Genomic DNA, 72,089 nt, shown 5'->3' on the forward strand with positions numbered 1-72,089 from the left:
CAATGAAAAGCGTTTGAATCATTGAATGTGTTTTGAAGCTTAATTCAACAATTGAACGACTACATTTTGTTTCTTACAATGAATGATTTAAGCTTGAGGCATTGAAAGAATGAGAGAAGCTCAACTCATTGAATCAATGAATGACGTTTGTTTCATTGAATGAATACAGTTTGTTTCTTTCAACGAATGGTATGGCTGAAGACATTGAATGAAAGATCGGAGGTATGTTTATTGAATCATCTCGCGCAGTTTGTTTCATTGAATGTATGTTTGAAGCTTAATTCAACAATTGAACGACTACATTTTGTTTCTTACAATGAATGAGTTAAGCTTGAGGCATTGAATGAATGAGAGAAGCTCAACTCATTGAATCAATGAATAACGTTTGTTTCATTGAATGAATGAATACAGTATGTTTCTGTCAAAGAATGTCTGACGCTGGAGACAATGAATGAAAGAGAGAAGTTCTAATCATTGAATCATCTCGTGCAGTTTGTTTCATTGAATCAATGAAAAACGTTTCATTCATTGAATTTATGTTTGAGGCTTAATTCAGCAATCGAACGAATACATTTTGTTTCTTACAATGTATGAGTTAAGCTTGAAGCATTGAATGAATGAGAGAAGGTCAACTCATTTAATCAATGAATAACGTTTGTTCATTGAATGAATGAATATAGTTTGTTTCTTTCAGTGACTGTATTAAGCTAGAGATATTGAATACAACAGAGGAGTTCTAATCATTGAATCATCTCGTGAAGTTTGTTTCATTGAATCAATGAAAAACGTTTGATTCATTGAATGTATGTTTGAGGCTTAATTCAACAATTGAACGAATACATTTTGTTTCTTACAATGAATGAGATAAGCTTGAGGCATTGAAGGAATGAGAGAAGCTCAACTCATTGAAGCAAAGAACAACGTTTGTTTCATTGAATGAATATAGTTTGTTTTTTCAATGAATGTTTGTATCTGGTGACGTCGAATGAAAGAGCGAAGCTATGTTTATTGAATCAACTCGTGCAGTTTGTTTCATTGAATCAATGAATAACGTTGGATTCATTCAATGTATGATTGCAGTTTCATTCAACAATTGAAGGAATACAATTTGATTCATTCAATGAATGAGTTAAGCTTGAGGCATTGAATGAATGAGAGCAGCTAACCATAAACCTAAACTAAAGCTTGACCAGTCCCCTGACCCTAAACCTGACCCTAACCCTAACCCTGACCCTAACCCTAACACAACCGTAACTCTAACACTAACCCTAACGTTGTTCCTAAACCTAACCCTCAGCGTAAGCCTTTCCCAAGCCCTAACCCTAACCCTAATCCTAACCCCAAACCTAACTCTAACCCTAACCCTCACCCTAACACTAACCCTAACCCTAACCCTAAAAGTAACGCTAAACCAAACACTAACGTTTCTTTCAACGAATGAATGAATATAGTATGTTTCTTTCATTGAATGTATTAAGCTGGAGACATTGAATGAATGAGAGAAGTTCTAATCATTGAATCATCTCGTACAGTTTGTTTCATTGAATCAATCAAAAGCGTTTGAATCACTGAATGTATGTTTGAAGCTTAATTCAACAATTGAACGACTACATTTTGTTTCTTACAATGAATGATTAAAGCTTGAGGCATTGAAAGAATGAGAGAAGCTCAACTCATTGAATCAATGAATGACGTTTGTTTCATTGAATGAATGAATACAGTATGTTTCTGTCAATGAATGTCTGACGCTGGAGACAATGAATGAAAGAGAGAAGTTCTAATCATTGAATCATCTCGTGCAGATTGTTTCATTGAATCAATGAAAAACGTTTCATTCATTGAATGTATGTTTGAGGCTTAATTCAGCAATCGAACGAATACATTTTGTTTCTTACAATGAATGATTTAAGCTTGAGGCATTGAATGAATAAGAGAAGCTCAACTCATTGAATCAATGAATGACGTTTGTTTCATTGAATGAATACAGTTTGTTTCTTTCAACGAATGGTATGGCTGAAGACATTGAATGAAAGATCGGAGGTATGTTTATTGAATCATCTTGCGCAGTTTGTTTCATTGAATGTATGTTTGAAGCTTAATTCAACAATTGAACGACTACATTTTGTTTCTTACAATGAATGAGTTAAGCTTGAGGCATTGAATGAATGAGAGAAGCTCAACTCATTGAATGAATGAATAACGTTTGTTTCATTGAATGAATGAATACAGTTTGTTTCTGTCAATGAATGTCTGACGCTGGAGACAATGAATGAAAGAGAGAAGTTCTAATCATTGAATCATCTCGTGCAGTTTGTTTCATTGAATCAATGAAAAACGTTTCATTCATTGAATGTATGTTTGAGGCTTAATTCAGCAATCGAACGAATACATTTTGTTTCTTACAAAGAATGAGTTAAGTTTGTTTCATTGAATCAATGAAAAACGTTTCATTCATTGAATGTATGTTTGAGGCTTAATTCAGCAATCGAACGAATACAGTTTGTTTCTTACAATGTATGAGTTAAGCTTGAAGCATTGAATGAATGAGAGAAGCTCAACTCATTGAATCAATGAATGACGTTTGTTCATTGAATGAATGAATACAGTTTGTTTCTTTCAGTGACTGTATTAAGCTAGAGATATTGAATACAACAGAGGAGTTCTAATCATTGAATCATCTCGTGCAGTTTGTTTCATTGAATCAATGAAAAACGTTTCATTCATTGAATGTATGTTTGAGGCTTAATTCAGCAATCGAACGAATACATTTTGTTTCTTACAAAGAATGAGTTAAGTTTGTTTCATTGAATCAATGAAAAACGTTTCATTCATTGAATGTATGTTTGAGGCTTAATTCAGCAATCGAACGAATACAGTTTGTTTCTTACAATGTATGAGTTAAGCTTGAAGCATTGAATGAATGAGAGAAGGTCAACTCATTTAATCAATGAATAACGTTTGTTCATTGAATGAATGAATATAGTTTGTTTCTTTCAGTGACTGTATTAAGCTAGAGATATTGAATACAACAGAGGAGTTCTAATCATTGAATCATCTCGTGAAGTTTGTTTCATTGAATCAATGAAAAACGTTTGATTCATTGAATGTATGTTTGAGGCTTAATTCAGCAATCGAACGAATACATTTTGTTTCTTACAATGTATGAGTTAAGCTTGAAGGATTGAATGAATGAGAGAAGCTCAACTCATTTAATCAATGAATAACGTTTGTTCATTGAATGAATGAATATAGTTTGTTTCTTTCAGTGACTGTATTAAGCTAGAGATATTGAATACAACAGAGGAGTTCTAATCATTGAATCATCTCGTGAAGTTTGTTTCATTGAATCAATGAAAAACGTTTGATTCATTGAATGTATGTTTGAGGCTTAATTCAACAATTGAACGAATACATTTTGTTTCTTACAATGAATGAGTTAAGCTTGAGGCATTGAAGGAATGAGAGAAGCTCAACTCATTGAAGCAATGAATAACGTTTGTTTCATTGAACGAATATAGTTTGTTTTTTCAAGGAATGTTTTTATCTGGTGACGTTGAATGAAAGAGCGAAGCTATGTTTATTGAATCATCTCGTGCAGTTTGTTTCATTGAATCAATGAATAACGTTGGAATCATTCAATGTATGATTGCAGTTTCATTCAACAATTGAAGGAATACAATTTGATTCTTTCAATGAAGGAGTTAAGCTTGAGGCATTGAATGAATGAGAGCAGCTAACCCTAAACCTAAACCAAAGCCTGACCCGTACCCTGACCCTCAACCTGACCCTAACCCTAACCCTGACCCTAATCCTAACACAACCGTAACCCTAACGTTGTCCCTAAACCTAACCCGAAGCGTAAGCCTTTCCCAAGCCCTAACCCTAACCCTAATCCTAACCCAAAACCTAACTCTAACCCTAACCCTCACCCTAACACTAACCCTAACTCTAACCCTAACAGTAACGCTAAACCAAACACTAACGTTTCTGTCAACGAATGAATGAATATAGTATGTTTCTTTCATTGAATGTATTAAGCTGGAGACATTGAATGAATGAGAGAAGTTCTAATCATTGAATCATCTCGTGCAGTTTGTTTCATTGAATCAATCAAAAGCGTTTGAATCACTGAATGTATGTTTGAAGCTTAATTCAACAATTGAACGACTACGTTTTGTTTCTTAGAATGAATGAGTTAAGCTTGAGGCATTGAAAGAATGAGAGAAGCTCAACTCATTGAATCAATGAATGACGTTTGTTTCATTGAATGAATACAGTTTGTTTCTTTCAACGAATGGTATGGCTGAAGACATTGAATGAAAGATCGGAGGTATGTTTATTGAATCATCTCGCGCAGTTTGTTTCATTGAATGTATGTTTGAAGCTTAATTCAACAATTGAACGACTACATTTTGTTTCTTACAATGAATGAGTTAAGCTTGAGGCATTGAATGAATGAGAGAAGCTCAACTCATTGAATGAATGAATAACGTTTGTTTCATTGAATGAATGAATACAGTTTGTTTCTGTCAATGAATGTCTGACGCTGGAGACAATGAATGAAAGAGAGAAGTTCTAATCATTGAATCATCTCGTGCAGTTTGTTTCATTGATTCAATGAAAAACGTTTCATTCATTGAATGTATGTTTGAGGCTTAATTCAGCAATCGAACGAATACATTTTGTTTCTTACAATGAATGATTTAAGCTTGAGGCATTGAATGAATGAGAGAAGCTCAACTCATTGAATAAATGAATAACGTTTGTTTCATTGAATGAATGAATACAGTTTGTTTCTGTCAATGAATGTCTGACGCTGGAGACAATGAATGAAAGAGAGAAGTTCTAATCATTGAATCATCTCGTGCAGTTTGTTTCATTGAATCAATGAAAAACGTTTCATTCATTGAATGTATGTTTGAGGCTTAATTCAGCAATCGAACGAATACATTTTGTTTCTTACAATGAATGAGTTAAGTTTGTTTCATTGAATCAATGAAAAACGTTTCATTCATTGAATGTACGTTTGAGGCTTAATTCAGCAATCGAACGAATACATTTTGTTTCTTACAATGTATGAGTTAAGCTTGAAGGATTGAATGAATGAGAGAAGCTCAACTCATTTAATCAATGAATAACGTTTGTTCATTGAATGAATGAATATAGTTTGTTTCTTTCAGTGACTGTATTAAGCTAGAGATATTGAATACAACAGAGGAGTTCTAATCATTGAATCATCTCGTGAAGTTTGTTTCATTGAATCAATGAAAAACGTTTGATTCATTGAATGTATGTTTGAGGCTTAATTCAACAATTGAACGAATACATTTTGTTTCTTACAATGAATGAGTTAAGCTTGAGGCATTGAAGGAATGAGAGAAGCTCAACTCATTGAAGCAATGAATAACGTTTGTTTCATTGAACGAATATAGTTTGTTTTTTCAAGGAATGTTTTTATCTGGTGACGTTGAATGAAAGAGCGAAGCTATGTTTATTGAATCATCTCGTGCAGTTTGTTTCATTGAATCAATGAATAACGTTGGAATCATTCAATGTATGATTGCAGTTTCATTCAACAATTGAAGGAATACAATTTGATTCTTTCAATGAAGGAGTTAAGCTTGAGGCATTGAATGAATGAGAGCAGCTAACCCTAAACCTAAACCAAAGCCTGACCCGTACCCTGACCCTCAACCTGACCCTAACCCTAACCCTGACCCTAATCCTAACACAACCGTAACCCTAACGTTGTCCCTAATGCTAACCCGAAGCGTAAGCCTTTCCCAAGCCCTAACCCTAACCCTAATCCTAACCCAAAACCTAACTCTAACCCTAACCCTCACCCTAACACTAACCCTAACTCTAACCCTAACAGTAACGCTAAACCAAACACTAACGTTTCTGTCAACGAATGAATGAATATAGTATGTTTCTTTCATTGAATGTATTAAGCTGGAGACATTGAATGAATGAGAGAAGTTCTAATCATTGAATCATCTCGTGCAGTTTGTTTCATTGAATCAATCAAAAGCGTTTGAATCACTGAATGTATGTTTGAAGCTTAATTCAACAATTGAACGACTACGTTTTGTTTCTTAGAATGAATGAGTTAAGCTTGAGGCGTTGAAAGAATGAGAGAAACTCAACTCATTGAATCAATGAATAACGTTTGTATCATTGAATGATATAGTTTGTTTCTGTCAATGAATGTATTTGGCTGGAGACATTGAATGAAAGAGAGAAGCTATAATTATTGAATCATCTCGTGCAGTTTGTTTGAATCAATGAATAACGTTTGATTCATTAAAAGTATGATGGATGTTTCATTCAACAATTGGACGAATACAGTTTGTTTCATTCAATGATTGAATAAGCTTGAGGCATTGAATGAATAAGAGAAGCTCAACTCATTGAATCAATGAATAACGTTTGTTTCAATGAATGAATATAGTTAGTTTCATTCAATGAATGATTTTATCTGGTGATATTGAATGAAAGAGCGAAGCTGTGTTTATTGAATCACCTCGTGCAGTTTGTTTCATTTAATCAATCAACAACGTTTGATTCATTGAAAGTACGATGGATGTTTCATACAACAATTGAACGACTACATTTTGTTTCTTCCAATGATTGAGTTAAGCTTGAGGCATTGAATGAATGAGAGAAGCTCAACTCATTGAATGAATGAATAACGTTTGTTTCATTGAATGAATGAATACAGTTTGTTTCTGTCAATGAATGTCTGACGCTGGAGACAATGAATGAAAGAGAGAAGTTCTAATCATTGAATCATCTCGTGCAGTTTGTTTCATTGAATCAATGAAAAACGTTTCATTCATTGAATGTATGTTTGAGGCTTAATTCAGCAATCGAACGAATACATTTTGTTTCTTACAAAGAATGAGTTAAGTTTGTTTCATTGAATCAATGAAAAACGTTTCATTCATTGAATGTATGTTTGAGGCTTAATTCAGCAATCGAACGAATACATTTTGTTTCTTACAATGTATGAGTTAAACTTGAAGCATTGAATGAATGAGAGAAGCTCAACTCATTGAATCAATGAATGACGTTTGTTCATTGAATGAATGAATACAGTTTGTTTCTTTCAGTGACTGTATTAAGCTAGAGATATTGAATACAACAGAGGAGTTCTAATCATTGAATCATCTCGTGAAGTTTGTTTCATTGAATCAATGAAAAACGTTTGATTCATTGAATGTATGTTTGAGGCTTAATTCAACAATTGAACGAATACATTTTGTTTCTTACAATGAATGAGTTAAGTTGAGGCATTGAATGAATGACAGAAGCGAAGCTATGAATAACGTTTGTTTCATTGAATGAACGAATGCAGTTTGATTGAGTCAATGAATGTATGGAGCTGGACACATTGAATAAAAGAGAGAAGTTCTAATCATTGAATCAACTCTTGCAGTTAGTTTGATTCAATCAATGAAAAGCGTTTGAATCATTGAATGTGTTTTGAAGCTTAATTCAACAATTGAACGACTACATTTTGTTTCTTACAATGAATGATTTAAGCTTGAGGCATTGAAAGAATGAGAGAAGCTCAACTCATTGAATCAATGAATGACGTTTGTTTCATTGAATGAATACAGTTTGTTTCTTTCAACGAATGGTATGGCTGAAGACATTGAATGAAAGATCGGAGGTATGTTTATTGAATCATCTCGCGCAGTTTGTTTCATTGAATGTATGTTTGAAGCTTAATTCAACAATTGAACGACTACATTTTGTTTCTTACAATGAATGAGTTAAGCTTGAGGCATTGAATGAATGAGAGAAGCTCAACTCAGTGAATCAATGAATAACGTTTGTTTCATTGAATGAATGAATACAGTATGTTTCTGTCAATGAATGTCTGACGCTGGAGACAATGAATGAAAGAGAGAAGTTCTAATCATTGAATCATCTCGTGCAGTTTGTTTCATTGAATCAATGAAAAACGTTTCATTCATTGAATGTATGTTTGAGGCTTAATTCAGCAATCGAACGAATACATTTTGTTTCTTACAAAGAATGAGTTAAGTTTGTTTCATTGAATCAATGAAAAACGTTTCATTCATTGAATGTATGTTTGAGGCTTAATTCAGCAATCGAACGAATACAGTTTGTTTCTTACAATGTATGAGTTAAGCTTGAAGCATTGAATGAATGAGAGAAGCTCAACTCATTGAATCAATGAATGACGTTTGTTCATTGAATGAATGAATACAGTTTGTTTCTTTCAGTGACTGTATTAAGCTAGAGATATTGAATACAACAGAGGAGTTCTAATCATTGAATCATCTCGTGCAGTTTGTTTCATTGAATCAATGAAAAACGTTTCATTCATTGAATGTATGTTTGAGGCTTAATTCAGCAATCGAACGAATACATTTTGTTTCTTACAAAGAATGAGTTAAGTTTGTTTCATTGAATCAATGAAAAACGTTTCATTCATTGAATGTATGTTTTAGGCTTAATTCAGCAATCGAACGAATACATTTTGTTTCTTACAATGTATGAGTTAAGCTTGAAGCATTGAATGAATGAGAGAAGGTCAACTCATTTAATCAATGAATAACGTTTGTTCATTGAATGAATGAATATAGTTTGTTTCTTTCAGTGACTGTATTAAGCTAGAGATATTGAATACAACAGAGGAGTTCTAATCATTGAATCATCTCGTGAAGTTTGTTTCATTGAATCAATGAAAAACGTTTGATTCATTGAATGTATGTTTGAGGCTTAATTCAGCAATCGAACGAATACATTTTGTTTCTTACAATGTATGAGTTAAGCTTGAAGGATTGAATGAATGAGAGAAGCTCAACTCATTTCATCAATGAATAACGTTTGTTCATTGAATGAATGAATATAGTTTGTTTCTTTCAGTGACTGTATTAAGCTAGAGATATTGAATACAACAGAGGAGTTCTAATCATTGAATCATCTCGTGAAGTTTGTTTCATTGAATCAATGAAAAACGTTTGATTCATTGAATGTATGTTTGAGGCTTAATTCAACAATTGAACGAATACATTTTGTTTCTTACAATGAATGAGTTAAGCTTGAGGCATTGAAGGAATGAGAGAAGCTCAACTCATTGAAGCAATGAATAACGTTTGTTTCATTGAACGAATATAGTTTGTTTTTTCAAGGAATGTTTTTATCTGGTGACGTTGAATGAAAGAGCGAAGCTATGTTTATTGAATCATCTCGTGCAGTTTGTTTCATTGAATCAATGAATAACGTTGGAATCATTCAATGTATGATTGCAGTTTCATTCAACAATTGAAGGAATACAATTTGATTCTTTCAATGAAGGAGTTAAGCTTGAGGCATTGAATGAATGAGAGCAGCTAACCCTAAACCTAAACCAAAGCCTGACCCGTACCCTGACCCTCAACCTGACCCTAACCCTAACCCTGACCCTAATCCTAACACAACCGTAACCCTAACGTTGTCCCTAAACCTAACCCGAAGCGTAAGCCTTTCCCAAGCCCTAACCCTAACCCTAATCCAAACCCAAAACCTAACTCTAACCCTAACCCTCACCCTAACACTAACCCTAACTCTAACCCTAACAGTAACGCTAAACCAAACACTAACGTTTCTGTCAACGAATGAATGAATATAGTATGTTTCTTTCATTGAATGTATTAAGCTGGAGACATTGAATGAATGAGAGAAGTTCTAATCATTGAATCATCTCGTGCAGTTTGTTTCATTGAATCAATCAAAAGCGTTTGAATCACTGAATGTATGTTTGAAGCTTAATTCAACAATTGAACGACTACGTTTTGTTTCTTAGAATGAATGAGTTAAGCTTGAGGCATTGAAAGAATGAGAGAAGCTCAACTCATTGAATCAATGAATGACGTTTGTTTCATTGAATGAATACAGTTTGTTTCTTTCAACGAATGGTATGGCTGAAGACATTGAATGAAAGATCGGAGGTATGTTTATTGAAACTTCTCGCGCAGTTTGTTTCATTGAATGTATGTTTGAAGCTTAATTCAACAATTGAACGACTACATTTTGTTTCTTACAATGAATGAGTTAAGCTTGAGGCATTGAATGAATGAGAGAAGCTCAACTCATTGAATCAATGAATAACGTTTGTTTCAATGAATGAATACAGTTAGTTTCTTTCAATGAATGATTTTATCTGGTGATATTAAATGAAAGAGCGGAGCCATGTTCATTGAATCACCTCGTGCAGGTTTTTGCATTGAATCAATGAAAAACGTTTCATTCATTGAATGTATGTTTGAGGCTTAATTCAGCAATCGAACGACTACATTTTGTTTCTTACAATGAATGAGTTAAGTTTGTTTCATTGAAATAATGAAAAACGTTTCATTCATTGAATGTATGTTTGAGGCTTAATTCAGCAATCGAACGAATACATTTTGTTTCTTACAATGTATGAGTTAAGCTTGAAGGATTGAATGAATGAGAGAAGCTCAACTCATTGAATCAATGAATAACGTTTGTTTCATTGAATGAATGAATACAGTATGTTTCTGTCAATGAATGTCTGACGCTGGAGACAATGAATGAAAGAGAGAAGTTCTAATCATTGAATCATCTCGTGCAGTTTGTTTCATTGAATCAATGAAAAACGTTTCATTCATTGAATGTATGTTTGAGGCTTAATTCAGCAATCGAACGAATACATTTTGTTTCTTACAATGAATGATTTAAGCTTGAGGCATTGAAAGAATGAGAGAAGCTCAACTCATTGAATCAATGAATGACGTTTGTTTCATTGAATGCATACAGTTTGTTTCTTTCAACGAATGGTATGGCTGAAGACATTGAATGAAAGATCGGAGGTATGTTTATTGAATCATCTCGCGCAGTTTGTTTCATTGAATGTATGTTTGAAGCTGAATTCAACAATTGAACGACTACATTTTGTTTCTTACAATGAATGAGTTAAGCTTGAGGCATTGAATGAATGAGGGAAGCTCAACTCATTGAATGAATGAATAACGTTTGTTTCATTGAATGAATGAATACAGTTTGTTTCTGTCAATGAATGTCTGACGCTGGAGACAATGAATGAAAGAGAGAAGTTCTAATCATTGAATCATCTCGTGCAGTTTGTTTCATTGAATCAATGAAAAACGTTTCATTCATTGAATGTATGTTTGAGGCTTAATTCAGCAATCGAACGACTACATTTTGTTTCTTACAATGAATGAGTTAAGTTTGTTTCATTGAATCAATGAAAAACGTTTCATTCATTGAATGTATGTTTGAGGCTTAATTCAGCAATCGAACGAATACATTTTGTTTCTTACAATGTATGAGTTAAGCTTGAAGGATTGAATGAATGAGAGAAGCTCAACTCATTTAATCAATGAATAACGTTTGTTCATTGAATGAATGAATATAGTTTGTTTCTTTCAGTGACTGTATTAAGCTAGAGATATTGAATATAACAGAGGAGTTCTAATCATTGAATCATCTCGTGAAGTTTGTTTCATTGAATCAATGAAAAACGTTTGATTCATTGAATGTATGTTTGAGGCTTAATTCAACAATTGAACGAATACATTTTGTTTCTTACAATGAATGAGTTAAGCTTGAGGCATTGAAGGAATGAGAGAAGCTCAACTCATTGAAGCAATGAATAACGTTTGTTTCATTGAACGAATATAGTTTGTTTTTTCAAGGAATGTTTTTATCTGGTGACGTTGAATGAAAGAGCGAAGCTATGTTTATTGAATCATCTCGTGCAGTTTGTTTCATTGAATCAATGAATAACGTTGGAATCATTCAATGTATGATTGCAGTTTCATTCAACAATTGAAGGAATACAATTTGATTCTTTCAATGAAGGAGTTAAGCTTGAGGCATTGAATGAATGAGAGCAGCTAACCCTAAACCTAAACCAAAGCCTGACCCGTACCTTGACCCTCAACCTGACCCTAACCCTAACCCTGACCCTAATCCTAACACAACCGTAACCCTAACGTTGTCCCTAAACCTAACCCGAAGCGTAAGCCTTTCCCAAGCCCTAACCCTAACCCTAATCCTAACCCAAAACCTAACTCTAACCCTAACCCTCACCCTAACACTAACCCTAACCCTAACCCTAACAGTAACGCTAAACCAAACACTAACGTTTCTGTCAACGAATGAATGAATATAGTATGTTTCTTTCATTGAATGTATTAAGCTGGAGACATTGAATGAATGAGAGAAGTTCTAATCATTGAATCATCTCGTGCAGTTTGTTTCATTGAATCAATCAAAAGCGTTTGAATCACTGAATGTATGTTTGAGGCTTAATTCAACAATCGAACGACTACATTTTGTTTCTTACAATGAATGAGTTAAGTTTGTTTCATTGAATCAATGAAAAACGTTTCATTCATTGAATGTATGTTTGAGGCTTAATTCAGCAATCGAACGAATACATTTTGTTTCTTACAATGTATGAGTTAAGCTTGAAGGATTGAATGAATGAGAGAAGCTCAACTCATTTAATCAATGAATAACGTTTGTTCATTGAATGAATGAATATAGTTTGTTTCTTTCAGTGACTGTATTAAGCTAGAGATATTGAATACAACAGAGGAGTTCTAATCATTGAATCATCTCGTGAAGTTTGTTTCATTGAATGAATGAAAAACGTTCGATTCATTGAATGTATGTTTGAGGCTTAATTCAACAATTGAACGAATACATTTTGTTTCTTACAATGAATGAGTTAAGTTGAGGCATTGAATGAATGACAGAAGCGAAGCTATGAATAACGTTTGTTTCATTGAATGAACGAATGCAGTTTGATTGAGTCAATGAATGTATGGAGCTGGACACATTGAATAAAAGAGAGAAGTTCTAATCATTGAATCAACTCTTGCAGTTAGTTTGATTCAATCAATGAAAAGCGTTTGAATCATTGAATGTGTTTTGAAGCTTAATTCAACAATTGAACGACTACATTTTGTTTCTTACAATGAATGATTTAAGCTTGAGGCATTGAAAGAATGAGAGAAGCTCAACTCATTGAATCAATGAATGACGTTTGTTTCATTGAATGAATACAGTTTGTTTCTTTCAACGAATGGTATGGCTGAAGACATTGAATGAAAGATCGGAGGTATGTTTATTGAATCATCTCGCGCAGTTTGTTTCATTGAATGTATGTTTGAAGTTAATTCAACAATTGAACGACTACATTTTGTTTCTTACAATGAATGAGTTAAGCTTGAGGCATTGAATGAATGAGAGAAGCTCAACTCATTGAATGAATGAATAACGTTTGTTTCATTGAATGAATGAATACAGTATGTTTCTGTCAATGAATGTCTGACGCTGGAGACAATGAATGAAAGAGAGAAGTTCTAATCATTGAATCATCTCGTGCAGTTTGTTTCATTGAATCAATGAAAAACGTTTCATTCATTGAATTTATGTTTGAGGCTTAATTCAGCAATCGAACGAATACATTTTGTTTCTTACAATGTATGAGTTAAGCTTGAAGCATTGAATGAATGAGAGAAGGTCAACTCATTTAATCAATGAATAACGTTTGTTCATTGAATGAATGAATATAGTTTGTTTCTTTCAGTGACTGTATTAAGCTAGAGATATTGAATTCAACAGAGGAGTTCTAATCATTGAATCATCTCGTGAAGTTTGTTTCATTGAATCAATGAAAAACGTTTGATTCATTGAATGTATGTTTGAGGCTTAATTCAACAATTGAACGAATACATTTTGTTTCTTACAATGAATGAGATAAGCTTGAGGCATTGAAGGAATGAGAGAAGCTCAACTCATTGAAGCAAAGAACAACGTTTGTTTCATTGAATGAATATAGTTTGTTTTTTCAATGAATGTTTGTATCTGGTGACGTCGAATGAAAGAGCGAAGCTATGTTTATTGAATCAACTCGTGCAGTTTGTTTCATTGAATCAATGAATAACGTTGGATTCATTCAATGTATGATTGCAGTTTCATTCAACAATTGAAGGAATACAATTTGATTCATTCAATGAATGAGTTAAGCTTGAGGCATTGAATGAATGAGAGCAGCTAACCATAAACCTAAACTAAAGCTTGACCAGTCCCCTGACCCTAAACCTGACCCTAACCCTAACCCTGACCCTAACCCTAACACAACCGTAACTCTAACACTAACCCTAACGTTGTTCCTAAACCTAACCCTAAGCGTAAGCCTTTCCCAAGCCCTAACCCTAACCCTAATCCTAACCCCAAACCTAACTCTAACCCTAACCCTCACCCTAACACTAACCCTAACCCTAACCCTAAAAGTAACGCTAAACCAAACACTAACGTTTCTTTCAACGAATGAACGAATATAGTATGTTTCTTTCATTGAATGTATTAAGCTGGAGACATTGAATGAATGAGAGAAGTTCTAATCATTGAATCATCTCGTACAGTTTGTTTCATTGAATCAATCAAAAGCGTTTGAATCACTGAATGTATGTTTGAAGCTTAATTCAACAATTGAACGACTACATTTTGTTTCTTACAATGAATGATTAAAGCTTGAGGCATTGAAAGAATGAGAGAAGCTCAACTCATTGAATCAATGAATGACGTTTGTTTCATTGAATGAATGAATACAGTATGTTTCTGTCAATGAATGTCTGACGCTGGAGACAATGAATGAAAGAGAGAAGTTCTAATCATTGAATCATCTCGTGCAGTTTGTTTCATTGAATCAATGAAAAACGTTTCATTCATTGAATGTATGTTTGAGGCTTAATTCAGCAATCGAACGAATACATTTTGTTTCTTACAAAGAATGAGTTAAGTTTGTTTCATTGAATCAATGAAAAACGTTTCATTCATTGAATGTATGTTTGAGGCTTAATTCAGCAATCGAACGAATACAGTTTGTTTCTTACAATGTATGAGTTAAGCTTGAAGCATTGAATGAATGAGAGAAGGTCAACTCATTTAATCAATGAATAACGTTTGTTCATTGAATGAATGAATATAGTTTGTTTCTTTCAGTGACTGTATTAAGCTAGAGATATTGAATACAACAGAGGAGTTCTAATCATTGAATCATCTCGTGAAGTTTGTTTCATTGAATCAATGAAAAACGTTTGATTCATTGAATGTATGTTTGAGGCTTAATTCAGCAATCGAACGAATACATTTTGTTTCTTACAATGTATGAGTTAAGCTTGAAGGATTGAATGAATGAGAGAAGCTCAACTCATTTAATCAATGAATAACGTTTGTTCATTGAATGAATGAATATAGTTTGTTTCTTTCAGTGACTGTATTAAGCTAGAGATATTGAATACAACAGAGGAGTTCTAATCATTGAATCATCTCGTGAAGTTTGTTTCATTGAATCAATGAAAAACGTTTGATTCATTGAATGTATGTTTGAGGCTTAATTCAACAATTGAACGAATACATTTTGTTTCTTACAATGAATGAGTTAAGCTTGAGGCATTGAAGGAATGAGAGAAGCTCAACTCATTGAAGCAATGAATAACGTTTGTTTCATTGAACGAATATAGTTTGTTTTTTCAAGGAATGTTTTTATCTGGTGACGTTGAATGAAAGAGCGAAGCTATGTTTATTGAATCATCTCGTGCAGTTTGTTTCATTGAATCAATGAATAACGTTGGAATCATTCAATGTATGATTGCAGTTTCATTCAACAATTGAAGGAATACAATTTGATTCTTTCAATGAAGGAGTTAAGCTTGAGGCATTGAATGAATGAGAGCAGCTAACCCTAAACCTAAACCAAAGCCTGACCCGTACCCTGACCCTCAACCTGACCCTAACCCTAACCCTGACCCTAATCCTAACACAACCGTAACCCTAACGTTGTCCCTAAACCTAACCCGAAGCGTAAGCCTTTCCCAAGCCCTAACCCTAACCCTAATCCTAACCCAAAACCTAACTCTAACCCTAACCCTCACCCTAACACTAACCCTAACTCTAACCCTAAAAGTAACGCTAAACCAAACACTAACGTTTCTGTCAACGAATGAATGAATATAGTATGTTTCTTTCATTGAATGTATTAAGCTGGAGACATTGAATGAATGAGAGAAGTTCTAATCATTGAATCATCTCGTGCAGTTTGTTTCATTGAATCAATCAAAAGCGTTTGAATCACTGAATGTATGTTTGAAGCTTAATTCAACAATTGAACGACTACGTTTTGTTTCTTAGAATGAATGAGTTAAGCTTGAGGCATTGAAAGAATGAGAGAAGCTCAACTCATTGAATCAATGAATGACGTTTGTTTCATTGAATGAATACAGTTTGTTTCTTTCAACGAATGGTATGGCTGAAGACATTGAATGAAAGATCGGAGGTATGTTTATTGAATCATCTCGCGCAGTTTGTTTCATTGAATGTATGTTTGAAGCTTAATTCAACAATTGAACGACTACATTTTGTTTCTTACAATGAATGAGTTAAGCTTGAGGCATTGAATGAATGAGAGAAGCTCAACTCATTGAATCAATGAATAACGTTTGTTTCATTGAATGAATGAATACAGTATGTTTCTGTCAATGAATGTCTGACGCTGGAGACAATGAATAAAAGAGAGAAGTTCTAATCATTGAATCATCTCGTGCAGTTTGTTTCATTGAATCAATGAAAAACGTTTCATTCATTGAATGTATGTTTGAGGCTTAATTCAGCAATCGAACGAATACATTTTGTTTCTTACAATGAATGATTTAAGCTTGAGGCATTGAAAGAATGAGAGAAGCTCAACTCATTGAATCAATGAATGACGTTTGTTTCATTGAATGCATACAGTTTGTTTCTTTCAACGAATGGTATGGCTGAAGACATTGAATGAAAGATCGGAGGTATGTTTATTGAATCATCTCGCGCAGTTTGTTTCATTGAATGTATGTTTGAAGCTTAATTCAACAATTGAACGACTACATTTTGTTTCTTACAATGAATGAGTTAAGCTTGAGGCATTGAATGAATGAGAGAAGCTCAACTCATTGAATAAATGAATAACGTTTGTTTCATTGAATGAATGAATACAGTTTGTTTCTGTCAATGAATGTCTGACGCTGGAGACAATGAATGAAAGAGAGAAGTTCTAATCATTGAATCATCTCGTGCAGTTTGTTTCATTGAATCAATGAAAAACGTTTCATTCATTGAATGTATGTTTGAGGCTTAATTCAGCAATCGAACGAATACATTTTGTTTCTTACAATGTATGAGTTAAGCTTGAAGGATTGAATGAATGAGAGAAGCTCAACTCATTTAATCAATGAATAACGTTTGTTCCTTGAATGAATGAATATAGTTTGTTTCTTTCAGTGACTGTATTAAGCTAGAGATATTGAATACAACAGAGGAGTTCTAATCATTGAATCATCTCGTGAAGTTTGTTTCATTGAATCAATGAAAAACGTTTGATTCATTGAATGAATGAATATAGTTTGTTTCTTTCAGTGACTGTATTAAGCTAGAGATATTGAATACAACAGAGGAGTTCTAATCATTGAATCATCTCGTGAAGTTTGTTTCATTGAATCAATGAAAAACGTTTGATTCATTGAATGAACGAATATAGTCTGTTTCTTTCAGTGACTGTATTAAGCTAGAGATATTGAATACAACAGAGGAGTTCTAATCATTGAATCATCTCGTGAAGTTTGTTTCATTGAATGAATGAAAAACGTTTGATTCATTGAATGTATGTTTGAGGCTTAATTCAACAATTGAACGAATACATTTTGTTTCTTACAATGAATGAGTTAAGTTTGAGGCATTGAAGGAATGAGAGAAGTTCAACTCATTGAAGCAATGAACAACGTTTGTTTCATTGAATGAATATAGTTTGTTTTTTCAATGAATGTTTGTATCTGGTGACGTCGAATGAAAGAGCGAAGCTATGTTTATTGAATCAACTCGTGCAGTTTGTTTCATTGAATCAATGAATAACGTTGGATTCATTCAATGTATGATTGCAGTTTCATTCAACAATTGAAGGAATACAATTTGATTCTTTCAATGAATGAGTTAAGCTTGAGGCATTGAATGAATGAGAGCAGCTAACCATAAACCTAAACTCAAGCATGACCAGTCCCCTGACCCTAAACCTGACCCTAACCCTAACCCTGACCCAAACCCTAACACAACCGTAACTCTAACACTAACCCTAACGTTGTCCCTAAACCTAACCCGAAGATAAGCCTTTCCCAAGCCCTAACCCTAACCCTAATCCTAACCCCAAACCTAACTCTAACCCTAACCCTCACCCTAACACTAACCCGAACCCTAACCCTAAAAGTAACGCTAAACCAAACACTAACGTTTCTTTCAACGAATGAATGAATACAGTATGTTTCTTTCATTGAATGTATTAAGCTGGAGACATTGAATGAATGAGAGAAGTTCTAATCATTGAATCATCTCGTACAGTTTGTTTCATTGAATCAATCACAAGCGTTTGAATCACTGAATGTATGTTTGAGGCTTAATTCAACAATCGAACGACTACATTTTGTTTCTTACAATGAATGAGTTAAGTTTGTTTCATTGAATCAATGAAAAACGTTTCATTCATTGAATGTATGTTTGAGGCTTAATTGAGCAATCGAACGAATACATTTTGTTTCTTACAATGTATGAGTTAAGCTTGAAGGATTGAATGAATGAGAGAAGCTCAACTCATTTAATCAATGAATAACGTTTGTTCATTGAATGAATGAATATAGTTTGTTTCTTTCAGTGACTGTATTAAGCTAGAGATATTGAATACAACAGAGGAGTTCTAATCATTGAATCATCTCGTGAAGTTTGTTTCATTGAATCAATGAAAAACGTTTGATTCATTGAATGTATGTTTGAGGCTTAATTCAACAATTGAACGAATACATTTTGTTTCTTACAATGAATGAGATAAGCTTGAGGCATTGAAGGAATGAGAGAAGCTCAACTCATTGAAGCAATGAATAACGTTTGTTTCATTGAACGAATATAGTTTGTTTTTTCAAGGAATGTTTTTATCTGGTGACGTTGAATGAAAGAGCGAAGCTATGTTTATTGAATCATCTCGTGCAGTTTGTTTCATTGAATCAATGAATAACGTTGGAATCATTCAATGTATGATTGCAGTTTCATTCAACAATTGAAGGAATACAATTTGATTCTTTCAATGAAGGAGTTAAGCTTGAGGCATTGAATGAATGAGAGCAGCTAACCCTAAACCTAAACCAAAGCCTGACCCGTACCCTGACCCTAAACCTGACCCTAACCCTAAACCTGACCCTAATCCTAACACAACCGTAACCCTAACGTTGTCCCTAAACCTAACCCGAAGCGTAAGCCTTTCCCAAGCCCTAACCCTAACCCTAATCCTAACCCAAAATCTAACTCTAACCCTAACCCTCACCCTAACACTAACCCTAACTCTAACGCTAACAGTAACGCTAAACCAAACACTAACGTTTCTGTCAACGAATGAATGAATATAGTATGTTTCTTTCATTGAATGTATTAAGCTGGAGACATTGAATGAATGAGAGAAGTTCTAATCATTGAATCATCTCGTGCAGTTTGTTTCATTGAATCAATCAAAAGCGTTTGAATCACTGAATGTATGTTTGAAGCTTAATTCAACAATTGAACGACTACGTTTTGTTTCTTAGAATGAATCAGTTAAGCTTGAGGCGTTGAAAGAATGAGAGAAACTCAACTCATTGAATCAATGAATAACGTTTGTATCATTGAATGATATAGTTTGTTTCTGTCAATGAATGTATTTGGCTGGAGACATTGAATGAAAGAGAGAAGCTATAATTATTGAATCATCTCGTGCAGTTTGTTTGAATCAATGAATAACGTTTGATTCATTAAAAGTATGATGGATGTTTCATTCAACAATTGGACGAATACAGTTTGTTTCATTCAATGATTGAGTTAAGCTTGAGGCATTGAATGAATAAGAGAAGCTCAACTCATTGAATCAATGAATAACGTTTGTTTCAATGAATGAATATAGTTAGTTTCATTCAATGAATGATTTTATCTGGTGATATTGAATGAAAGAGCGAAGCTGTGTTTATTGAATCACCTCGTGCAGTTTGTTTCATTTAATCAATCAACAACGTTTGATTCATTGAAAGTACGATGGATGTTTCATACAACAATTGAACGACTACATTTTGTTTCTTCCAATGATTGAGTTAAGCTTGAGGCATTGAATGAATGAGAGAAGCTCAACTCATTGAATGAATGAATAACGTTTGTTTCATTGAATGAATGAATACAGTTTGTTTCTGTCAATGAATGTCTGACGCTGGAGACAATGAATGAAAGAGAGAAGTTCTAATCATTGAATCATCTCGTGCAGTTTGTTTCAATGAATCAATGAAAAACGTTTCATTCATTGAATGTATGTTTGAGGCTTAATTCAGCAATCGAACGAATACATTTTGTTTCTTACAATGTATGAGTTAAGCTTGAAGCATTGAATGAATGAGAGAAGCTCAACTCATTTAATCAATGAATAACGTTTGTTCATTGAATGAATGAATATAGTTTGTTTCTTTCAGTGACTGTATTAAGCTAGAGATATTGAATACAACAGAGGAGTTCTAATCATTGAATCATCTCGTGAAGTTTGTTTCATTGAATGAATGAAAAACGTTTGATTCATTGAATGTATGTTTGAGGCTTAATTCAACAATTGAACGAATACATTTTGTTTCTTACAATGAATGAGTTAAGTTTGAGGCATTGAAGGAATGAGAGAAGTTCAACTCATTGAAGCAATGAACAACGTTTGTTTCATTGAATGAATATAGTTTGTTTTTTCAATGAATGTTTGTATCTGGTGACGTCGAATGAAAGAGCGAAGCTATGTTTATTGAATCAACTCGTGCAGTTTGTTTCATTGAATCAATGAATAACGTTGGATTCATTCAATGTATGATTGCAGTTTCATTCAACAATTGAAGGAATACAATTTGATTCTTTCAATGAATGAGTTAAGCTTGAGGCATTGAATGAATGAGAGCAGCTAACCATAAACCTAAACTCAAGCCTGACCAGTCCCCTGACCCTAAACCTGACCTTATCCCTAACCCTGACCCAAACCCTAACACAACCGTAACTCTAACACTAACCCTAACGTTGTCCCTAAACCTAACCCGAAGCGTAAGCCTTTCCCAAGCCCTAACCCTAACCCTAATCCTAACCCCAAACCTAACTCTAACCCTAACCCTCACCCTAACACTAACCCTAACCCTAACCCTAAAAGTAACGCTAAACCAAACACTAACGTTTCTTTCAACGAATGAATGAAGATAGTATGTTTCTTTCATTGAATGTATTAAGCTGGAGACATTGAATGAATGAGAGAAGTTCTAATCATTGAATCATCTCGTACAGTTTGTTTCATTGAATCAATCAAAAGCGTTTGAATCACTGAATGTATGTTTGAAGCTTAATTCAACAATTGAACGACTACGTTTTGTTTCTTAGAATGAAAGAGTTAGTCTTGAGGCGTTGAAAGAATGAGAGAAACTCAACTCATTGAATCATAGAAATAACGTTTGTATCATTGAATGATATAGTTTGTTTCTGTCAATGAATGTATTTGGCTGGAGACATTGAATGAAAGAGAGAAGCTATAATTATTGAATCATCTCGTGTAGTTTGTTTGAATCAATGAATAACGTTTGATTCATTAAAAGTATGATGGATGTTTCATTCAACAATTGGACGAATACGGTTTGTTTCATTCAATGATTGAGTTAAGCTTGAGGCATTGAATGAATAAGAGAAGCTCAACTCATTGAATCAATGAATAACGTTTGTTTCAATGAATGAATATAGTTAGTTTCATTCAATGAATGATTTTATCTGGTGATATTGAATGAAAGAGCGAAGCTGTGTTTATTGAATCACCTCGTGCAGTTTGTTTCATTTAATCAATCAACAACGTTTGATTCATTAAAAGTACGATGGATGTTTCATACAACAATTGAACGACTACATTTTGTTTCTTCCAATGATTGAGTTAAGCTTGAGGCATTGAATGAATGAGAGAAGCTCAACTCATTGAATGAATGAATAACGTTTGTTTCATTGAATGAATGAATACAGTTTGTTTCTGTGAATGAATGTCTGACGCTGGAGACAATGAATGAAAGAGAGAAGTTCTAATCATTGAATCATCTCGTGCAGTTTGTTTCATTGAATCAATCAAAAGCGTTTGAATCACTGAATGTATGTTTGAAGCTTAATTCAACAATTGAACGACTACGTTTTGTTTCTTAGAATGAATCAGTTAAGCTTGAGGCGTTGAAAGATGAGAGAAACTCAACTCATTGAATCAATGAATAACGTTTGTATCATTGAATGATATAGTTTGTTTCTGTCAATGAATGTATTTGGCTGGAGACATTGAATGAAAGAGAGAAGCTATAATTATTGAATCATCTTGTGCAGTTTGTTTGAATCAATGAATAACGTTTGATTCATTAAAAGTATGATGGATGTTTCATTCAACAATTGGACGAATACGGTTTGTTTCATTCAATTTTTGAGTTAAGCTTGAGGCATTGAATGAATAAGAGAAGCTCAACTCATTGAATCAATGAATAACGTTTGTTTCAATGAATGAATATAGTTAGTTTCATTCAATGAATGATTTTATCTGGTGATATTGAATGAAAGAGCGAAGCTGTGTTTATTGAACCACCTCGTGCAGTTTGTTTCATTTAATCTATCAACAACGTTTGATTCATTGAAAGTACGATGGATGTTTCATACAACAATTGAACGACTACATTCTGTTTCTTCCAATGATTGAGTTAAGCTTGAGGCATTGAATGAATGAGAGAAGCTCAACTCATTGAATGAATGAATAACGTTTGTTTCATTGAATGAATGAATACAGTTTGTTTCTGTCAATGAATGTCTGACGCTGGAGACAATGAATGAAAGAGAGAAGTTCTAATCATTGAATCATCTCGTGCAGTTTGTTTCATTGAATCAATGAAAAACGTTTCATTCATTGAATGTATGTTTGAGGCTTAATTCAGCAATCGAACGAATACATTTTGTTTCTTACAAAGAATGAGTTAAGTTTGTTTCATTGAATCAATGAAAAACGTTTCATTCATTGAATGTATGTTTGAGGCTTAATTCAGCAATCGAACGAATACATTTTGTTTCTTACAATGTATGAGTTAAACTTGAAGCATTGAATGAATGAGAGAAGCTCAACTCATTGAATCAATGAATGACGTTTGTTCATTGAATGAATGAATACAGTTTGTTTCTTTCAGTGACTGTATTAAGCTAGAGATATTGAATACAACAGAGGAGTTCTAATCATTGAATCATCTCGTGAAGTTTGTTTCATTGAATCAATGAAAAACGTTTGATTCATTGAATGTATGTTTGAGGCTTAATTCAACAATTGAACGAATACATTTTGTTTCTTACAATGAATGAGTTAAGTTGAGGCATTGAATGAATGACAGAAGCGAAGCTATGAATAACGTTTGTTTCATTGAATGAACGAATGCAGTTTGATTGAGTCAATGAATGTATGGAGCTGGACACATTGAATAAAAGAGAGAAGTTCTAATCATTGAATCAACTCTTGCAGTTAGTTTGATTCAATCAATGAAAAGCGTTTGAATCATTGAATGTGTTTTGAAGCTTAATTCAACAATTGAACGACTACATTTTGTTTCTTACAATGAATGATTTAAGCTTGAGGCATTGAAAGAATGAGAGAAGCTCAACTCATTGAATCAATGAATGACGTTTGTTTCATTGAATGAATACAGTTTGTTTCTTTCAACGAATGGTATGGCTGAAGACATTGAATGAAAGATCGGAGGTATGTTTATTGAATCATCTCGCGCAGTTTGTTTCATTGAATGTATGTTTGAAGCTTAATTCAACAATTGAACGACTACATTTTGTTTCTTACAATGAATGAGTTAAGCTTGAGGCATTGAATGAATGAGAGAAGCTCAACTCATTGAATCAATGAATAACGTTTGTTTCATTGAATGAATGAATACAGTATGTTTCTGTCAATGAATGTCTGACGCTGGAGACAATGAATGAAAGAGAGAAGTTCTAATCATTGAATCATCTCGTGCAGTTTGTTTCATTGAATCAATGAAAAACGTTTCATTCATTGAATTTATGTTTGAGGCTTAATTCAGCAATCGAACGAATACATTTTGTTTCTTACAATGTATGAGTTAAGCTTGAAGCATTGAATGAATGAGAGAAGCTCAACTCATTTAATCAATGAATAACGTTTGTTCATTGAATGAATGAATATAGTTTGTTTCTTTCAGTGACTGTATTAAGCTAGAGATATTGAATACAACAGAGGAGTTCTAATCATTGAATCATCTCGTGAAGTTTGTTTCATTGAATCAATGAAAAACGTTTGATTCATTGAATGTATGTTTGAGGCTTAATTCAACAATTGAACGAATACATTTTGTTTCTTACAATGAATGAGATAAGCTTGAGGCATTGAAGGAATGAGAGAAGCTCAACTCATTGAAGCAAAGAACAACGTTTGTTTCATTGAATGAATATAGTTTGTTTTTTCAATGAATGTTTGTATCTGGTGACGTTGAATGAAAGAGCGAAGCTATGTTTATTGAATCAACTCGTGCAGTTTGTTTCATTGAATCAATGAATAACGTTGGATTCATTCAATGTATGATTGCAGTTTCATTCAACAATTGAAGGAATACAATTTGATTCATTCAATGAATGAGTTAAGCTTGAGGCATTGAATGAATGAGAGCAGCTAACCATAAACCTAAACTAAAGCTTGACCAGTCCCCTGACCCTAAACCTGACCCTAACCCTAACCCTGACCCTAACCCTAACACAACCGTAACTCTAACACTAACCCTAACGTTGTTCCTAAACCTAACCCTAAGCGTAAGCCTTTCCCAAGCCCTAACCCTAACCCTAATCCTAACCCCAAACCTAACTCTAACCCTAACCCTCACCCTAACACTAACCCTAACCCTAACCCTAAAAGTAACGCTAAACCAAACACTAACGTTTCTTTCAACGAATGAATGAATATAGTATGTTTCTTTCATTGAATGTATTAAGCTGGAGACATTGAATGAATGAGAGAAGTTCTAATCATTGAATCATCTCGTACAGTTTGTTTCATTGAATCAATCAAAAGCGTTTGAATCACTGAATGTATGTTTGAAGCTTAATTCAACAATTGAACGACTACATTTTGTTTCTTACAATGAATGATTAAAGCTTGAGGCATTGAAAGAATGAGAGAAGCTCAACTCATTGAATCAATGAATGACGTTTGTTTCATTGAATGAATGAATACAGTATGTTTCTGTCAATGAATGTCTGACGCTGGAGACAATGAATGAAAGAGAGAAGTTCTAATCATTGAATCATCTCATGCAGTTTGTTTCATTGAATCAATGAAAAACGTTTCATTCATTGAATGTATGTTTGAGGCTTAATTCAGCAATCGAACGAATACATTTTGTTTCTTACAATGAATGATTTAAGCTTGAGGCATTGAATGAATAAGAGAAGCTCAACTCATTGAATCAATGAATGACGTTTGTTTCATTGAATGAATACAGTTTGTTTCTTTCAACGAATGGTATGGCTGAAGACATTGAATGAAAGATCGGAGGTATGTTTATTGAATCATCTCGCGCAGTTTGTTTCATTGAATGTATGTTTGAAGCTTAATTCAACAATTGAACGACTACATTTTGTTTCTTACAATGAATGAGTTAAGCTTGAGGCATTGAATGAATGAGAGAAGCTCAACTCATTGAATGAATGAATAACGTTTGTTTCATTGAATGAATGAATACAGTTTGTTTCTGTCAATGAATGTCTGACGCTGGAGACAATGAATGAAAGAGAGAAGTTCTAATCATTGAATCATCTCGTGCAGTTTGTTTCATTGAATCAATGAAAAACGTTTCATTCATTGAATGTATGTTTGAGGCTTAATTCAGCAATCGAACGAATACATTTTGTTTCTTACAAAGAATGAGTTAAGTTTGTTTCATTGAATCAATGAAAAACGTTTCATTCATTGAATGTATGTTTGAGGCTTAATTCAGCAATCGAACGAATACAGTTTGTTTCTTACAATGTATGAGTTAAGCTTGAAGCATTGAATGAATGAGAGAAGCTCAACTCATTGAATCAATGAATGACGTTTGTTCATTGAATGAATGAATACAGTTTGTTTCTTTCAGTGACTGTATTAAGCTAGAGATATTGAATACAACAGAGGAGTTCTAATCATTGAATCATCTCGTGCAGTTTGTTTCATTGAATCAATGAAAAACGTTTCATTCATTGAATGTATGTTTGAGGCTTAATTCAGCAATCGAACGAATACATTTTGTTTCTTACAAAGAATGAGTTAAGTTTGTTTCATTGAATCAATGAAAAACGTTTCATTCATTGAATGTATGTTTGAGGCTTAATTCAGCAATCGAACGAATACAGTTTGTTTCTTACAATGTATGAGTTAAGCTTGAAGCATTGAATGAATGAGAGAAGCTCAACTCATTGAATCAATGAATGACGTTTGTTCATTGAATGAATGAATACAGTTTGTTTCTTTCAGTGACTGTATTAAGCTAGAGATATTGAATACAACAGAGGAGTTCTAATCATTGAATCATCTCGTGCAGTTTGTTTCATTGAATCAATGAAAAACGTTTCATTCATTGAATGTATGTTTGAGGCTTAATTCAGCAATCGAACGAATACATTTTGTTTCTTACAAAGAATGAGTTAAGTTTGTTTCATTGAATCAATGAAAAACGTTTCATTCATTGAATGTATGTTTGAGGCTTAATTCAGCAATCGAACGAATACAGTTTGTTTCTTACAATGTATGAGTTAAGCTTGAAGCATTGAATGAATGAGAGAAGGTCAACTCATTTAATCAATGAATAACGTTTGTTCATTGAATGAATGAATATAGTTTGTTTCTTTCAGTGACTGTATTAAGCTAGAGATATTGAATACAACAGAGGAGTTCTAATCATTGAATCATCTCGTGAAGTTTGTTTCATTGAATCAATGAAAAACGTTTGATTCATTGAATGTATGTTTGAGGCTTAATTCAACAATTGAACGAATACATTTTGTTTCTTACAATGAATGAGATAAGCTTGAGGCATTGAAGGAATGAGAGAAGCTCAACTCATTGAAGCAAAGAACAACGTTTGTTTCATTGAATGAATATAGTTTGTTTTTTCAATGAATGTTTGTATCTGGTGACGTCGAATGAAAGAGCGAAGCTATGTTTATTGAATCAACTCGTGCAGTTTGTTTCATTGAATCAATGAATAACGTTGGATTCATTCAATGTATGATTGCAGTTTCATTCAACAATTGAAGGAATACAATTTGATTCTTTCAATGAATGAGTTAAGCTTGAGGCATTGAATGAATGAGAGCAGCTAACCATAAACCTAAACTAAAGCCTGACCAGTCCCCTGACCCTAAACCTGACCCTAACCCTAACCCTGACCCTAACCCTAACACAACCGTAACTCTAACACTAACCCTAACGTTGTTCCTAAACCTAACCCTAAGCGTAAGCCTTTCCCAAGCCCTAACCCTAACCCTAATCCTAACCCCAAACCTAACTCTAACCCTAACCCTCACCCTAACACTAACCCTAACCCTAACCCTAAAAGTAACGCTAAACCAAACACTAACGTTTCTTTCAACGAATGAATGAATATAGTATGTTTCTTTCATTGAATGTATTAAGCTGGAGACATTGAATGAATGAGAGAAGTTCTAATCATTGAATCATCTCGTACAGTTTGTTTCATTGAATCAATCAAAAGCGTTTGAATCACTGAATGTATGTTTGAAGCTTAATTCAACAATTGAACGACTACATTTTGTTTCTTACAATGAATGATTAAAGCTTGAGGCATTGAAAGAATGAGAGAAGCTCAACTCATTGAATCAATGAATGACGTTTGTTTCATTGAATGAATGAATACAGTATGTTTCTGTCAATGAATGTCTGACGCTGGAGACAATGAATGAAAGAGAGAAGTTCTAATCATTGAATCATCTCGTGCAGTTTGTTTCATTGAATCAATGAAAAACGTTTCATTCATTGAATGTATGTTTGAGGCTTAATTCAGCAATCGAACGAATACATTTTGTTTCTTACAATGAATGATTTAAGCTTGAGGCATTGAAAGAATGAGAGAAGCTCAACTCATTGAATCAATGAATGACGTTTGTTTCATTGAATGAATACAGTTTGTTTCTTTCAACGAATGGTATGGCTGAAGACATTGAATGAAAGATCGGAGGTATGTTTATTGAATCATCTCGCGCAGTTTGTTTCATTGAATGTATGTTTGAAGCTTAATTCAACAATTGAACGACTACATTTTGTTTCTTACAATGAATGAGTTAAGCTTGAGGCATTGAATGAATGAGAGAAGCTCAACTCATTGAATGAATGAATAACGTTTGTTTCATTGAATGAATGAATACAGTTTGTTTCTGTCAATGAATGTCTGACGCTGGAGACAATGAATGAAAGAGAGAAGTTCTAATCATTGAATCATCTCGTGCAGTTTGTTTCATTGAATCAATGAAAAACGTTTCATTCATTGAATGTATGTTTGAGGCTTAATTCAGCAATCGAACGAATACATTTTGTTTCTTACAAAGAATGAGTTAAGTTTGTTTCATTGAATCAATGAAAAACGTTTCATTCATTGAATGTATGTTTGAGGCTTAATTCAGCAATCGAACGAATACATTTTGTTTCTTACAATGTATGAGTTAAGCTTGAAGGATTGAATGAATGAGAGAAGCTCAACTCATTTAATCAATGAATAACGTTTGTTCATTGAATGAATGAATATAGTTTGTTTCTTTCAGTGACTGTATTAAGCTAGAGATATTGAATACAACAGAGGAGTTCTAATCATTGAATCATCTCGTGAAGTTTGTTTCATTGAATCAATGAAAAACGTTTGATTCATTGAATGTATGTTTGAGGCTTAATTCAACAATTGAACGAATACATTTTGTTTCTTACAATGAATGAGTTAAGCTTGAGGCATTGAAGGAATGAGAGAAGCTCAACTCATTGAAGCAATGAATAACGTTTGTTTCATTGAACGAATATAGTTTGTTTTTTCAAGGAATGTTTTTATCTGGTGACGTTGAATGAAAGAGCGAAGCTATGTTTATTGAATCATCTCGTGCAGTTTGTTTCATTGATTCAATGAATAACGTTGGAATCATTCAATGTATGATTGCAGTTTCATTCAACAATTGAAGGAATACAATTTGATTCTTTCAATGAAGGAGTTAAGCTTGAGGCATTGAATGAATGAGAGCAGCTAACCCTAAACCTAAACCAAAGCCTGACCCGTACCCTGACCCTAAACCTGACCCTAACCCTAACCCTGACCCTAATCCTAACACAACCGTAACCCTAACGTTGTCCCTAAACCTAACCCGAAGCGTAAGCCTTTCCCAAGCCCTAACCCTAACCCTAATCCTAACCCAAAACCTAACTCTAACCCTAACCCTCACCCTAACACTAACCCTAACTCTAACCCTAACAGTAACGCTAAACCAAACACTAACGTTTCTGTCAACGAATGAATGAATATAGTATGTTTCTTTCATTGAATGTATTAAGCTGGAGACATTGAATGAATGAGAGAAGTTCTAATCATTGAATCATCTCGTGCAGTTTGTTTCATTGAATCAATCAAAAGCGTTTGAATCACTGAATGTATGTTTGAAGCTTAATTCAACAATTGAACGACTACGTTTTGTTTCTTAGAATGAATCAGTTAAGCTTGAGGCGTTGAAAGAATGAGAGAAACTCAACTCATTGAATCAATGAATAACGTTTGTATCATTGAATGATATAGTTTGTTTCTGTCAATGAATGTATTTGGCTGGAGACATTGAATGAAAGAGAGAAGCTATAAATATTGAATCATCTCGTGCAGTTTGTTTGAATCAATGAATAACGTTTGATTCATTAAAAGTATGATGGATGTTTCATTCAACAATTGGACGAATACGGTTTGTTTCATTCAATGATTGAGTTAAGCTTGAGGCATTGAATGAATAAGAGAAGCTCAACTCATTGAATCAATGAATAACGTTTGTTTCAATGAATGAATATAGTTAGTTTCATTCAATGAATGATTTTATCTGGTGATATTGAATGAAAGAGCGAAGCTGTGTTTATTGAATCACCTCGTGCAGTTTGTTTCATTTAATCAATCAACAACGTTTGATTCATTGAAAGTACGATGGATGTTTCATACAACAATTGAACGACTACATTTTGTTTCTTCCAATGATTGAGTTAAGCTTGAGGCATTGAATGAATGAGAGAAGCTCAACTCATTGAATGAATGAATAACGTTTGTTTCATTGAATGAATGAATACAGTTTGTTTCTGTCAATGAATGTCTGACGCTGGAGACAATGAATGAAAGAGAGAAGTTCTAATCATTGAATCATCTCGTGCAGTTTGTTTCATTGAATCAATGAAAAACGTTTCATTCATTGAATGTATGTTTGAGGCTTAATTCAGCAATCGAACGAATACATTTTGTTTCTTACAATGTATGAGTTAAGCTTGAAGCATTGAATGAATGAGAGAAGCTCAACTCATTTAATCAATGAATAACGTTTGTTCATTGAATGAATGAATATAGTTTGTTTCTTTCAGTGACTGTATTAAGCTAGAGATATTGAATACAACAGAGGAGTTCTAATCATTGAATCATCTCGTGAAGTTTGTTTCATTGAATGAATGAAAAACGTTTGATTCATTGAATGTATGTTTGAGGCTTAATTCAACAATTGAACGAATACATTTTGTTTCTTGCAATGAATGAGTTAAGTTTGAGGCATTGAAGGAATGAGAGAAGTTCAACTCATTGAAGCAATGAACAACGTTTGTTTCATTGAATGAATATAGTTTGTTTTTTCAATGAATGTTTGTATCTGGTGACGTCGAATGAAAGAGCGAAGCTATGTTTATTGAATCAACTCGTGCAGTTTGTTTCATTGAATCAATGAATAACGTTGGATTCATTCAATGTATGATTGCAGTTTCATTCAACAATTGAAGGAATACAATTTGATTCTTTCAATGAATGAGTTAAGCTTGAGGCATTGAATGAATGAGAGCAGCTAACCATAAACCTAAACTCAACCCTGACCAGTCCCCTGACCCTAAACCTGACCCTAACCCTAACCCTGACCCAAACCCTAACACAACCGTAACTCTAACACTAACCCTAACGTTGTCCCTAAACCTAACCCGAAGCGTAAGCCTTTCCCAAGCCCTAACCCTAACCCTAATCCTAACCCAAAATCTAACTCTAACCCTAACCCTCACCCTAACACTAACCCTAACCCTAACCCTAAAAGTAACGCTAAACCAAACACTAACGTTTCTTTCAACGAATGAATGAATACAGTATGTTTCTTTCATTGAATGTATTAAGCTGGAGACATTGAATGAATGAGAGAAGTTCTAATCATTGAATCATCTCGTACAGTTTGTTTCATTGAATCATTCACAAGCGTTTGAATCACTGAATGTATGTTTGAAGCTTAATTCAACAATTGAACGACTACGTTTTGTTTCTTAGAATGAAAGAGTTAGTCTTGAGGCGTTGAAAGAATGAGAGAAACTCAACTCATTGAATCATAGAAATAACGTTTGTATCATTGAATGATATAGTTTGTTTCTGTCAATGAATGTATTTGGCTGGAGACATTGAATGAAAGAGAGAAGCTATAATTATTGAATCATCTCGTGTAGTTTGTTTGAATCAATGAATAACGTTTGATTCATTAAAAGTATGATGGATGTTTCATTCAACAATTGGACGAATACGGTTTGTTTCATTCAAAGATTGAGTTAAGCTTGAGGCATTGAATGAATAAGAGAAGCTCAACTCATTGAATCAATGAATAACGTTTGTTTCAATGAATGAATATAGTTAGTTTCATTCAATGAATGATTTTATCTGGTGATATTGAATGAAAGAGCGAAGCTGTGTTTATTGAATCACCTCGTGCAGTTTGTTTCATTTAATCAATCAACAACGTTTGATTCATTGAAAGTACGATGGATGTTTCATTCAACAATTGAACGACTACATTTTGTTTCTTCCAATGATTGAGTTAAGCTTGAGGCATTGAATGAATGAGAGAAGCTCAACTCATTGAATGAATGAATAACGTTTGTTTCATTGAATGAATGAATACAGTTTGTTTCTGTCAATGAATGTCTGACGCTGGAGACAATGAATGAAAGAGAGAAGTTCTAATCATTGAATCATCTCGTGAAGTTTGTTTCATTGAATCAATGAAAAACGTTTGATTCATTGAATGTATGTTTGAGGCTTAATTCAACAATTGAACGAATACATTTTGTTTCTTACAATGAATGAGTTAAGTTTGAGGCATTGAAGGAATGAGAGAAGTTCAACTCATTGAAGCAATGAACAACGTTTGTTTCATTGAATGAATATAGTTTGTTTTTTCAATGAATGTTTGTATCTGGTGACGTCGAATGAAAGAGCGAAGCTATGTTTATTGAATCAACTCGTGCAGTTTGTTTCATTGAATCAATGAATAACGTTGGATTCATTCAATGTATGATTGCAGTTTCATTCAACAATTGAAGGAATACAATTTGATTCTTTCAATGAATGAGTTAAGCTTGAGGCATTGAATGAATGAGAGCAGCTAACCATAAACCTAAACTCAAGCCTGACCAGTCCCCTGACCCTAAACCTGACCCTAACCCTAACCCTGACCCAAACCCTAACACAACCGTAACTCTAACACTAACCCTAACGTTGTCCCTAAACCTAACCCGAAGCGTAAGCCTTTCCCAAGCCCTAACCCTAACCCTAATCCTAACCCCAAACCTAACTCTAACCCTAACCCTCACCCTAACACTAACCCTAACCCTAACCCTAAAAGTAACGCTAAACCAAACACTAACGTTTCTTTCAACGAATGAATGAATACAGTATGTTTCTTTCATTGAATGTATTAAGCTGGAGACATTGAATGAATGAGAGAAGTTCTAATCATTGAATCATCTCGTTCAGTTTGTTTCATTGAATCAATCACAAGCGTTAGAATCACTGAATGTATGTTTGAAGCTTAATTCAACAATTGAACGACTACGTTTTGTTTCTTAGAATGAAAGAGTTAGTCTTGAGGCGTTGAAAGAATGAGAGAAACTCAACTCATTGAATCATAGAAATAACGTTTGTATCATTGAATGATATAGTTTGTTTCTGTCAATGAATGTATTTGGCTGGAGACATTGAATGAAAGAGAGAAGCTATAATTATTGAATCATCTCGTGTAGTTTGTTTGAATCAATGAATAACGTTTGATTCATTAAAAGTATGATGGATGTTTCATTCAACAATTGGACGAATACGGTTTGTTTCATTCAATGATTGAGTTAAGCTTGAGGCATTGAATGAATAAGAGAAGCTCAACTCATTGAATCAATGAATAACGTTTGTTTCAATGAATGAATATAGTTAGTTTCATTCAATGAATGATTTTATCTGGTGATATTGAATGAAAGAGCGAAGCTGTGTTTATTGAATCACCTCGTGCAGTTTGTTTCATTTAATCAATCAACAACGTTTGATTCATTGAAAGTACGATGGATGTTTCATACAACAATTGAACGACTACATTTTGTTTCTTCCAATGATTGAGTTAAGCTTGAGGCATTGAATGAATGAGAGAAGCTCAACTCATTGAATGAATGAATAACGTTTGTTTCATTGAATGAATGAATACAGTTTGTTTCTGTGAATGAATGTCTGACGCTGGAGACAATGAATGAAAGAGAGAAGTTCTAATCATTGAATCATCTCGTGCAGTTTGTTTCATTGAATCAATCAAAAGCGTTTGAATCACTGAATGTATGTTTGAAGCTTAATTCAACAATTGAACGACTACGTTTTGTTTCTTAGAATGAATCAGTTAAGCTTGAGGCGTTGAAAGATGAGAGAAACTCAACTCATTGAATCAATGAATAACGTTTGTATCATTGAATGATATAGTTTGTTTCTGTCAATGAATGTATTTGGCTGGAGACATTGAATGAAAGAGAGAAGCTATAATTATTGAATCATCTCGTGCAGTTTGTTTGAATCAATGAATAACGTTTGATTCATTAAAAGTATGATGGATGTTTCATTCAACAATTGGACGAATACGGTTTGTTTCATTCAATGATTGAGTTAAGCTTGAGGCATTGAATGAATAAGAGAAGCTCAACTCATTGAATCAATGAATAACGTTTGTTTCAATGAATGAATATAGTTAGTTTCATTCAATGAATGATTTTATCTGGTGATATTGAATGAAAGAGCGAAGCTGTGTTTATTGAACCACCTCGTGCAGTTTGTTTCATTTAATCTATCAACAACGTTTGATTCATTGAAAGTACGATGGATGTTTCATACAACAATTGAACGACTACATTCTGTTTCTTCCAATGATTGAGTTAAGCTTGAGGCATTGAATGAATGAGAGAAGCTCAACTCATTGAATGAATGAATAACGTTTGTTTCATTGAATGAATGAATACAGTTTGTTTCTGTGAATGAATGTCTGACGCTGGAGACAATGAATGAAAGAGAGAAGTTCTAATCATTGAATCATCTCGTGCAGTTTGTTTCATTGAATCAATGAAAAACGTTTCATTCATTGAATGTATGTTTGAGGCTTAATTCAGCAATCGAACGAATACATTTTGTTTCTTACAAAGAATGAGTTAAGTTTGTTTCATTGAATCAATGAAAAACGTTTCATTCATTGAATGTATGTTTGAGGCTTAATTCAGCAATCGAACGAATACATTTTGTTTCTTACAATGTATGAGTTAAGCTTGAAGCATTGAATGAATGAGAGAAGCTCAACTCATTGAATGAATGAATGACGTTTGTTCATTGAATGAATGAATACAGTTTGTTTCTTTCAGTGACTGTATTAAGCTAGAGATATTGAATACAACAGAGGAGTTCTAATCATTGAATCATCTCGTGCAGTTTGTTTCATTGAATCAATGAAAAACGTTTCATTCATTGAATGTATGTTTGAGGCTTAATTCAGCAATCGAACGAATACATTTTGTTTCTTACAAAGAATGAGTTAAGTTTGTTTCATTGAATCAATGAAAAACGTTTCATTCATTGAATGTATGTTTGAGGCTTAATTCAGCAATCGAACGAATACAGTTTGTTTCTTACAATGTATGAGTTAAGCTTGAAGCATTGAATGAATGAGAGAAGGTCAACTCATTTAATCAATGAATAACGTTTGTTCATTGAATGAATGAATATAGTTTGTTTCTTTCAGTGACTGTATTAAGCTAGAGATATTGAATACAACAGAGGAGTTCTAATCATTGAATCATCTCGTGAAGTTTGTTTCATTGAATCAATGAAAAACGTTTGATTCATTGAATGTATGTTTGAGGCTTAATTCAACAATTGAACGAATACATTTTGTTTCTTACAATGAATGAGTTAAGTTGAGGAATTGAATGAATGAGAGAAGCGAAGCTATGAATAACGTTTGTTTCATTGAATGAACGAATGCAGTTTGTTTGAGTCAATGAATGTATGGAGCTGGACACATTGAATAAAAGATAGAAGTTCTAATCATTGAATCAACTCTTGCAGTTAGTTTGATTCAATCAATGAAAAGCGTTTGAATCATTGAATGTATGTTTGAAGCTTAATTCAACAATTGAACGACTACATTTTGTTTCTTACAATGAATGATTTAAGCTTGAGGCATTGAAAGAATGAGAGAAGCTCAACTCATTGAATCAATGAATGACGTTTGTTTCATTGAATGAATACAGTTTGTTTCTTTCAACGAATGGTATGGCTGAAGACATTGAATGAAAGATCGGAGGTATGTTTATTGAATCATCTCGCGCAGTTTGTTTCATTGAATGTATGTTTGAAGCTTAATTCAACAATTGAACGACTACATTTTGTTTCTTACAATGAATGAGTTAAGCTTGAGCATTGAATGAATAAGAGAAGCTCAACTCATTGAATCAATGAATAACGTTTGTTTCAATGAATGAATACAGTTCGTTTCTTTCAATGAATGATTTTATCTGGTGATATTAAATGAAAGAGCGGAGCCATGTTCATTGAATCACCTCGTGCAGGTTTTTGCATTGAATCAATGAATAACGTTAAATTCATTGAATGTACGATTGCAGTTTCATTCAACAATTGAATGAATACCGTATGTTTCTTTCAATGAATGATTTAAGCTCGAGGCATTGAATGAATGAGAGCAGCTAACCCTAAACCTAAACCAAACCCTGACCTGTACCCTGACCCTAACCCTGACCCTAACCATAACACAACCCTAACGCTAACCCTAAACCTAACGCTAACCCTAACCCTAACCCGAACACGCACGTTTCTTTCATTGAATGAATGAATATGGTATGTTTCTTTCATTGAATGGATTAAGTTGGAGAAATTGAATGAAAGAGAGAAGGAATAATTATTGAATCATCTCGGGCAGTTTGTTTCATTGAATCAATGAAAACGTTTGATTCATTGAATGTATGTTTGAGGCTTAATTCAACAATTGAACGAATACATTTTGTTTCTTACAAAGAATGAGTTAAGTTTGTTTCATTGAATCAATAAAAAACGTTTGATTCATTGAATGTATGTTTGAGGCTTAATTCAACAATTGAACGAATACATTTTGTTTCTTACAATGAATGAGTTAAGCTTGAGGCATTGAAGGAATGAGAGAAGCTCAACTCATTGAAGCAATGAATAACGTTTGTTTCATTGAACGAATATAGTTTGTTTTTTCAAGGAATGTTTTTATCTGGTGACGTTGAATGAAAGAGCGAAGCTATGTTTATTGAATCATCTCGTGCAGTTTGTTTCATTGAATCAATGAATAACGTTGGAATCATTCAATGTATGATTGCAGTTTCATTCAACAATTGAAGGAATACAATTTGATTCTTTCAATGAAGGAGTTAAGCTTGAGGCATTGAATGAATGAGAGCAGCTAACCCTAAACCTAAACCAAAGCCTGACCCGTACCCTGACCCTAAACCTGACCCTAACCCTAACCCTGACCCTAACCCTAACACAACCGTAACCCTAACGTTGTCCCTAAACCTAACCCGAAGCGTAAGCCTTTCCCAAGCCCTAACCCTAACCCTAATCCTAACCCCAAACCTAACTCTAACCCTAACCCTCACCCTAACACTAACCCTAACTCTAACCGAAACAGTAACGCTAAACCAAACACTAACGTTTCTGTCAACGAATGAATGAATATAGTATGTTTCTTTCATTGAATGTATTAAGCTGGAGACATTGAATGAATGAGAGAAGTTCTAATCATTGAATCATCTCGTACAGTTTGTTTCATTGAATCAATCAAAAGCGTTTGAATCACTGAATGTATGTTTGAAGCTTAATTCAACAATTGAACGACTACGTTTTGTTTCTTAGAATGAATGAGTTAGTCTTGAGGCGTTGAAAGAATGAGAGAAACTCAACTCATTGAATCAATGAATAACGTTTGTATCATTGAATGATATAGTTTGTTTCTGTCAATGAATGTATTTGGCTGGAGACATTGAATGAAAGAGAGAAGCTATAATTATTGAATCATCTCGTGCAGTTTGTTTGAATCAATGAATAACGTTTGATTCATTAAAAGTATGATGGATGTTTCATTCAACAATTGGACGAATACGGTTTGTTTCATTCAATGATTGAGTTAAGCTTGAGGCATTGAATGAATAAGAGAAGCTCAACTCATTGAATCAATGAATAACGTTTGATTCAATTAATGAATATAGTTAGTTTCATTCAATGAATGATTTTATCTGGTGATATTGAATGAAAGAGCGAAGCTGTGTTTATTGAATCACCTCGTGCAGTTTGTTTCATTTAATCAATCAACAACGTTTGATTCATTGAAAGTACGATGGATGTTTCATACAACAATTGAACGACTACATTTTGTTTCTTCCAATGATTGAGTTAAGCTTGAGGCATTGAATGAATGAGAGAAGCTCAACTCATTGAATGAATGAATAACGTTTGTTTCATTGAATGAATGAATACAGTTTGTTTCTGTCAATGAATGTCTGACGCTGGAGACAATGAATGAAAGAGAGAAGTTCTAATCATTGAATCATCTCGTGCAGTTTGTTTCATTGAATCAATGAAAAACGTTTCATTCATTGAATGTATGTTTGAGGCTTAATTCAGCAATCGAACGAATACATTTTGTTTCTTACAAAGAATGAGTTAAGTTTGTTTCATTGAATCAATGAAAAACGTTTCATTCATTGAATGTATGTTTGAGGCTTAATTCAGCATTCGAACGAATACATTTTGTTTCTTACAAAGAATGAGTTAAGTTTGTTTCATTGAATCAATGAAAAACGTTTCATTCATTGAATGTATGTTTGAGGCTTAATTCAGCAATCGAACGAATACATTTTGTTTCTTATAATGTGTGAGTTAAGCTTGAAGCATTGAATGAATGAGAGAAGCTCAACTCATTTAATCAATGAATAACGTTTGTTCATTGAATGAATGAATATAGTTTGTTTCTTTCAGTGACTGTATTAAGCTAGAGATATTGAATACAACAGAGGAGTTCTAATCATTGAATCATCTCGTGAAGTTTGTTTCATTGAATCAATGAAAAACGTTTGATTCATTGAATGTATGTTTGAGGCTTAATTCAACAATTGAACGAATACATTTTGTTTCTTACAATGAATGAGTTAAGTTGAGGGATTGAATGAATGAGAGAAGCGAAGCTATGAATAACGTTTGTTTCATTGAATGAACGAATGCAGTTTGTTTGAGTCAATGAATGTATGGAGCTGGACACATTGAATAAAAGAGAGAAGTTCTAATCATTGAATCAACTCTTGCAGTTAGTTTGATTCAATCAATGAAAAGCGTGTGAATCATTGAATGTATGTTTGAAGCTTAATTCAACAATTGAACGACTACATTTTGTTTCTTACAATGAATGATTTAAGCTTGAGGCATTGAAAGAATGAGAGAAGCTCAACTCATTGAATCAATGAATGACGTTTGTTTCATTGAATGAATACAGTTTTTTTTCTTTCAACGAATGGTATGGCTGAAGACATTGAATGAAAGATCGGAGGTATGTTTATTGAATCATCTCGCGCAGTTTGTTTCATTGAATGTATGTTTGAAGCTTAATTCAACAATTGAACGACTACATTTTGTTTCTTACAATGAATGAGTTAAGCTTGAGCATTGAATGAATAAGAGAAGCTCAACTCATTGAATCAATGAATAACGTTTGTTTCAATGAATGAATACAGTTAGTTTCTTTCAATGAATGATTTTATCTGGTGATATTAAATGAAAGAGCGGAGCCATGTTCATTGAATCACCTCGTGCAGGTTTTTGCATTGAATCAATGAATAACGTTAAATTCATTGAATGTACGATTGCAGTTTCATTCAACAATTGAATGAATACCGTATGTTTCTTTCAATGAATGAGTTAAGCTCGAGGCATTGAATGAATGAGAGCAGCTAACCCGAAACCTAACCCTGACCCTAACCCTAACACAACCGTAACCCTAACACTAACCCTAACGGTGACCCTATACTAACCCGAACCGTAAGCGTATTCCAAGCCCTAACCCTAACACTAACCCTAACCCTAACCCTAAACCTAACTCTAACCCTAACCCTAACACTAACCCTAACCCTAACCCTAAACCTAACGCTAACCCTCACCCTAACCCGAACACGAACGTTTCTTTCATTGAATGAATGAATATGGTATGTTTCTTTCATTGAATGGATTAAGCAGGAGAAATTGAATGAAAGAGAGAAGGAATAATTATTGAATCATCTCGGGCAGTTTGTTTCATTGAATCAATGAAAAACGTTTGATTCATTGAATGTATGTTTGAGGCTTAATTCAACAATTGAACGAATACATTTTGTTTCTTACAAAGAATGAGTTAAGTTTGTTTCATTGAATCAATGAAAAACGTTTGATTCATTGAATGTATGTTTGAGGCTTAATTCAACAATTGAACGAATACATTTTGTTTCTTACAATGAATGAGTTAAGCTTGAGGCATTGAAGGAATGAGAGAAGCTCAACTCATTGAAGCAATGAATAACGTTTGTTTCATTGAATGAATATAGTTTGTTTTTTCAAGGAATGTTTTTATCTGGTGACATAGAACATAGAACATATAACATAGAACAATACAGCACAGAACAGGCCCTTCGGCCCACGATGTTGTGCCGAACTTCTATCCTAGATTAAGCACCCATCCATGTACCTATCCAAATGCCGCTTAAAGGTCGCCAATGAATCTGACTCTACCACTCCCTCGGGCAGCGCATTCCATGCCACCACCACTCTCTGGGTAAAGAACCCACCCCTGACATCTCCCCTATACCTTCCACCCTTCACCTTAAATTTATGTCCCCTTGTAACACTCTGTTGTACCCGGGGAAAAAGTTTCTGACTGTCTACTCTATCTATTCCGCTGATCATCTTATAAACCTCTATCAAGTCACCCCTCATCCTTCGCCGTTCCAACGAGAAAAGGCCGAGAATTCTCAACCTATCCTCGTACGACCTACTCTCCATTCCAGGCAACATCCTGGTAAATCTTCTCTGCACCCTCTCCAAAGCTTCCACATCTTTCCTAAAGTGAGGCGACCAGAACTGCACACAGTACTGAAAATTTGGCCTAACCAAAGTCCTGTACAGCTGCAACATCACCTCACGACTCTTGAATTCAATCCCTCTGCTAATGAACGATAATACTCCATAGGCCTTCTTACAAACTCTATCCACCTGAGTGGCAACCTTCAAAGATCTATGTACATAGACCCCAAGATCCCTCTGTTCCTCCACCTGACCAAGAACCCTACCATTAACCCTGTATTCCGCATTCTTATTTGTTCTTCCAAAATGGACAACCTGACACTTGGCAGGGTTGAACTCCATCTGCCACTCCTCAGCCCAGCTCTGCATCCTATCTAAGTCCCTCTGCAGCCGACAACAGCCCTCCTCACTGTCCACAACTCCACCTATCTTTGTATCATCTGCAAATTTACTGACCCACCCTTCGACTCCCTCCTCTAAGTCATTAATAAAAATTACAAACAGCAGAGGACCCAGAACTGATCCCTGCGGAACTCCACTTGTAACTGGACTCCATGCTGACGTTGAATGAAAGAGCGAAGCTATGTTTATTGAATCATCTCGTGCAGTTTGTTTCATTGAATCAATGAATAACGTTGGAATCATTCAATGTATGATTGCAGTTTCATTCAACAATTGAAGGAATACAATTTGATTCTTTCAATGAAGGAGTTAAGCTTGAGGCATTGAAGGAATGAGAGCAGCTAACCCTAAACCTAAACCAAAGCCTGACCCGTACCCTGACCCTAAACCTGACCCGAACCCTAAACCTGACCCTAACCCTAACACAACCGTAACCCTAACGTTGTCCCTAAACCTAACCCGAAGCGTAAGCCTTTCCCAAGCCCTCACCCTAACCCTAATCCTAACCCCAAACCTAACTCTAACCCTAACCCTCACCCTAACACTAACCCTAACTCTAACCCTAACAGTAACGCTAAACCAAACACTAACGTTTCTTTCAACGAATGAATGAATACAGTATGTTTCTTTCATTGAATGTATTAAGCTGGAGACATTGAATGAATGAGAGAAGTTCTAATCATTGAATCATCTCGTACAGTTTGTTTCATTGAATCAATCAAAAGCGTTTGAATCACTGAATGTATGTTTGAAGCTTAATTCAACAATTGAACGACTACGTTTTGTTTCTTAGAATGTATGAGTTAAGCTTGAAGCATTGAATGAATGAGAGAAGCTCAACTCATTTAATCAATGAATAACGTTTGTTCATTGAATGAATGAATATAGTTTGTTTCTTTCAGTGACTGTATTAAGCTAGAGATATTGAATACAACAGAGGAGTTCTAATCATTGAATCATCTCGTGAAGTTTGTTTCATTGAATCAATGAAAAACGTTTGATTCATTGACTGTATGTTTGAGGCTTAATTCAGCAATCGAACGAATACATTTTGTTTCTTACAATGTATGAGTTAAGCTGGTGGCATTGAAGGAATTAGAGAAGCTCAACTCATTGAAGCAATGAACAACGTTTGTTTCATTGAATGAATATAGTTTGTTTTTTCAATGAATGTTTGTATCTGGTGACGTCGAATGAAAGAGCGAAGCTATGTTTATTGAATCAACTCGTGCAGTTTGTTTCATTGAATCAATGAATAACGTTGGATTCATTCAATGTATGATTGCAGTTTCATTCAACAATTGAAGGAATACAATTTGATTCTTTCAATGAATGAGTTAAGCTTGAGGCATTGAATGAATGAGAGCAGCTAACCATAAACCTAAACTCAAGCCTGACCAGTCCCCTGACCCTGAACCTGACCCTAACCCTAACCCTGACCCAAACCCTAACACAACCGTAACTCTAACACTAACCCTAACGTTGTCCCTAAACCTAACCCGAAGCGTAAGCCTTTCCCAAGCCCTAACCCTAACCCTAATCCTAACCCCAAACCTAACTCTAACCCTAACCCTCACCCTAACACTAACCCTAACCCTAACCCTAAAAGTAACGCTAAACCAAACACTAACGTTTCTTTCAACGAATGAATGAATATAGTATGTTTCTTTCATTGAATGAATTAAGCTGGAGACATTGAATGAATGAGAGAAGTTCTAATCATTGAATCATCTCGTGAAGTTTGTTTCATTGAATCAATGAAAAACGTTTGATTGAATGTATGTTTCATTCATTGAATGTATGTTTGAGGATTAATTCAGCAATCGAACGAATACATTTTGTTTCTTACAAAGAATGAGTTAAGTTTGTTTCATTGAATCAATGAAAAACGTTTCATTCATTGAATGTATGTTTGAGGCTTAATTCAGCAATCGAACGAATACATTTTGTTTCTTACAATGCTTGAAGCATTGAATGAATGAGAGAAGCTCAACTCATTTAATCAATGAATAACGTTTGTTCATTGAATGAATGAATACAGTTTGTTTCTTTCAGTGACTGTATTAAGCTAGAGATATTGAATACAACAGAGGAGTTCTAATCATTGAATCATCTCGTGAAGTTTGTTTCATTGAATCAATGAAAAACGTTTGATTCATTGAATGTATGTTTGAGGCTTAATTCAACAATTGAACGAATACATTTTGTTTCTTACAATGAATGAGTTAAGTTGAGGGATTGAATGAATGAGAGAAGCGAAGCTATGAATAACGTTTGTTTCATTGAATGAACGAATGCCGTTTGTTTGAGTCAATGAATGTATGGAGCTGGACACATTGAATAAAAGATAGAAGTTCTAATCATTGAATCAACTCTTGCAGTTAGTTTGATTCAATCAATGAAAAGCGTTTGAATCATTGAATGTATGTTTGAAGCTTAATTCAACAATTGAACGACTACATTTTGTTTCTTACAATGAATGATTTAAGCTTGAGGCATTGAAAGAATGAGAGAAGCTCAACTCATTGAATCAATGAATGACGTTTGTTTCATTGAATGAATACAGTTTGTTTCTTTCAACGAATGGTATGGCTGAAGACATTGAATGAAAGATCGGAGGTATGTTTATTGAATCATCTCGCGCAGTTTGTTTCATTGAATGTATGTTTGAAGCTGAATTCAACAATTGAACGACTACATTTTGTTTCTTACAATGAATGTGTCAAGCTTGAGGCATTGAATGAATGAGAGAAGCTCAACTCATTGAATCAATGAATAACGTTTGTTTCATTGAATGAATGAATACAGTATGTTTCTGTCAATGAATGTCTGACGCTGGAGACAATGAATGAAAGAGAGAAGTTCTAATCATTGAATCATCTCGTGCAGTTTGTTTCATTGAATCAATGAAAAACGTTTCATTCGTTGAATGTATGTTTGAGGCTTAATTCAGCATTCGAACGAATACATTTTGTTTCTTACAAAGAATGAGTTAAGTTTGTTTCATTGAATCAATGAAAAACGTTTCATTCATTGAATGTATGTTTGAGGCTTAATTCAGCAATCGAACGAATACATTTTTTTTCTTACAATGTATGAGTTAAGCTTGAAGCATTGAATGAATGTGAGAAGCTCAACTCATTTAATCAATGAATAACGTTTGTTCATTGAATGAATGAATATAGTTTTTTTCTTTCAGTGACTGTATTAAGCTAGAGATATTGAATACAACAGAGGAGTTCTAATCATTGAATCATCTCGTGAAGTTTGTTTCATTGAATCAATGAAAAACGTTTGATTCATTGAATGTATGTTTGAGGCTTAATTCAACAATTGAACGAATACATTTTGTTTCTTCCAATGAATGAGATAAGCTTGAGGCATTGAAGGAATGAGAGATGCTCAACTCATTGAAGCAATGAACAACGTTTGTTTCATTGAATGAATATAGTTTGTTTTTTCAATGAATGTTTGTATCTGGTGACGTCGAATGAAAGAGCGAAGCTATGTTTATTGAATCAACTCGTGCAGTTTGTTTCATTGAATCAATGAATAACGTTGGATTCATTCAATGTATGATTGCAGTTTCATTCAACAATTGAAGGAATACAATTTGATTCTTTCAATGAATGAGTTAAGCTTGAGGCATTGAATGAATAAGAGCAGCTAACCATAAACCTAAACTAAAGCCTGACCAGTCCCCTAACCCTAACCCTGACCCTAACCCTAACACAACCGTAACTCTAACACTAACCGTAACGTTGTTCCTAAACCTAACCCATAAGCGTAAGCCTTTCCCAAGCCCTAACCCTAACCCTAATCCTAACCCCAAACCTAACTCTAACCCTAACCCTCACCCTAACACTAACCCTAACCCTAACCCTAAAAGTAACGCTCAACCAAACACTAACGTTTCTTTCAACGAATGAATGAATATAGTATGTTTCTTTCATTGAATGTATTACGCTGGAGACATTGAATGAATGAGAGAAGTTCTAATCATTGAATCATCTCGTACAGTTTGTTTCATTGAATCAATCAAAAGCGTTTGAATCACTGAATGTATGTTTGAAGCTTAATTCAACAATTGAACGACTACGTTTTGTTTCTTAGAATGAATCAGTTAAGCTTGAGGCGTTGAAAGAATGAGAGAAACTCAACTCATTGAATCAATGAATAACGTTTGTTTCATTGAATGATATAGTTTGTTTCTGTCAATGAATGTATTTGGCTGGAGACATTGAATGAAAGAGAGAAGCTATAATTTTTGAATCATCTCGTGCAGTTTGTTTGAATCAACGAATAACGTTTGATTCATTAAAAGTATGATGGATTTTTCATTCAACAATTGGACGAATACGGTTTGTTTCATTCAATGATTGAGTTAAGCTTGAGGCATTGAATGAATAAGAGAAGCTCAACTCATTGAATCAATGAATAACGTTTGTTTCAATGAATGAATATAGTTAGTTTCATTCAATGAATGATTTTATCTGGTGATATTGAATGAAAGAGCGAAGCTGTGTTTATTGAATCACCTCGTGCAGTTTGTTTCATTTAATCAATCAACAACGTTTGATTCATTGAAAGTACGATGGATGTTTCATACAACAATTGAACGACTACATTTTGTTTCTTCCAATGATTGAGTTAAGCTTGAGGCATTGAATGAATGAGAGAAGCGAAGCTATGAATAACGTTTGTTTCATTGAATGAACGAATGCAGTTTGTTTGAGTCAATGAATGTATGGAGCTGGACACATTGAATAAAAGAGAGAAGTTCTAATCATTGAATCAACTCTTGCAGTTAGTTTGATTCAATCAATGAAAAGCGTTTGAATCATTGAATGTATGTTTGAAGCTTAATTCAACAATTGAACGACTACATTTTGTTTCTTACAAAGAATGAGTTAAGTTTGTTTCATTGAATCAATGAAAAACGTTTCATTCATTGAATGTATGTTTGAGGCTTAATTCAGCAATCCAACGAATACATTTTGTTTCTTACAATGTATGAGTTAAGCTTGAAGCATTGAATGAATGAGAGAAGCGAAGCTATGAATAACGTTTGTTTCATTGAATGAACGAATGCAGTTTGTTTGAGTCAATGAATGTATGGAGCTGGACACATTGAATAAAAGAGAGAAGTTCTAATCATTGAATCAACTCTTGCAGTTAGTTTGATTCAATCAATGAAAAGCGTTTGAATCATTGAATGTATGTTTGAAGCTTAATTCAACAATTGAACGACTACATTTTGTTTCTTACAATGAATGATTTAAGCTTGAGGCATTGAAAGAATGAGAGAAGCTCAACTCATTGAATCAATGAATGACGTTTGTTTCATTGAATGAATACAGTTTGTTTCTTTCAACGAATGGTATGGCTGAAGACATTGAATGAAAGATCGGAGGTATGTTTATTGAATCATCTCGCGCAGTTTGTTTCATTGAATGTATGTTTGAAGCTTAATTCAACAATTGAACGACTACATTTTGTTTCTTACAATGAATGAGTTAAGCTTGAGGCATTGAATGAATGAGAGAAGCTCAACTCATTGAATCAATGAATAACGTTTGTTTCAATGAATGAATACAGTTAGTTTCTTTCAATGAATGATTTTATCTGGTGATATTAAATGAAAGAGCGGAGCCATGTTCATTGAATCACCTCGTGCAGGTTTTTGCATTGAATCAATGAATAACGTTAAATTCATTGAATGTACGATTGCAGTTTCATTCAACAATTGAATGAATACCGTATGTTTCTTTCAATGAATGAGTTAAGCTCGAGGCATTGAATGAATGAGAGCAGCTAACCCGAAACCTAAACCAAACCCTGACCTGTACCCTGACCCTAACCCTGACCCTAACCCTAACACAACCGTAACCCTAACACTAACCCTAACGGTGACCCTATACTAACCCGAACCATAAGCGTATTCCAAGCCCTAACCCTAACACTAACCCTAACCCTAACCCTAAACCTAACTCTAACCCTAACCCTAACACTAACCCTAACCCTAACCCTAAACCTAACGCTAACCCTAACCCTAACCCGAACACGAACGTTTCTTTCATTGAATGAATGAATATGGTATGTTTCTTTCATTGAATGGATTAAGCAGGAGAAATTGAATGAAAGAGAGAAGGAATAATTATTGAATCATCTCGGGCAGTTTGTTTCATTGAATCAATGAAAAACGTTTGATTCATTGAATGTATGTTTGAGGCTTAATTCAACAATTGAACGAATACATTTTGTTTCTGACAAAGAATGAGTTAAGTTTGTTTCATTGAATCAATGAAAAACGTTTGATTCATTGAATGTATGTTTGAGGCTTAATTCAACAATTGAACGAATACATTTTGTTTCTTACAATGAATGAGTTAAGCTTGAGGCATTGAAGGAATGAGAGAAGCTCAACTCATTGAAGCAATGAATAACGTTTGTTTCATTGAATGAATATAGTTTGTTTTTTCAAGGAATGTTTTTATCTGGTGACATAGAACATAGAACATATAACATAGAACAATACAGCACAGAACAGGCCCTTCGGCCCACGATGTTGTGCCGAACTTCTATCCTAGATTAAGCACCCATCCATGTACCTATCCAAATGCCGCTTAAAGGTCGCCAATGAATCTGACTCTACCACTCCCTCGGGCAGCGCATTCCATGCCACCACCACTCTCTGGGTAAAGAACCCACCCCTGACATCTCCCCTATACCTTCCACCCTTCACCTTAAATTTATGTCCCCTTGTAACACTCTGTTGTACCCGGGGAAAAAGTTTCTGACTGTCTACTCTATCTATTCCGCTGATCATCTTATAAACCTCTATCAAGTCACCCCTCATCCTTCGCCGTTCCAACGAGAAAAGGCCGAGAATTCTCAACCTATCCTCGTACGACCTACTCTCCATTCCAGGCAACATCCTGGTAAATCTTCTCTGCACCCTCTCCAAAGCTTCCACATCTTTCCTAAAGTGAGGCGACCAGAACTGCACACAGTACTGAAAATTTGGCCTAACCAAAGTCCTGTACAGCTGCAACATCACCTCACGACTCTTGAATTCAATCCCTCTGCTAATGAACGATAATACTCCATAGGCCTTCTTACAAACTCTATCCACCTGAGTGGCAACCTTCAAAGATCTATGTACATAGACCCCAAGATCCCTCTGTTCCTCCACCTGACCAAGAACCCTACCATTAACCCTGTATTCCGCATTCTTATTTGTTCTTCCAAAATGGACAACCTGACACTTGGCAGGGTTGAACTCCATCTGCCACTCCTCAGCCCAGCTCTGCATCCTATCTAAGTCCCTCTGCAGCCGACAACAGCCCTCCTCACTGTCCACAACTCCACCTATCTTTGTATCATCTGCAAATTTACTGACCCACCCTTCGACTCCCTCCTCTAAGTCATTAATAAAAATTACAAACAGCAGAGGACCCAGAACTGATCCCTGCGGAACTCCACTTGTAACTGGACTCCATGCTGACGTTGAATGAAAGAGCGAAGCTATGTTTATTGAATCATCTCGTGCAGTTTGTTTCATTGAATCAATGAATAACGTTGGAATCATTCAATGTATGATTGCAGTTTCATTCAACAATTGAAGGAATACAATTTGATTCTTTCAATGAAGGAGTTAAGCTTGAGGCATTGAAGGAATGAGAGCAGCTAACCCTAAACCTAAACCAAAGCCTGACCCGTACCCTGACCCTAAACCTGACCCGAACCCTAAACCTGACCCTAACCCTAACACAACCGTAACCCTAACGTTGTCCCTAAACCTAACCCGAAGCGTAAGCCTTTCCCAAGCCCTCACCCTAACCCTAATCCTAACCCCAAACCTAACTCTAACCCTAACCCTCACCCTAACACTAACCCTAACTCTAACCCTAACAGTAACGCTAAACCAAACACTAACGTTTCTTTCAACGAATGAATGAATACAGTATGTTTCTTTCATTGAATGTATTAAGCTGGAGACATTGAATGAATGAGAGAAGTTCTAATCATTGAATCATCTCGTACAGTTTGTTTCATTGAATCAATCAAAAGCGTTTGAATCACTGAATGTATGTTTGAAGCTTAATTCAACAATTGAACGACTACGTTTTGTTTCTTAGAATGTATGAGTTAAGCTTGAAGCATTGAATGAATGAGAGAAGCTCAACTCATTTAATCAATGAATAACGTTTGTTCATTGAATGAATGAATATAGTTTGTTTCTTTCAGTGACTGTATTAAGCTAGAGATATTGAATACAACAGAGGAGTTCTAATCATTGAATCATCTCGTGAAGTTTGTTTCATTGAATCAATGAAAAACGTTTGATTCATTGACTGTATGTTTGAGGCTTAATTCAGCAATCGAACGAATACATTTTGTTTCTTACAATGTATGAGTTAAGCTGGTGGCATTGAAGGAATTAGAGAAGCTCAACTCATTGAAGCAATGAACAACGTTTGTTTCATTGAATGAATATAGTTTGTTTTTTCAATGAATGTTTGTATCTGGTGACGTCGAATGAAAGAGCGAAGCTATGTTTATTGAATCAACTCGTGCAGTTTGTTTCATTGAATCAATGAATAACGTTGGATTCATTCAATGTATGATTGCAGTTTCATTCAACAATTGAAGGAATACAATTTGATTCTTTCAATGAATGAGTTAAGCTTGAGGCATTGAATGAATGAGAGCAGCTAACCATAAACCTAAACTCAAGCCTGACCAGTCCCCTGACCCTGAACCTGACCCTAACCCTAACCCTGACCCAAACCCTAACACAACCGTAACTCTAACACTAACCCTAACGTTGTCCCTAAACCTAACCCGAAGCGTAAGCCTTTCCCAAGCCCTAACCCTAACCCTAATCCTAACCCCAAACCTAACTCTAACCCTAACCCTCACCCTAACACTAACCCTAACCCTAACCCTAAAAGTAACGCTAAACCAAACACTAACGTTTCTTTCAACGAATGAATGAATATAGTATGTTTCTTTCATTGAATGAATTAAGCTGGAGACATTGAATGAATGAGAGAAGTTCTAATCATTGAATCATCTCGTGAAGTTTGTTTCATTGAATCAATGAAAAACGTTTGATTGAATGTATGTTTCATTCATTGAATGTATGTTTGAGGATTAATTCAGCAATCGAACGAATACATTTTGTTTCTTACAAAGAATGAGTTAAGTTTGTTTCATTGAATCAATGAAAAACGTTTCATTCATTGAATGTATGTTTGAGGCTTAATTCAGCAATCGAACGAATACATTTTGTTTCTTACAATGCTTGAAGCATTGAATGAATGAGAGAAGCTCAACTCATTTAATCAATGAATAACGTTTGTTCATTGAATGAATGAATACAGTTTGTTTCTTTCAGTGACTGTATTAAGCTAGAGATATTGAATACAACAGAGGAGTTCTAATCATTGAATCATCTCGTGAAGTTTGTTTCATTGAATCAATGAAAAACGTTTGATTCATTGAATGTATGTTTGAGGCTTAATTCAACAATTGAACGAATACATTTTGTTTCTTACAATGAATGAGTTAAGTTGAGGGATTGAATGAATGAGAGAAGCGAAGCTATGAATAACGTTTGTTTCATTGAATGAACGAATGCCGTTTGTTTGAGTCAATGAATGTATGGAGCTGGACACATTGAATAAAAGATAGAAGTTCTAATCATTGAATCAACTCTTGCAGTTAGTTTGATTCAATCAATGAAAAGCGTTTGAATCATTGAATGTATGTTTGAAGCTTAATTCAACAATTGAACGACTACATTTTGTTTCTTACAATGAATGATTTAAGCTTGAGGCATTGAAAGAATGAGAGAAGCTCAACTCATTGAATCAATGAATGACGTTTGTTTCATTGAATGAATACAGTTTGTTTCTTTCAACGAATGGTATGGCTGAAGACATTGAATGAAAGATCGGAGGTATGTTTATTGAATCATCTCGCGCAGTTTGTTTCATTGAATGTATGTTTGAAGCTGAATTCAACAATTGAACGACTACATTTTGTTTCTTACAATGAATGTGTCAAGCTTGAGGCATTGAATGAATGAGAGAAGCTCAACTCATTGAATCAATGAATAACGTTTGTTTCATTGAATGAATGAATACAGTATGTTTCTGTCAATGAATGTCTGACGCTGGAGACAATGAATGAAAGAGAGAAGTTCTAATCATTGAATCATCTCGTGCAGTTTGTTTCATTGAATCAATGAAAAACGTTTCATTCGTTGAATGTATGTTTGAGGCTTAATTCAGCATTCGAACGAATACATTTTGTTTCTTACAAAGAATGAGTTAAGTTTGTTTCATTGAATCAATGAAAAACGTTTCATTCATTGAATGTATGTTTGAGGCTTAATTCAGCAATCGAACGAATACATTTTTTTTCTTACAATGTATGAGTTAAGCTTGAAGCATTGAATGAATGTGAGAAGCTCAACTCATTTAATCAATGAATAACGTTTGTTCATTGAATGAATGAATATAGTTTTTTTCTTTCAGTGACTGTATTAAGCTAGAGATATTGAATACAACAGAGGAGTTCTAATCATTGAATCATCTCGTGAAGTTTGTTTCATTGAATCAATGAAAAACGTTTGATTCATTGAATGTATGTTTGAGGCTTAATTCAACAATTGAACGAATACATTTTGTTTCTTCCAATGAATGAGATAAGCTTGAGGCATTGAAGGAATGAGAGATGCTCAACTCATTGAAGCAATGAACAACGTTTGTTTCATTGAATGAATATAGTTTGTTTTTTCAATGAATGTTTGTATCTGGTGACGTCGAATGAAAGAGCGAAGCTATGTTTATTGAATCAACTCGTGCAGTTTGTTTCATTGAATCAATGAATAACGTTGGATTCATTCAATGTATGATTGCAGTTTCATTCAACAATTGAAGGAATACAATTTGATTCTTTCAATGAATGAGTTAAGCTTGAGGCATTGAATGAATAAGAGCAGCTAACCATAAACCTAAACTAAAGCCTGACCAGTCCCCTAACCCTAACCCTGACCCTAACCCTAACACAACCGTAACTCTAACACTAACCGTAACGTTGTTCCTAAACCTAACCCATAAGCGTAAGCCTTTCCCAAGCCCTAACCCTAACCCTAATCCTAACCCCAAACCTAACTCTAACCCTAACCCTCACCCTAACACTAACCCTAACCCTAACCCTAAAAGTAACGCTCAACCAAACACTAACGTTTCTTTCAACGAATGAATGAATATAGTATGTTTCTTTCATTGAATGTATTACGCTGGAGACATTGAATGAATGAGAGAAGTTCTAATCATTGAATCATCTCGTACAGTTTGTTTCATTGAATCAATCAAAAGCGTTTGAATCACTGAATGTATGTTTGAAGCTTAATTCAACAATTGAACGACTACGTTTTGTTTCTTAGAATGAATCAGTTAAGCTTGAGGCGTTGAAAGAATGAGAGAAACTCAACTCATTGAATCAATGAATAACGTTTGTTTCATTGAATGATATAGTTTGTTTCTGTCAATGAATGTATTTGGCTGGAGACATTGAATGAAAGAGAGAAGCTATAATTTTTGAATCATCTCGTGCAGTTTGTTTGAATCAACGAATAACGTTTGATTCATTAAAAGTATGATGGATTTTTCATTCAACAATTGGACGAATACGGTTTGTTTCATTCAATGATTGAGTTAAGCTTGAGGCATTGAATGAATAAGAGAAGCTCAACTCATTGAATCAATGAATAACGTTTGTTTCAATGAATGAATATAGTTAGTTTCATTCAATGAATGATTTTATCTGGTGATATTGAATGAAAGAGCGAAGCTGTGTTTATTGAATCACCTCGTGCAGTTTGTTTCATTTAATCAATCAACAACGTTTGATTCATTGAAAGTACGATGGATGTTTCATACAACAATTGAACGACTACATTTTGTTTCTTCCAATGATTGAGTTAAGCTTGAGGCATTGAATGAATGAGAGAAGCGAAGCTATGAATAACGTTTGTTTCATTGAATGAACGAATGCAGTTTGTTTGAGTCAATGAATGTATGGAGCTGGACACATTGAATAAAAGAGAGAAGTTCTAATCATTGAATCAACTCTTGCAGTTAGTTTGATTCAATCAATGAAAAGCGTTTGAATCATTGAATGTATGTTTGAAGCTTAATTCAACAATTGAACGACTACATTTTGTTTCTTACAAAGAATGAGTTAAGTTTGTTTCATTGAATCAATGAAAAACGTTTCATTCATTGAATGTATGTTTGAGGCTTAATTCAGCAATCCAACGAATACATTTTGTTTCTTACAATGTATGAGTTAAGCTTGAAGCATTGAATGAATGAGAGAAGCGAAGCTATGAATAACGTTTGTTTCATTGAATGAACGAATGCAGTTTGTTTGAGTCAATGAATGTATGGAGCTGGACACATTGAATAAAAGAGAGAAGTTCTAATCATTGAATCAACTCTTGCAGTTAGTTTGATTCAATCAATGAAAAGCGTTTGAATCATTGAATGTATGTTTGAAGCTTAATTCAACAATTGAACGACTACATTTTGTTTCTTACAATGAATGATTTAAGCTTGAGGCATTGAAAGAATGAGAGAAGCTCAACTCATTGAATCAATGAATGACGTTTGTTTCATTGAATGAATACAGTTTGTTTCTTTCAACGAATGGTATGGCTGAAGACATTGAATGAAAGATCGGAGGTATGTTTATTGAATCATCTCGCGCAGTTTGTTTCATTGAATGTATGTTTGAAGCTTAATTCAACAATTGAACGACTACATTTTGTTTCTTACAATGAATGAGTTAAGCTTGAGGCATTGAATGAATGAGAGAAGCTCAACTCATTGAATCAATGAATAACGTTTGTTTCAATGAATGAATACAGTTAGTTTCTTTCAATGAATGATTTTATCTGGTGATATTAAATGAAAGAGCGGAGCCATGTTCATTGAATCACCTCGTGCAGGTTTTTGCATTGAATCAATGAATAACGTTAAATTCATTGAATGTACGATTGCAGTTTCATTCAACAATTGAATGAATACCGTATGTTTCTTTCAATGAATGAGTTAAGCTCGAGGCATTGAATGAATGAGAGCAGCTAACCCGAAACCTAAACCAAACCCTGACCTGTACCCTGACCCTAACCCTGACCCTAACCCTAACACAACCGTAACCCTAACACTAACCCTAACGGTGACCCTATACTAACCCGAACCATAAGCGTATTCCAAGCCCTAACCCTAACACTAACCCTAACCCTAACCCTAAACCTAACTCTAACCCTAACCCTAACACTAACCCTAACCCTAACCCTAAACCTAACGCTAACCCTAACCCTAACCCGAACACGAACGTTTCTTTCATTGAATGAATGAATATGGTATGTTTCTTTCATTGAATGGATTAAGCAGGAGAAATTGAACGAAAGAGAGAAGGAATAATTATTGAATCATCTCGGGCAGTTTGTTTCATTGAATCAATGAAAAACGTTTGATTCATTGAATGTATGTTTGAGGCTTAATTCAACAATTGAACGAATACATTTTGTTTCTGACAAAGAATGAGTTAAGTTTGTTTCATTGAATCAATGAAAAACGTTTGATTCATTGAATGTATGTTTGAGGCTTAATTCAACAATTGAACGAATACATTTTGTTTCTTACAATGAATGAGTTAAGCTTGAGGCATTGAAGGAATGAGAGAAGCTCAACTCATTGAAGCAATGAATAACGTTTGTTTCATTGAATGAATATAGTTTGTTTTTTCAAGGAATGTTTTTATCTGGTGACATAGAACATAGAACATATAACATAGAACAATACAGCACAGAACAGGCCCTTCGGCCCACGATGTTGTGCCGAACTTCTATCCTAGATTAAGCACCCATCCATGTACCTATCCAAATGCCGCTTAAAGGTCGCCAATGAATCTGACTCTACCACTCCCTCGGGCAGCGCATTCCATGCCACCACCACTCTCTGGGTAAAGAACCCACCCCTGACATCTCCCCTATACCTTCCACCCTTCACCTTAAATTTATGTCCCCTTGTAACACTCTGTTGTACCCGGGGAAAAAGTTTCTGACTGTCTACTCTATCTATTCCGCTGATCATCTTATAAACCTCTATCAAGTCACCCCTCATCCTTCGCCGTTCCAACGAGAAAAGGCCGAGAATTCTCAACCTATCCTCGTACGACCTACTCTCCATTCCAGGCAACATCCTGGTAAATCTTCTCTGCACCCTCTCCAAAGCTTCCACATCTTTCCTAAAGTGAGGCGACCAGAACTGCACACAGTACTGAAAATTTGGCCTAACCAAAGTCCTGTACAGCTGCAACATCACCTCACGACTCTTGAATTCAATCCCTCTGCTAATGAACGATAATACTCCATAGGCCTTCTTACAAACTCTATCCACCTGAGTGGCAACCTTCAAAGATCTATGTACATAGACCCCAAGATCCCTCTGTTCCTCCACCTGACCAAGAACCCTACCATTAACCCTGTATTCCGCATTCTTATTTGTTCTTCCAAAATGGACAACCTGACACTTGGCAGGGTTGAACTCCATCTGCCACTCCTCAGCCCAGCTCTGCATCCTATCTAAGTCCCTCTGCAGCCGACAACAGCCCTCCTCACTGTCCACAACTCCACCTATCTTTGTATCATCTGCAAATTTACTGACCCACCCTTCGACTCCCTCCTCTAAGTCATTAATAAAAATTACAAACAGCAGAGGACCCAGAACTGATCCCTGCGGAACTCCACTTGTAACTGGACTCCATGCTGACGTTGAATGAAAGAGCGAAGCTATGTTTATTGAATCATCTCGTGCAGTTTGTTTCATTGAATCAATGAATAACGTTGGAATCATTCAATGTATGATTGCAGTTTCATTCAACAATTGAAGGAATACAATTTGATTCTTTCAATGAAGGAGTTAAGCTTGAGGCATTGAAGGAATGAGAGCAGCTAACCCTAAACCTAAACCAAAGCCTGACCCGTACCCTGACCCTAAACCTGACCCGAACCCTAAACCTGACCCTAACCCTAACACAACCGTAACCCTAACGTTGTCCCTAAACCTAACCCGAAGCGTAAGCCTTTCCCAAGCCCTCACCCTAACCCTAATCCTAACCCCAAACCTAACTCTAACCCTAACCCTCACCCTAACACTAACCCTAACTCTAACCCTAACAGTAACGCTAAACCAAACACTAACGTTTCTTTCAACGAATGAATGAATACAGTATGTTTCTTTCATTGAATGTATTAAGCTGGAGACATTGAATGAATGAGAGAAGTTCTAATCATTGAATCATCTCGTACAGTTTGTTTCATTGAATCAATCAAAAGCGTTTGAATCACTGAATGTATGTTTGAAGCTTAATTCAACAATTGAACGACTACGTTTTGTTTCTTAGAATGTATGAGTTAAGCTTGAAGCATTGAATGAATGAGAGAAGCTCAACTCATTTAATCAATGAATAACGTTTGTTCATTGAATGAATGAATATAGTTTGTTTCTTTCAGTGACTGTATTAAGCTAGAGATATTGAATACAACAGAGGAGTTCTAATCATTGAATCATCTCGTGAAGTTTGTTTCATTGAATCAATGAAAAACGTTTGATTCATTGACTGTATGTTTGAGGCTTAATTCAGCAATCGAACGAATACATTTTGTTTCTTACAATGTATGAGTTAAGCTGGTGGCATTGAAGGAATTAGAGAAGCTCAACTCATTGAAGCAATGAACAACGTTTGTTTCATTGAATGAATATAGTTTGTTTTTTCAATGAATGTTTGTATCTGGTGACGTCGAATGAAAGAGCGAAGCTATGTTTATTGAATCAACTCGTGCAGTTTGTTTCATTGAATCAATGAATAACGTTGGATTCATTCAATGTATGATTGCAGTTTCATTCAACAATTGAAGGAATACAATTTGATTCTTTCAATGAATGAGTTAAGCTTGAGGCATTGAATGAATGAGAGCAGCTAACCATAAACCTAAACTCAAGCCTGACCAGTCCCCTGACCCTGAACCTGACCCTAACCCTAACCCTGACCCAAACCCTAACACAACCGTAACTCTAACACTAACCCTAACGTTGTCCCTAAACCTAACCCGAAGCGTAAGCCTTTCCCAAGCCCTAACCCTAACCCTAATCCTAACCCCAAACCTAACTCTAACCCTAACTCTCACCCTAACACTAACCCTAACCCTAACCCTAAAAGTAACGCTAAACCAAACACTAACGTTTCTTTCAACGAATGAATGAATATAGTATGTTTCTTTCATTGAATGAATTAAGCTGGAGACATTGAATGAATGAGAGAAGTTCTAATCATTGAATCATCTCGTGAAGTTTGTTTCATTGAATCAATGAAAAACGTTTGATTGAATGTATGTTTCATTCATTGAATGTATGTTTGAGGATTAATTCAGCAATCGAACGAATACATTTTGTTTCTTACAAAGAATGAGTTAAGTTTGTTTCATTGAATCAATGAAAAACGTTTCATTCATTGAATGTATGTTTGAGGCTTAATTCAGCAATCGAACGAATACATTTTGTTTCTTACAATGCTTGAAGCATTGAATGAATGAGAGAAGCTCAACTCATTTAATCAATGAATAACGTTTGTTCATTGAATGAATGAATACAGTTTGTTTCTTTCAGTGACTGTATTAAGCTAGAGATATTGAATACAACAGAGGAGTTCTAATCATTGAATCATCTCGTGAAGTTTGTTTCATTGAATCAATGAAAAACGTTTGATTCATTGAATGTATGTTTGAGGCTTAATTCAACAATTGAACGAATACATTTTGTTTCTTACAATGAATGAGTTAAGTTGAGGGATTGAATGAATGAGAGAAGCGAAGCTATGAATAACGTTTGTTTCATTGAATGAACGAATGCCGTTTGTTTGAGTCAATGAATGTATGGAGCTGGACACATTGAATAAAAGATAGAAGTTCTAATCATTGAATCAACTCTTGCAGTTAGTTTGATTCAATCAATGAAAAGCGTTTGAATCATTGAATGTATGTTTGAAGCTTAATTCAACAATTGAACGACTACATTTTGTTTCTTACAATGAATGATTTAAGCTTGAGGCATTGAAAGAATGAGAGAAGCTCAACTCATTGAATCAATGAATGACGTTTGTTTCATTGAATGAATACAGTTTGTTTCTTTCAACGAATGGTATGGCTGAAGACATTGAATGAAAGATCGGAGGTATGTTTATTGAATCATCTCGCGCAGTTTGTTTCATTGAATGTATGTTTGAAGCTTAATTCAACAATTGAACGACTACATTTTGTTTCTTACAATGAATGTGTCAAGCTTGAGGCATTGAATGAATGAGAGAAGCTCAACTCATTGAATCAATGAATAACGTTTGTTTCATTGAATGAATGAATACAGTATGTTTCTGTCAATGAATGTCTGACGCTGGAGACAATGAATGAAAGAGAGAAGTTCTAATCATTGAATCATCTCGTGCAGTTTGTTTCATTGAATCAATGAAAAACGTTTCATTCATTGAATGTATGTTTGAGGCTTAATTCAGCATTCGAACGAATACATTTTGTTTCTTACAAAGAATGAGTTAAGTTTGTTTCATTGAATCAATGAAAAACGTTTCATTCATTGAATGTATGTTTGAGGCTTAATTCAGCAATCGAACGAATACATTTTTTTTCTTACAATGTATGAGTTAAGCTTGAAGCATTGAATGAATGTGAGAAGCTCAACTCATTTAATCAATGAATAACGTTTGTTCATTGAATGAATGAATATAGTTTTTTTCTTTCAGTGACTGTATTAAGCTAGAGATATTGAATACAACAGAGGAGTTCTAATCATTGAATCATCTCGTGAAGTTTGTTTCATTGAATCAATGAAAAACGTTTGATTCATTGAATGTATGTTTGAGGCTTAATTCAACAATTGAACGAATACATTTTGTTTCTTCCAATGAATGAGATAAGCTTGAGGCATTGAAGGAATGAGAGATGCTCAACTCATTGAAGCAATGAACAACGTTTGTTTCATTGAATGAATATAGTTTGTTTTTTCAATGAATGTTTGTATCTGGTGACGTCGAATGAAAGAGCGAAGCTATGTTTATTGAATCAACTCGTGCAGTTTGTTTCATTGAATCAATGAATAACGTTGGATTCATTCAATGTATGATTGCAGTTTCATTCAACAATTGAAGGAATACAATTTGATTCTTTCAATGAATGAGTTAAGCTTGAGGCATTGAATGAATGAGAGCAGCTAACCATAAACCTAAACTAAAGCCTGACCAGTCCCCTAACCCTAACCCTGACCCTAACCCTAACACAACCGTAACTCTAACACTAACCGTAACGTTGTTCCTAAACCTAACCCATAAGCGTAAGCCTTTCCCAAGCCCTAACCCTAACCCTAATCCTAACCCCAAACCTAACTCTAACCCTAACCCTCACCCTAACACTAACCCTAACCCTAACCCTAAAAGTAACGCTAAACCAAACACTAACGTTTCTTTCAACGAATGAATGAATATAGTATGTTTCTTTCATTGAATGTATTACGCTGGAGACATTGAATGAATGAGAGAAGTTCTAATCATTGAATCATCTCGTACAGTTTGTTTCATTGAATCAATCAAAAGCGTTTGAATCACTGAATGTATGTTTGAAGCTTAATTCAACAATTGAACGACTACGTTTTGTTTCTTAGAATGAATCAGTTAAGCTTGAGACGTTGAAAGAATGAGAGAAACTCAACTCATTGAATCAATGAATAACGTTTGTTTCATTGAATGATATAGTTTGTTTCTGTCAATGAATGTATTTGGCTGGAGACATTGAATGAAAGAGAGAAGCTATAATTATTGAATCATCTCGTGCAGTTTGTTTGAATCAACGAATAACGTTTGATTCATTAAAAGTATGATGGATGTTTCATTCAACAATTGGACGAATACGGTTTGTTTCATTCAATGATTGAGTTAAGCTTGAGGCATTGAATGAATAAGAGAAGCTCAACTCATTGAATCAATGAATAACGTTTGTTTCAATGAATGAATATAGTTAGTTTCATTCAATGAATGATTTTATCTGGTGATATTGAATGAAAGAGCGAAGCTGTGTTTATTGAATCACATCGTGCACTTTGTTTCATTTAATCAATCAACAACGTTTGATTCATTGAAAGTACGATGGATGTTTCATACAACAATTGAACGACTACATTTTGTTTCTTCCAATGATTGAGTTAAGCTTGAGGCATTGAATGAATGAGAGAAGCTCAACTCATTGAATGAATGAATAACGTTTGTTTCATTGAATGAATGAATACAGTTTGTTTCTGTCAATGAATGTCTGACGCTGGAGACAATGAATGAAAGAGAGAAGTTCTAATCATTGAATCATCTCGTGCAGTTTGTTTCATTGAATCAATGAAAAACGTTTCATTCATTGAATGTATGTTTGAGGCTTAATTCAGCAATCGAACGAATACATTTTGTTTCTTACAAAGAATGAGTTAAGTTTGTTTCATTGAATCAATGAAAAACGTTTCATTCATTGAATGTATGTTTGAGGCTTAATTCAGCAATCCAACGAATACATTTTGTTTCTTACAATGTATGAGTTAATCTTGAAGCATTGAATGAATGAGAGAAGCGAAGCTATGAATAACGTTTGTTTCATTGAATGAACGAATGCAGTTTGTTTGAGTCAATGAATGTATGGAGCTGGACACATTGAATAAAAGAGAGAAGTTCTAATCATTGAATCAACTCTTGCAGTTAGTTTGATTCAATCAATGAAAAGCGTTTGAATCATTGAATGTATGTTTGAAGCTTAATTCAACAATTGAACGACTACATTTTGTTTCTTACAATGAATGATTTAAGCTTGAGGCATTGAAAGAATGAGAGAAGCTCAACTCATTGAATCAATGAATGACGTTTGTTTCATTGAATGAATACAGTTTGTTTCTTTCAACGAATAGTATGGCTGAAGACATTGAATGAAAGATCGGAGGTATGTTTATTGAATCATCTCGCGCAGTTTGTTTCATTGAATGTATGTTTGAAGCTTAATTCAACAATTGAACGACTACATTTTGTTTCTTACAATGAATGAGTTAAGCTTGAGCATTGAATGAATAAGAGAAGCTCAACTCATTGAATCAATGAATAACGTTTGTTTCAATGAATGAATAGAGTTAGTTTCTTTCAATGAATGATTTTATCTGGTGATATTAAATGAAAGAGCGGATTCATTGATTCATTGAATCACCTCGTGCAGGTTTTTGCATTGAATCAATGAATAACGTTAAATTCATTGAATGTACGATTGCAGTTTCATTCAACAATTGAATGAATACCGTATGTTTCTTTCAATGAATGAGTTAAGCTCGAGGCATTGAATGAATGAGAGCAGCTAACCCGAAACCTAAACCAAACCCTGACCTGTACCCTGACCCTAACCCTGACCCTAACCCTAACACAACCGTAACCCTAACACTAACCCTAACGGTGACCCTATACTAACCCGAACCGTAAGCGTATTCCAAGCCCTAACCCTAACACTAACCCTAACCCTAACCCTAAACCTAACTCTAACCCTAACCCTAACACTAACCCTAACCCTAACCCTAAACCTAACGCTAACCCTAACCCTAACCCGAACACGAACGTTTCTTTCATTGAATGAATGAATATGGTATGTTTCTTTCATTGAATGGATTAAGCAGGAGAAATTGAATGAAAGAGAGAAGGAATAATTATTGAATCATCTCGGGCAGTTTGTTTCATTGAATCAATGAAAAACGTTTGATTCATTGAATGTATGTTTGAGGCTTAATTCAACAATTGAACTAATACATTTTGTTTCTTACAAAGAATGAGTTAAGTTTGTTTCATTGAATCAATGAAAAACGTTTGATTCATTGAATGTATGTTTGAGGCTTAATTCAACAATTGAACGAATACATTTTGTTTCTTACAATGAATGAGTTAAGCTTGAGGCATTGAAGGAATGAGAGAAGCTCAACTCATTGAAGCAATGAATAACGTTTGTTTCATTGAACGAATATAGTTTGTTTTTTCAAGGAATGTTTTTATCTGGTGACATAGAACATAGAACATAGAACATAGAACAATACAGCACAGAACAGGCCCTTCGGCCCACGATGTTGTGCCGAACTTCTATCCTAGATTAAGCACCCATCCATGTACCTATCCAAATGCCGCTTAAAGGTCGCCAATGAATCTGACTCTACCACTCCCTCGGGCAGCGCATTCCATGCCACCACCACTCTCTGGGTAAAGAACCCACCCCTGACATCTCCCCTATACCTTCCACCCTTCACCTTAAATTTATGTCCCCTTGTAACACTCTGTTGTACCCGGGGAAAAAGTTTCTGACTGTCTACTCTATCTATTCCGCTGATCATCTTATAAACCTCTATCAAGTCACCCCTCATCCTTCGCCGTTCCAACGAGAAAAGGCCGAGAATTCTCAACCTATCCTCGTACGACCTACTCTCCATTCCAGGCAACATCCTGGTAAATCTTCTCTGCACCCTCTCCAAAGCTTCCACATCTTTCCTAAAGTGAGGCGACCAGAACTGCACACAGTACTGAAAATTTGGCCTAACCAAAGTCCTGTACAGCTGCAACATCACCTCACGACTCTTGAATTCAATCCCTCTGCTAATGAACGATAATACTCCATAGGCCTTCTTACAAACTCTATCCACCTGAGTGGCAACCTTCAAAGATCTATGTACATAGACCCCAAGATCCCTCTGTTCCTCCACCTGACCAAGAACCCTACCATTAACCCTGTATTCCGCATTCTTATTTGTTCTTCCAAAATGGACAACCTGACACTTGGCAGGGTTGAACTCCATCTGCCACTCCTCAGCCCAGCTCTGCATCCTATCTAAGTCCCTCTGCAGCCGACAACAGCCCTCCTCACTGTCCACAACTCCACCTATCTTTGTATCATCTGCAAATTTACTGACCCACCCTTCGACTCCCTCCTCTAAGTCATTAATAAAAATTACAAACAGCAGAGGACCCAGAACTGATCCCTGCGGAACTCCACTTGTAACTGGACTCCATGCTGACGTTGAATGAAAGAGCGAAGCTATGTTTATTGAATCATCTCGTGCAGTTTGTTTCATTGAATCAATGAATAACGTTGGAATCATTCAATGTATGATTGCAGTTTCATTCAACAATTGAAGGAATACAATTTGATTCTTTCAATGAAGGAGTTAAGCTTGAGGCATTGAATGAATAAGAGCAGCTAACCCTAAACCTAAACCAAAGCCTGACCCGTACCCTAACCCTGACCCTAACCCTAACACAACCGTAACCCTAACGTTGTCCCTAAACCTAACCAAGCCCTAACCCTAACCCTAATCCTAACCCCAAACCTAACTCTAACCCTAACCCTCACCCTAACACTAACCCTAACTCTAACCCTAACAGTAACGCTAAACCAAACACTAACGTTTCTTTCAACGAATGAATGAATACAGTATGTTTCTTTCATTGAATGTATTAAGCTGGAGACATTGAATGAATGAGAGAAGTTCTAATCATTGAATCATCTCGTACAGTTTGTTTCATTGAATCAATCAAAAGCGTTTGAATCACTGAATGTATGTTTGAAGCTTAATTCAACAATTGAACGACTACGTTTTGTTTCTTAGAATGTATGAGTTAAGCTTGAAGCATTGAATGAATGAGAGAAGCTCAACTCATTTAATCAATGAATAACGTTTGTTCATTGAATGAATGAATATAGTTTGTTTCTTTCAGTGACTGTATTAAGCTAGAGATATTGAATACAACAGAGGAGTTCTAATCATTGAATCATCTCGTGAAGTTTGTTTCATTGAATCAATGAAAAACGTTTGATTCATTGACTGTATGTTTGAGGCTTAATTCAGCAATCGAACGAATACATTTTGTTTCTTACAATGTATGAGTTAAGCTTGAGGCATTGAAGGAATGAGAGAAGCTCAACTCATTGAAGCAATGAACAACGTTTGTTTCATTGAATGAATATAGTTTGTTTTTTCAATGAATGTTTGTATCTGGTGACGTCGAATGAAAGAGCGAAGCTATGTTTATTGAATCAACTCGTGCAGTTTGTTTCATTGAATCAATGAATAACGTTGGATTCATTTAATGTATGATTGCAGTTTCATTCAACAATTGAAGGAATACAATTTGATTCTTTCAATGAATGAGTTAAGCTTGAGGCATTGAATGAATGAGAGCAGCTAACCATAAACCTAAACTCAAGCCTGACCAGTCCCCTGACCCTAAACCTGACCCTAACCCTAACCCTGACCCAAACCCTAACACAACCGTAACTCTAACACTAACCCTAACGTTGTCCCTAAACCTAACCCGAAGCGTAAGCCTTTCCCAAGCCCTAACCCTAACCCTAATCCTAACCCCAAACCTAACTCTAACCCTAACCGTCACCCTAACCCTAACCCTAACAGTAACGCTAAACCAAACACTAACGTTTCTTTCAACGAATGAATGAATATAGTATGTTTCTTTCATTGAATGTATTAAGCTGGAGACATTGAATGAATGAGAGAAGTTCTAATCATTGAATCATCTCGTACAGTTTGTTTCATTGAATCAAACAAAAGCGTTTGAATCACTGAATGTATGTTTGAAGCTTAATTCAACAATTGAACGACTATGTTTTGTTTCTTAGAATGAATGAGTTAGTCTTGATGCGTTGAAAGAATGAGAGAAACTCAACTCATTGAATCAATGAATAACGTTTGTATCATTGAATGATATAGTTTGTTTCTGTCAATGAATGTATTTGGCTGGAGACATTGAATGAAAGAGAGAAGCTATAATTATTGAATCATCTCGTGTAGTTTGTTTGAATCAATGAGTAACGTTTGATTCATTAAAAGTATGATGGATGTTTCATTCAACAATTGGACGAATACGGTTTGTTTCATTCAATGATTGAGTTAAGCTTGAGGCATTGAATGAATAAGAGAAGCTCAACTCATTGAATCAATGAATAACGTTTGTTTCAATGAATGAATATAGTTAGTTTCATTCAATGAATGATTTTATCTGGTGATATTGAATGAAAGAGCGAAGCTGTGTTTATTGAATCACCTCGTGCAGTTTGTTTCATTTAATCAATCAACAACGTTTGATTCATTGAAAGTACGATGGATGTTTCATACAACATTTGAACGACTACATTTTGTTTCTTCCAATGATTGAGTTAAGCTTGAGGCATTGAATGAATGAGAGAAGCTCAACTCATTGAATGAATGAATAACGTTTGTTTCATTGAATGAATGAATACAGTTTGTTTCTGTCAATGAATGTCTGACGCTGGAGACAATGAATGAAAGAGAGAAGTTCTAATCATTGAATCATCTCGTGCAGTGTGTTTCATTGAATCAATGAAAAACGTTTCATTCATTGAATGTATGTTTGAGGCTTAATTCAGCAATCGAACGAATACATTTTGTTTCTTACAAAGAATGAGTTAAGTTTGTTTCATTGAATCAATGAAAAACGTTTCATTCATTGAATGTATGTTTGAGGCTTAATTCAGCAATCGAACGAATACATTTTGTTTCTTACAATGTATGAGTTAAGCTTGAAGCATTGAATGAATGAGAGAAGCTCAACTCATTTAATCAATGAATAACGTTTGTTCATTGAATAAATGAATATAATTTGTTTCTTTCAGTGACTGTATTAAGCTAGAGATATTGAATACAACAGAGGAGTTCTAATCATTGAATCATCTCGTGAAGTTTGTTTCATTGAATCAATGAAAAACGTTTGATTCATTGAATGTATGTTTGAGGCTTAATTCAACAATTGAACGAATACATTTTGTTTCTTACAATGAATGATTTAAGTTGAGGGATTGAATGAATGAGAGAAGCGAAGCTATGAATAACGTTTGTTTCATTGAATGAACGAATGCAGTTTGTTTGAGTCAATGAATGTATGGAGCTGGACACATTGAATAAAAGAGAGAAGTTCTAATCATTGAATCAACTCTTGCAGTTAGTTTGATTCAATCAATGAAAAGCGTTTGAATCATTGAATGTATGTTTGAAGCTTAATTCAACAATTGAACGACTACATTTTGTTTCTTACAATGAATGATTTAAGCTTGAGGCATTGAAAGAATGAGAGAAGCTCAACTCATTGAATCAATGAATGACGTTTGTTTCATTGAATGAATACAGTTTGTTTCTTTCAACGAATGGTATGGCTGAAGACATTGAATGAAAGATCGGAGGTATGTTTATTGAATCATCTCGCGCAGTTTGTTTCATTGAATGTATGTTTGAAGCTTAATTCAACAATTGAACGACTACATTTTGTTTCTTACAATGAATGAGTTAAGCTTGAGCATTGAATGAATAAGAGAAGCTCAACTCATTGAATCAATGAATAACGTTTGTTTCAATGAATGAATACAGTTAGTTTCTTTCAATGAATGATTTTATCTGGTGATATTAAATGAAAGAGCGGAGCCATGTTCATTGAATCACCTCGTGCAGGTTTTTGCATTGAATCACTGAATAACGTTAAATTCATTGAATGTACGATTGCAGTTTCATTCAACAATTGAATGAATACCGTATGTTTCTTTCAATGAATGAGTTAAGCTCGAGGCATTGAATGAATGAGAGCAGCTAACCCTAAACCTAAACCAAACCCTGACCTGTACCCTGACCCTAACCCTGACCCTAACCATAACACAACCCTAACCCTAACCCAAAACCTAACGCTAACCCTAACCCTAACCCGAACACGAACGTTTCTTTCATTGAATGAATGAATATGGTATGTTTCTTTCATTGAATGGATTAAGTTGGAGAAATTGAATGAAAGAGAGAAGGAATAATTATTGAATCATCTCGGGCAGTTTGTTTCATTGAATCAATGAAAAACGTTTGATTCATTGAATGTATGTTGAGGCTTAATTCAACAATTGAACGAATACATTTTGTTTCTTACAAAGAATGAGTTAAGTTTGTTTCATTGAATCAATGAAAAACGTTTGATTCATTGAATGTATGTTTGAGGCTTAATTCAACAATTGAACGAATACATTTTGTTTCTTACAATGAATGAGTTAAGCTTGAGGCATTGAAGGAATGAGAGAAGCTCAACTCATTGAAGCAATGAACAACGTTTGTTTCATTGAACGAATATAGTTTGTTTTTTCAAGGAATGTTTTTATCTGGTGACATAGAACATAGAACATAGAACATAGAACAATACAGCACAGAACAGGCCCTTCGGCCCACGATGTTGAGCCGGACTTCTATCCTAAATTAAGCACCCATCCATGTACCTATCCAAATGCCGCTTAAAGGTCGCCAATGAATCTGACTCTACCACTCCCTCGGGCAGCGTAATCCATGCCCCCACCACTCTCTGGGTAAAGAACCCACCCCTGACATCTCCCCTATACCTTCCACCCTTCACCTTAAATTTATGTCCCCTTGTAACACTCTGTTGTACCCGGGGAAAAAGTTTCTGACTGTCTACTCTATCTATTCCGCTGATCATCTTATAAACCTCTATCAAGTCACCCCTCATCCTTCGCCGTTCCAACGAGAAAAGGCCGAGAATTCTCAACCTATCCTCGTACGACCTACTCTCCATTCCAGGCAACATCCTGGTAAATCTTCTCTGCACCCTCTCCAAAGCTTCCACATCTTTCCTAAAGTGAGGCGACCAGAACTGCACACAGTACTGAAGATTTGGCCTAACCAAAGTCCTGTACAGCTGCAACATCACCTCACGACTCTTGAATTCAATCCCTCTGCTAATGAACGATAATACTCCATATGCCTCCTTACAAACTCTATCCACCTGAGTGGCAACCTTCAAAGATCTATGTACATAGACCCCAAGATCCCTCTGTTCCTCCACCTGACCAAGAACCCTACCATTAACCCTGTATTCCGCATTCTTATTGGTTCTTCCAAAATGGACAACCTGACACTTGGCAGGGTTGAACTCCATCTGCCACTCCTCAGCCCAGCTCTGCATCCTATCTAAGTCCCTCTGCAGCCGACAACAGCCCTCCTCACTGTCCACAACTCCACCTATCTTTGTATCATCTGCAAATTTACTGACCCACCCTTCGACTCCCTCCTCTAAGTCATTAATAAAAATTACAAACAGCAGAGGACCCAGAACTGATCCCTGCGGAACTCCACTTGTAACTGGACTCCATGCTGACGTTGAATGAAAGAGCGAAGCTATGTTTATTGAATCATCTCGTGCAGTTTGTTTCATTGAATCAATGAATAACGTTGGAATCATTCAATGTATGATTGCAGTTTCATTCAACAATTGAAGGAATACAATTTGATTCTTTCAATGAAGGAGTTAAGCTTGAGGCATTGAAGGAATGAGAGCAGCTAACCCTAAACCTAAACCAAAGCCTGACCCGTACCCTGACCCTAAACCTGACCCTAACCCTAACCCTGACCCTAACCCTAACACAACCGTAACCCTAACGTTGTCCCTAAACCTAACCCGAAGCGTAAGCCTTTCCCAAGGCCTAACCCTAACCCTAATCCTAACCCCAAACCTAACTCTAACCCAAACCCTCACCCTAACACTAACCCTAACTCTAACCCTAACAGTAACGCTAAACCAAACACTAACGTTTCTTTCAACGAATGAATGAATACAGTATGTTTCTTTCATTGAATGTATTAAGCTGGAGACATTGAATGAATGAGAGAAGTTCTAATCATTGAATCATCTCGTACAGTTTGTTTCATTGAATCAATCAAAAGCGTTTGAATCACTGAATGTATGTTTGAAGCTTAATTCAACAATTGAACGACTACGTTTTGTTTCTTAGAATGAATCAGTTAAGCTTAAAGCATTGAATGAATGAGAGAAGCTGAACTCATTTAATCAATGAATAACGTTTGTTCATTGAATGAATGAATATAGTTTGTTTCTTTCAGTGACTGTATTAAGCTAGAGATATTGAATACAACAGAGGAGTTCTAATCATTGAATCAATGAGAAAACAAGACAAAAGAGAAAAAGAGAAATGACAAAAGTGAAAAGAGAAAAGAAGCGGAAAGAGAATTGAGAAAAGAAGAGAAAAGAAGAGATAAGAGAAAAGCAGTGAAAAGAGAAAAGAAGAGAAAAGAGAAAAGAAGAGATGAGAAAAGCAGTGAATAGAGAAAAGAAGAGAAAAGAGAAAAGAAGAGCAAAGAGAATAGAAGAGAAAAGAGAAGTGAAGAGAAATGAGAAATGAAGAGAAAAGAGAAAAGAAGAGAAAAGAGAAGGGAAGAGAAAACAGAAAAGATAAATGAAGAGAAATGAGAAAAGAGAAATGACAAATTGAAAAGAGAAAAGGAGAGGAAAGAGAATAGAGAAAACAAGAGAATAGAGAAAACAAGAGGAAAGAAAAAAAGGTAAAAGAATAGAATAGAGAATAGAAGAGAAGAGGAAAGAGAAAAGGAAAGAAAAGAAAAAAGAAGAGAAAAGTGAAAAGAAAAAAACAAATGAAGCGAAAAGAGGAAAGAGAAAAGAAGAGAAAAGAGAAAAGAAGAAAAAAGAGAAAAGAGAAGAGGGAAACAGAAAGGAGGAGAAAAGATAAAAGAGAAATGAAGAGAAAAGAGAAAAGAAGAAAAAAGAAAGAAGAGAAAAGAGGAATGAAAAAGATGAGATAAGGGTGAAAGAGAAATAAAGAGAGAAGAGAAAAGAAAAGAAAAGAGGAAAGAGAAAAGAGAAAATTGAAGAGAAAAGAGATAACGAGAAATGAGACAAGAGAAAAAGATTACAAGAGAGAAAAGAAGAGAAAAGAGAAAAGAAGAGAAAAGAGAAAAGATAAATGAAGAGAAATGAGAAACGAGAAAACAAGACAAAAGAGAAAAGAGAAATGACAAAAGTGAAAAGAGAAAAGAAGAGGAAAGAGAATTGAGAAAAGAAGAGATAAGACTAAAGCAGTGAAAAGAGAAAGTAGAATATAAGAGAAAGAGAAAAGAAGAGAAAAGAGAAAGTAGAATATAAGAGAAAGAGAAAAGAAGAGAAAAGAGAAAAGAAGCGAAAAGAGAAAGTAGAATATAAGAGAAAGAGAAAAGAAGAGAAAAGAGAAAAGAAGAGAAAAGAGAAAAGATAAATGAAGAGAAATGAGAAACGAGAAAACAAGACAAAAGAGAAAAGAGAAATGACAAAAGTGAAAAGAGAAAAGAAGAGGAAAGAGAATTGAGAAAAGAAGAGATAAGACTAAAGCAGTGAAAAGAGAAAGTAGAATATAAGAGAAAGAGAAAAGAAGAGAAAAGAGAAAGTAGAATATAAGAGAAAGAGAAAAGAAGAGAAAAGAGAAAAGAAGAGAAAAGAGAAAGTAGAATATAAGAGAAAGAGAAAAGAAGAGAAAAGAGAAAAGAAGAGAAAAGAGAAAAGATAAAAGAAGAGAAATGAGAAACGGGAAAACAAGACAAAAGAGAAAAGAGAAATGACAAAAGTGAAAAGAGAAATGAAGAGGAAAGAGAATTGAGAAAAGAAGACATAAGAGAAAAGCAGTGAAAAGAGAAAAGAAGAGAAAAGAGAAAAGAAGAGATAAGAGAAAAGCAGTGAAAAGAGAAAAGAAGAGAAAAGAGAAATGAAGAGCAAAGAGAATAGAAGAGAAAAGAAAAGTGAAGAGAAATGAGAAATGAAGAGAAAAGAGAAAAGAAGAGAAAAGAGAAAAGAAGAGAAAACAGAAAAGATAAATGAAGAGAAATGAGAAAAGAGAAATGACAAATTGAAAAGAGAAAAGAAGAGGAAAGAGAATAGAGAAAACAAGAGAAAAGAGAAAACAAGAGAAAAGAAAAAAGGTAAAAGAAGAGAATAGAGAATAGAAGAGAAGAGGAAAGAGAAAAGGAAAGATAAGAAAAAAGTAGAGAAAAGTGAAAAGAAAAAAGAAATGAAGCGAAAAAAGGAAAGAAGAAAAAAGAGAAAAGAGAAGAGGGAAAAAGAAAGGAGGAGAAAAGAGAAAAGAGAAATGAAGAGAAAAGAGAAAAGAAGAGAAAAGAGAAAGAAGAGAAAAGAGGAATGAGAAAAGATGAGAAAGGGGAAAAGAGAAATGAAGAGAGAAGAGAAAAGAAGAGAAAGGAGGAAAGAGAAAAGAGAAATGTGAAGAGATAAGAGATAACGAGAAATGAGACAAGAGAAAAAGATTACAAGAGGGAAAAGAAGAGAAAAGAGCAAAGAAGAAAAAAGAGAAAGTAGAATATAAGAGAAAGCGAAAAGAAGACAAAAGAGAAAAGAAGAGAAAAGAGTAAGTAGAATATAAGAGAAAGAGAAAAGAAGAGAAAGCAGAATCGAAGAGAAAAGAGGAAAGAGAAAAGGAGAGAAAAGAGAAAAGAAGAAAAGTAGAAAAGAGAAAAGAAGAGAAAAGAGAAAGGATAAAAGAAGAGAAATGAGAAATGAGAAAACAAGACAAAAGAGAAAGGAGAAATGACAAAAGTGAAAAGAGAAAAGAAGAGGAAAGAGAATTGAGAAAAGAAGAGATAAGAGAAAAGCAGTGAAAAGAGAAAAGAAGAGAAAAGAAGAGCAAAGAGAATAGAAGAGAAAAGAGAGGTGAAGAGAAATGAGAAATGAAGAGAAAAGGGAAAAGAAGAGAAAAGAGAAAGTAGAATATAAGAGAAAGAGAAAAGAAGAGAAAAGTGAAATGAAAAAAGAAATGAAGCGAAAAGAGGAAAGAGAAAAGAAGAGAAAAGAGAAAGTAGAATA

Source organism: Chiloscyllium punctatum, chromosome 44 (genome assembly GCF_047496795.1).
Source record: "Chiloscyllium punctatum isolate Juve2018m chromosome 44, sChiPun1.3, whole genome shotgun sequence".
Taxonomy (NCBI): Eukaryota; Metazoa; Chordata; class Chondrichthyes; order Orectolobiformes; family Hemiscylliidae; genus Chiloscyllium; species Chiloscyllium punctatum.